The sequence below is a fragment of the Marmota flaviventris genome, chromosome 11 (genome assembly GCF_047511675.1).
Source record: "Marmota flaviventris isolate mMarFla1 chromosome 11, mMarFla1.hap1, whole genome shotgun sequence".
Lineage (NCBI taxonomy): Eukaryota > Metazoa > Chordata > Mammalia > Rodentia > Sciuridae > Marmota > Marmota flaviventris.
In genome coordinates, this window is record NC_092508.1 from 18,350,076 (window position 1) to 18,409,061 (window position 58,986).

At 41.1% G+C, this 58,986-nt stretch overlaps 1 protein-coding gene and 1 pseudogene across 3 annotated transcripts; one reads left to right on the forward strand and one right to left on the reverse strand.

Moving 5' to 3' along the window:
- Positions 1-2,728: 2,728 nt before the first annotated feature.
- LOC114097687 (multiple coagulation factor deficiency protein 2 homolog pseudogene) lies at positions 2,729-3,234 on the forward strand (annotated as a pseudogene).
- Positions 3,235-9,593: 6,359 nt separating this feature from the next.
- Positions 9,594-50,520, reverse strand: Ttll4 (tubulin tyrosine ligase like 4). 3 transcript variants are annotated; one of them, XM_027941834.2, is made up of 21 exons: positions 50,339-50,520; positions 31,141-31,230; positions 28,466-28,691; positions 26,005-27,597; positions 24,328-24,437; positions 23,902-23,965; positions 18,671-18,792; positions 18,124-18,234; positions 17,710-17,786; positions 16,839-17,030; positions 16,657-16,739; positions 16,303-16,431; positions 15,850-15,972; positions 15,457-15,555; positions 14,646-14,780; positions 13,637-13,780; positions 12,243-12,345; positions 11,405-11,615; positions 11,193-11,263; positions 10,551-10,636; positions 9,594-10,052 (listed from the first exon to the last, which is right to left on the reverse strand). In XM_027941834.2, the coding sequence occupies exons 4-21, from the start codon at positions 27,498-27,500 to the stop codon at positions 9,893-9,895; spliced, it is 3,516 nt and encodes a 1,171-aa protein (XP_027797635.2). In that variant the 5' UTR covers positions 27,501-27,597; positions 28,466-28,691; positions 31,141-31,230; positions 50,339-50,520; the 3' UTR covers positions 9,594-9,892. The 3 variants fall into 3 exon arrangements, with proteins under 3 accessions (XP_027797635.2, XP_027797633.2, XP_027797634.2); XM_027941832.2 differs by having other exon boundaries at positions 9,594-10,148; positions 50,339-50,516; XM_027941833.2 differs by lacking the exon at positions 31,141-31,230 and having other exon boundaries at positions 9,594-10,148; positions 50,339-50,516.
- Between the last annotated feature and the right edge of the window lie 8,466 nt (positions 50,521-58,986).

A 58,986-nucleotide genomic window follows, 5' to 3' on the forward strand; every position in this document is an offset into this window, starting at 1 on the left:
GTCCCCAACTCCTATCCCAGTTAATATATTTATGTGCTGGTCCCCCAGTACTGCATAACATGAACATTTTGGAAATAAAGTCCTTGCAATATAATTAGTTAAGATGAGGTAATACTGGAGTAGGATGAGCCCTTAATCCTCTATGACTATGTCCTTATAAGAGGAAAAATCTGGCTGGATATGGCAGAGCATGCCTGTAATTCCAGTAACTCAAGAGGCTGATGCAGGAGGATTGTAAGTTCAAGGTCAGCCTCAGTAACTTAGGGAGATATTCTCAAAATAAAATAAAGGCTATGGATGTAGTTCAGTGGTAGAGTGACCCTGGGTTCAAGCCCCAGTATGACAAAAATAAATAATTGTACAGACATACACACAGGGAGGAGGATGACTGTGTGAACATGAAGGTAGAGATCAGTGTGATATTTCATCTATAAGACAAGAAATGCCAAAGACAGATCCTTCCTCATGGCCCTCAGAAGGAACCAATCCAGCCAACACCTAGATTTTGGGTGTCTAGTTTCCAGAACTGTGAGGCAATACATTTCTCTACCATTGTAAACCACTCAACTTGCTATATTTTCATGGTAACTCTAGCAAACTAACAGAATACCCAGAAGAATTGAAGACAGGTACTCAAATACATGTACACACAGGTTCATAGCAGCACTATTCATAATAACCAAAAAAAGGTGGAACTAGCAGGGTGCGGTGGTATATGCCTACAGTCCCAGCTACATGGGAGGATGAGGCAGGGAGGATCCCTTGAGCTTAGAGTTCTAGTCTGGCTTGGGAAACATAGCAAAACCCTTAAAAAAAAGGTGGAAATTGCCTACGTGTTTATCAGTGAATGAGTGAATAAACAAATTGTGGTATATACTACAATGGAATATTATTCAGCCATCAAAAGGAATGAAGTGCTGATACATGCTACAAAGTAAATGAAACTTGAAAATATGCCAAGTAAAATAAGCCAGACACAAAGGTCCCATATTATATGACTCCATTTATATGGACAGGTAAATCTAGAAACAGAAGATTGGTGGCTGCTAGGGTAAGGGGAAGAAGAGAAGAGGAGTGACTATTTAATGGATACAGGATTTCCTCTCAGATTGAAGAAAATGTTCTAGCATTAGGTAGAAGTTGTAGTTACCAATCTATGAATAAAATGAATACCACAGTATTTGCTTTAAGATGTTTAAAGTATGTTAATTTTACCTCAATTAAAAAAAAATGCTATCCTGAAAATGTGCAAGTCTCACATATTCATTTCAATGTGTTTTACAAGTACATCGCCCATGTGACCAACACCCACCTCAAGAATGGAGCACTGCCACCACCCCAGGTTCCTCTTTTCTTATTAGACTATTAATTCCCAAGTGAATTGTCGTTCTGGCTTCAATACCCAAAGGTTAGTTTCTGGTTTTGAACTTGATGCAGGCATACAATATGTGCTCTTTTGTATCTGGCTTCTGTCATTCATTGCTTTTAAGATTCATCCATCCATGTTGTTGATAAGTCAGAAGTTTGTGGTATTTGAGTGGTATTAGGTCCCAGTTTATCTGATCTCCTGTTGAGAGGCATTGGTTCAGTTTGATTTTATCAAGTTACAGAAAACATTTTGGTGGGCATATGATTGCTATTTTTTCCCATTTAGGGGGACTAGAGCACCGAGCAGTGAAATTATAGTCATAGGTGGATACACGTTAGCCTTGTAATAAATGGCTAGTGATCAGGGCTCTGAACCATTTTATAATTCACACCAGTCATGTGTCAAGCTTCAACTGCTGTACATTTTATTTAGTCTCTGCAGCCTCTTTAATTATTCTAGTGCCATCTCATTGTGGTCTTTGTGTATGTTTCATGGAATGGTATCTCCTTGTGCTTTTTTAAAACTATTTTAAATTTATTTTTTAGTAGTGGGAATTGAACCTAGGGGTGCATAGTCACTGAGCTATATTTCCAGTCCTTTTTATTTTTACTTAGAGACAGTCTTGTGAAGTTGCTGAGGCTGGCCTTGAACTTGCAATCTTCCTGCCTCAGAGTCTCAAGTTGCTAGGATTACTGGTGTGCACTACTATGCCCAGCTCTTGTAGAGTTTTTCTTAAATCAGCATTGGGCTAGTGGCTCAGTAGCAGATGTTCATGGCACAAGCAAGGCCCTAGGCTTGGTCCCCAGCACTGCAAACAAAAAACAAAAAAAAAAAATATTTTTACTTACAAAAATATTAAGTGTATAATCTGATGAGATTCAACAACTGTATGCAGTTATACAACCACAAACAAAATGAAGATACATACTATTTCTAACGTGACCCTTTAGTCAATCTTCTTCCTCATCTATAGTCCCTGGCAACACCTGATCTGCCTTCTGTGACCATAGTTCACTTTTTCTAGAATATTATGGAATCGGAAAGTATATAGTCTTTCCTAAGAAAGTATAAGTCTTCTCTCCAGCTTCTTCTTTCAAAATGTTTTTTTGTTTTGTTTTGTTTGTTTGTTTGTTTTTGGTGCTACTGAAGATTGAATCCAGGGTGCTCTATTTCTAAGCTATGCCCCAAACCCCTTCCTCCCCTGCCCCCCAATTTTTAAGACAGTCTCACTAAGTTATTCAGACTAGCCTAGATCCTCTTTCCTCAGCCTCCTGAGTCACTGGGATTATAGGCCTGTATCACCACACCCAGCAGCAAAATTCTCAGGATTGTTCTCGCAAGAATTAATATTCTGGGGGGTCAGTGGGAGATGCTCAGGAATCAGCAGCGGGGTGGGATTGGGACCTGGGACCTAGGATCAAGTTACCAGTGACCATGAGATCCCTGCATCTGCTCAGAGGCCCCTTCCTGTATGGCCTGCTCTGGGCTTTTTGTGCTTCAGATGCCAGGGCTGAGCAGCCTGGGGCCAATGTCCCCCATCCCGGCAGCCTGGGCTTCGATAAGAACATGGTACATGACCAAGAGCATATCATGGAGCATCTGGAAGATGTCATCAACAAACCATAGGCGGAGATGTCCCCACAAGAACTGCAGCTCCATTATTTCAAAATACACGATTATGATGGAAATAATTTACTTGATGGCTTAGAACTCTCTAGAGCCATCATGTTCATATGGAGGAAGAGAGTGAACAGGTGCCACTAATGAGAAAAGAACTGATTTACATAATAGATGGTGTCTTGAGAGATGACAAGAACAATGATGGATACATTGACTATGCTGAATTTGCAAAATCACTGCAATAAACATTATTTGGCTATCTCCAAGTTATATTCAAATGTGACCTATCATAATGTGATTGAATACTTTTGGTAGTACAAAATAACTCATTTTTAACTACTGCTGCAGCATTTTGGTAAAAACTTGTACACTGGGGTGAAAAAGAGAAATAAAGAAGAGAAATGGGACATTTCGTGGTCCCTCAGTGCTGTTAAATCTCTCAATGGACAAGAGCTTGATGAAAGAATCCTCTTAAGGATATGGAATAACTGGAGCTGAGCACTCAGGAACTTAACTGTAGGATAATGCTCTTGATCTTAATTCATGCTACCTGAAAAGTAAGACAATAAGCTTTGCCAAGTGGACACACTTTCAGGGACAGTGAAGGGATTGAGTGAATGCCACATTTCCCCTGGTGGGATCCATCTCTTCAGATAAACGAGGTCAGTATTCTCTAAAGTTCCTCTGGCCTACATGATCACTTGCTCTGGGTAAGTGGCTATTTGTTAGGCTGTATCAAAGCCACAACAAGAAGAATGTCAGATATTCAGTTCAGATGGCTACAGAGGCAAGGATTCTGTATCCTCTCATGTTCTGGAAATTACAGACCACTGGCCTAAGCAATTAACCTTTTCAGATTTTCAATATTTTATACAACTACTGCCACACCTTTATACTTTCTTTTCTGTCATCTTCAACTTGAGAGGAACCTTAATTTAAAGGTGCTCTCTAATCAATAGCAAATATTTTAACCATCTTAATATTTGTATTTCACTCATTTCCAGGGTTTCCTTTTTGCAATTTTGGGACTATTTGGAATGTAAGGACTTGGTATAGCAGGTTTAAACTATTGGCTGGCCTCGCCTAGGTGGGAAGTTAAAAGATCATTCATCAAACCCAGTGATTAACCCGATCCAAGTTCTGTTTCAAAGGAATGTTGTTTAAATTCCCTCTTCTAGCCTGAATGGATGAATTCTTAAATTTCAGGAAATATTAGAAAAGGAAAATCTCAGTATTTGAAAGTGAGAAGCAGCTGCAGACTGTAATTTGGTTTGTTGGATGTGGTAGACATGCTGTGATGGAAAACCCAAAATGATGGTTGAATGGGGGAAAGAAAACACATAAAAATGTGCTATAAGATGTATACAGGCTTATTTTCTTTATTAAGGTATTCTTCTAAGAAAACTTATTTGTAAAAATGATTTCCTGTGTCAAGTATTTGTGCAATCAGAGCTGACTTGTAAACTATTCTTGTAATATCTCATTATTCTGAAAGATGTATATAATGAATTCTGAATATATGACCAATAAAACTGATGGGACAAAAAAAAAAATACTCCTTTTTTAATGTATTTAAGTAGTATTCCATTGAACAGATGTATCACAGTGTGTTTATCAAATTGCTACACACCTAGTTTGTTTCCAAGTTCTGTTACTATGAATAAAGCTGCTAGGCACATTTGCTTGCAGGAAGGGAATTACTAGGTCATATATTAAGGTTGTTTCATTTTGTAAGAAACTTATCAGGCTGTTTTTCATTTCACACCTGCACCAGCAATAAATACAAGTTCCAGTTATGCCAATCCCGACACCTGGTATTTTTGGGTTATTTATATATTGCCATTTTGGTGTTCAAGTGGTATCTCATCTCTTTTTTTTTTTTTGGTAGCGGAACTGGGGATTGAACACAGGGGCTCACACATGATAGGCAAGCATTCTACTACTGAGCTACAACTCCAGTGGCCCCACCTTTTGGTCTTAATTGCACCTCTCTGATTAATAAGCACTCTGAATTTTCTAAGCTAATTATTCTAAATCCTAACTTTTATCTCCATTGGATAGAATCAAAGTACAGTTGTCTCTTGGTATCAGTGAGGGATTAATTCCAGGACCTCCCATAGATACTAAATCCCACAGAAGCTCAAGTCCTTTACATAAAACAGCATTGTGCTTGCTATGTATAACCTATGCAAATCCTGCTGTATACTTTAAAATATGTCAACTTATACCTACAATGTAAATATTATGTAGATACACTGTATGGATGAGGGGACAGACTGTTCATGTTCAGTACCAACACAGCCTGAGTACATTTTTGATCCACAGCTGGTGGAAGCCATGGACACAGAACCCAAGGCAGAGAGGAGCTGCTGTGTGTTTCACCATAGTTTAGTAATAGTAACATCCTATTATAACAGTATTATATTGCTATTGCATGCTGTTAATATTACTTTAGGGAAGTTTTTCATTGTTTGTAGTATGGGGGGTTGGACCCAGGTATACTCTACCCTGCACTACATCCCCAGACCTTTTCTATTTTTTGAGAAAGGGTCACCTAGTTGCCTAGTCTGGCCTCTAACTTGCAATCCTCCTTCCTCAGTCTCCTGAATTGCTGGATTACTAGGCATGTGCCATGCCAGTCTGGAAGAAATATTTTTGGTTGTGTTTTAGTACCTATTTAAATCTGCACTATATATGTGTGAGGCACTTTTTAGATGCTTTACATCCAATTTAATCTTTTTTTCCCCCAAATTTAATCCTTATAACTACCTATGAGTTAGACTTTAGTATTCTAGTTTACTAATGGAAAGCTAAATAGCTTTTCAAGTTTTTCTTAGCTTTTGCTGGCATTCCAAATGTCTCAGTCCTTTATGAAATTTAAAGTAAACATGGGTTTAAAAAAACACCACCCTGGTTCCTGAGCCTTCTGGGGTTTTCACTCATGTAAGAAATCTGCTAGACTAAAGCAAGAGTCCTTGCAGCTTTCATTGATCCAAAGCTGGTGAAGGAGCAAGTCAATCGAGCCGGTACAGATCCCTGGGTCCTGTGAGTATACAAACTTTGCCACAGGGGGTTGTCAGAGGGTCTGGATTTGGGATTTCAAGTGGTAAGATGAGCTCTTTTAGCCACACATGAAAACTATCAATGTTGCCAAGTCCCAAAGTAGATGGTGAATTAGAACAGTAGTCAGAAGGGAACCTTTAAGGGCAAATCAAGAGGAAGCAAGGAGGGGCACTCCCTGCTGCACTTGGGGATGGCCTTTCTTGAATAATTAATTCAACTGAGGGAGGTAGGTAGGAAGGTCCCTGTGCCCAGACATCAGCCCCCACCACTATTGGAGTGCCCCAGAGGCCATCAGGCATGTCCTCTCATTACTGTAATGGGAAGGCCAAATATCCTGACATCATGAGAATGTACCTACATTGACAACTGTCCCTTGGTATAGCTGCTAGGTCTGTGCATCAGTCCTTTGGTTCCTGCTCCAGTCAAGCTCCCTATCTTCTGTTCCCTGTGGATGCCTGGTGTTCCTCCTTTCCAGACACCAGGCACCCTCTTTTCCCTTGCACTTTTCTTAGGATAATCAAGTCAATTTACATCTCTATTTTTTTTTTTTTTTTTTGTACCATGGATTGAACCCAGGAGTGTGCAACCACTGAGCCGCATCCCCAGCTATGGGGATAAATTTTTTTTGTTCTGAGACAGGGTCTTGCTAAGTTGCTTAACTTAGCAAGTTGCTAAATTGCTGCAGCTGGCTTGAACTTGTGATCCTCCTGCCTTAGCCTCCCAAGCATCTGGGATTATAAGTGTGTGCCTGTGCCCAGTGCACATCTGTATTTCCAATGCTTAATGTGCTCCCTTTCCCAGGAAATGTGTACCCTGTGAAATATTTAAGCAAAGATACAAATCTCTATTAAAGCAATAATGTATTAGTAGAAGCAATAACAAAGATTGTGTTTCTTGTTGCACTAAGGTAAATGGGGGGTGATAAGTTATTGAGACCCTGTTCTGGCCTCTGCACTTCTATTTTTGTAGTTCTGGGGATGGAACCCAGGGCCTCACACAAGCTAGGGAAGCATGCTTTTGGACTGCTAAAATATCTGTAGCCACTCTGCTTCCTTCAATGAAAAAGTTTTAAATTTCTTGCCAAGAACAGGGCTTGGTAAGCAAAAAGAAGGAGCGATCTCTCTACCTGCTTTAATGTTTGGCTTGTTTTCACACCATGCAATGTAGGTATCATAATCATATTATAAAGAAACAAAACTTTGAAATATTAGATGGTATGCCCAAGGTCAGAACTGGGACTCAGTTGCAGAACTGGGACTCAGGGCCTAGGGCAGCTTATGAGGTCCATGCTACTTACCTTATTAGTGTTCAATCTAAGGAATCTAGTTTCTAATCAACCCTGAGTGGACTTGAAGCAAAAAGGAATAGTGACCACCCTCTCCACCCCCATCCTAAATCCTTACTCCAGTGCTCCAGAAATACCCTGTATTTCATTCCCTGCCTCCAAAGCACACACTCACCTACTTCCACACAGAGACTGGGTAAGTTATCAACTTGGGAAACCAGTTGATATATTCTGACAAACATTTATTCTATTATACTCCCAAATTCAAATTTCCAAAAAGAGAACTACTTCTCAAAAACTTCCTTATTTAGTTGAATACTATATATTCAGGGTTAAACTAGGGGTACTGATTGCATAATAAGCAAGACTTAACTTTCTCTCAAAAGCAAGCCCCATTCCTTTCTCCCACCCAGCAAAACATACCTATAAGATAATTAAATGTAATGAAAATTAAAAACAGAATGTATAAAAGTGTTTTAAACCACTAAGAGCATTTTATATTCATCACTCATTTCCTAAGTTCTTTCCTCCTCCCCCAATATCCATCATACTGCAATGCTGGTCCCCTCTCCAGTTATGGGGATGGAAATGGGTTGGTTGTGCTATAAAGGGGCTCTCAGAGAATAGGCCAAAGAATTGAAGTTGGTTTCTAAGGAGTCAACCAGCTCAACCTAGGCCTCTATACCTAAGCTCTTGCACCAGAGAACTGGCAGGAACAAAGCTGTTAAACAGGGGCTAGTTTTCTCTTAGGAGGGCTGCTTAGGCCCTATGTCAATCTGCACTAGAATACTGCACCCAGGGAGGACCAGAGAGAGTTAGCTTTGATTGTAAAACAAATTCACCAGGACTGCCAAGGACCTCTCTCATTGAAGCCTGACTTTGAAATCCTTATTTGTTGAGTGGCAAGTGCTGCCCAGGACATTGCCACCACACTTTTTCACAACTCTCAACACAGCCTTGGGACTGACCAGCACATCCACCTACTCTGTGGCCTTGAGCCCAATCAGGCCTCTCAGTGATTTTTCTTGGGCCCCATCCCAACTCACCACAAACTCCGGGAGCCAAGAAACATGGGTATCTCTCAAAGCTCAGAGAGGAGGGCAACTAAAGAACAGGGTGAAGTTGAGAAACTGCTGAGCTTCTGCCTGATGTGTAAAAGGCAAACCTTACATGGATTAGAGACATGGGAAAACTGGCTCTATGTATGTACTATGGCTGCTAGGAAAACTAAATAAAGGGATTGCAGGAGCAGGGGAAGAGGTGAGCAACCACTGGGAAGTGCTGGGTAAGAGAGGACCCTAGTTCAAATGCTAACAACTTTTCTGATCCACTCCCCCGTGTGCTTCCCCCCGGCTCCACATTCTACAGAGGCTCAGGTGCCTGCATATTGAGGACTGTGTGTGTAGTTCACGGGCTCAATATGTTAATACTCACTGTTCACCAAGTCCTGGGGAGGGAGGTAGACTCAGTGGAGTATGAGCTTAGTCAGAGGTCTGACTAGAAGCCCACCCTATAGTAGTGACTGCCCTGAAACCTACCTGCCAAGGTATCAGAACCTACTTGCTATAAAGAGGAACACAAGCCTTTCTTCCCCTCCTTGGGGGTATTTCCTTTGACATGTGAACTTAGATAATAGCAACTGGGGTCACCCAAGCTCCTTCACTGGTGCCACAGGAAAGCCACAAAGTTCACAGAACCTCCCACAGGATGCCAAGGGCTGAATGTCCATGAGAGAAGTCTACAAGTTTGGACAAGGAGCATGTGAGGTCAGAACAGCAGCACCCTGGTCTCCTGGCAGGGTGGGTATGTGAAAGGAGCAATGGTGGAGAAGCTCTCAAGACCAGGATGTCAGGAAATAGATTCAGTATGTCACAGCCCTCCTGACTGTCTACTGAGGAAGTCTGAAGGTTTCTGAAAGTGGCTCCTCAGAAGAGTGGGTAGGGAGTCAGGGAGGGCAGACCTGAGAAAATAAGGACATTCAGAAGAACCCCTGGATCATAAAACAAAGGATTTCTGGCCCAATTATGTTTAGCACATTTTCTTTTTCTTTTTTTGGCAGTACTGGTGATTGAACCCAGGTGCTTTATCACAAAGCTACCTCCCAGCCCTTTCTATCCTTTGAGATAGGGTGACTAAGTTGCCCAGGCTGTCCTCAAACTTGAGATTATCCTGCCTCAGCCTCCTAAGTAGCTGGGACTACAGGTGCATTTTTTTTCTCCACTTGAAGACCAAGGCCACAAACAAACCACACATGGCTCTCTGAAGACAGAAACCAAACCCTGTTTTATAAGGCTGCTTGGCTGTCACCCACTTCTCTACAGAGATAGGAGGTGCCAGTCAGGCAGACAGGTGACAGAGGGTGAACCTTCCTCACCTTTTCCCCATCACCACCACCCCGTCAGCCCTCCAGATACCCATCTCTGCAATACAACCACTTCAAAAAATACTCTGATGAGGGGCAATGTGGAAGGGTAGCAGGGGTCAGGCGGGTCAGCAGGATGGTTCCCATGAGGTAGCTGACATGGGTGCTCCTGGGCAGTGGCTGTGAAGGACAGTCATGGGCTCACAGCAGGCAGGAGGGAGTCACTGATTGACTGGGAAGTGGAGGAAACAGAAAGTCTGGAAGTCCGCCCAGAGTACTTGATCACAGGTAACTTCTGGGAAGGGCCGGGCTCTGTGCTGGTGATCTCACTCTCCTTTAAGCAGATGGGTTTCCTGGGGAAAGGGGGAAGGCCAACTTGAGTCTTCTTGGGCTTGGGTATGGTCCCGTCTTCAGATGAAAATAGGTTTCCCTTGGAGGAGCTGTTCTTTCTGAAGGAAACAGGTGTGGAAAGATGGCTGAGACACTGTGCAGCAGAGACTTACTTTTGAATTGCCTTCCACATATGGGCCAGGCACTCACAACATTATGTACTATAGATCATTAATTACATGGATATATTAATAACCATAAAATATATTTTATTTACTTGAAGGCTTGAGAGCTCAAGTGCAAGTGTGAATGTGAGTGAGTGGAGCAGAGCCAAGTACTTTAATTTTGTGCTCCAGCTCACTTTTGCTGGGCATCCTAAGAGCCACCGGGAACAGGATATTGTGGCTACATATACAACATTCCTATCAATCCCCAGATAGAGAATGCTCAGTCTAGGAAAAGAGGAAGAAAGAAAGCTCCCCAAACTCTGTTAGCCCTTCCTTTGCTGAAGCCACACTCACCCCAGCTTGCCAGGCTCTGGTCTGTAGAAGGCACTGAGCACTCCATCAACCTTTGGGGCAGTCACAAGTGATGTCGGCAGAGACCACTAAGAACAAAGGAAGCAACAGGCAAAAAGGGTGTCAGGCAGAGGTCAGGCAGGAGTGTCGGGGGCCAAAGACTCTTTCTGCAGCTCTCCCATTCCCTGACCCTGAGCCCATGGGGTAAAAGTTTCGGCTCTCTATTTAGTGAGAAAAAAGTTTGAGGCCTGCAGAGCACTTTTTTGATCCTTGAAAGAAAGGAGTCCAGACAATCCTAAAGCCAATCATTTTTTTTTTCAAAGGTAAGGGTCATGAGATACAGAAGCAGGGCCTAGGGGTAGGGTGCATATAGCCCAACCTATGCTATACTTTCTTTTTTGATGGTATCAGGAAGTAAACAGGCGCTCACACACTGAGCAACATCCCAGCCCTTTTTATTTTTTATCTTAAGACATGGCCTCACTAAGTTGCTGAGGCTGGTCTCAAAGTTGAACTCCTTCTGCCAGCCTCTCAAGTTTCTGAGCTTTCAGGCATGTGCCACCACACCCAGCCCATGCAGTACTTTTAATGCAGAAGAGGGTGGGCCCTGAAAAAGAGCTGTTTTCCCGCCCTGGCATAACTCACCAGTGGAACAGAATCAGAGATGACTCCTGTGTGGAACCCTTTGTAGCACCAACTCCGAAGCAGATCTACTCCTAGGGCAAGATGAATGGGGTTTGGAACTTAGTAGGGAGGAACCAATTGGCCCATTTTTTCCAGAGAAGTCCATTTCTTGGGTTAATAAGATCTAATCTCTCACTAAATGTAGCCTCCTGTGGGCAGGAAGGGCACATCACCTTTGAGCTTGTTGCCATGGTACTTCTGCTCCCACTGGGTGGTGAGAATGTTGAAATATCGTGGCTGCTCAAAAAAGCGGAGATAGCGAGAAGAGATCCGAGAAGGAAAAATTCGTTCAAATTGACCACGACGAGAAAACTCATCCTCCATCTCAACTAGAATCCGAACATCATCTGGTGTCAGGACATCCAGCACGGATGCATAGAAGTCCTATGGTCCAAGGAACAGGGAAGAAGAGGGTGTGGCAGATAGTGTGAGCCAGAGGCAGAGAATCAAGAAGCTGGAGACAAGAAACACAGTCTGGGGTCCAGGTGTTCCAGAACCCTCAAAGGACCACTAGCTTTGCCTGGTGAGCCAGCTCCGTACCTCATTGGTTTCTAAGACCACTCAACTTAGCTAATGGAGGAAAATGCTCTTGACTGGGATTGGAGGAACTGCTGGGGCTCTGAGATTAATTGGTTTGTTAGATGGAGTTGCAGTCAGGGTCCAATAACCAGGACCTGGCACCAGCATTGTGCCTGCTACTCTGTCATCTGGCTCCCATATCTGCTTTAAGAAGACCAAGCCTCCCAGGCTCTTGCTGTACTCCCCAGGGAAAGAAACCATGTGAGTGAAGGTCTACAGCTCTGACAAGTGAGCCAAGAGCACTGGCTCTTAAAAATGTGGCAGAGACTATCAGTTCTCCCCCAGAATAAGCAATGTGCCAACATACCTCTACACGTCACAGGATCCCAGACCTCGGTTAAGAACCCTTGCTTTAGAGAGAAGGATAGCTGGTTTCCCAAATGTTTGGTCAAAGGAGCTTTCTGCTGAGACAGGGGAAAACCAATCTCCTACCTGGTCAGGAATTTTCTGGGTCAAATAATAGGCTTTCTTCATCTTCTGTGCTGTAAAATGCTCTGGTGCCATTCGACATTTGTCCCTGGGAGAGCTGGGCAGGCTAAGACAGGGGATAGACAGAAAGCAAAGGAAGAGTCAGCAGCATCCCTCCTGAGGAATTCAGAGAGGTCCAGCCCAGGAAGACACACTTCCTAGGAGAAGACAAAGACGTTGAAAGATGTTTGTCACTTGAGTGGATCACACTAAAATGCAATCCACTCAGGCAGCCTGTCTGAAAGTCATCCAGAACCATGTACCATGGAAGAACTGAAATAGCACAAGATATCCTCTCCTGAATTTAAGAAAATAAATAAAAAAGGAGTAAGCCTGATTGCTGTACACTTTGGCTTAGTTTAATTTAGTGAAAACTTACCACACCTACTGGCTGTATGATCCTGGGCAAATAACTAAACCCCCCTGCCCTGTTTCATCATCCATGTTACTATGATCACCGTTGAGAAAGATGATGATGACTGAAAAGCAGTCCTGCCTCCAAGGAGCTTACAGTATGGCAACTGGAACAAGTTAAATGACAAATAATCACAGGACAGAGCCAAGGATAAGTCAACAAGGTATAGAGTAGAGAAAGCAAATTTTCTAACCAGGCAAATCAGGATTTTATTTCTATTCGCTACAACTGTCTAGCTGAATGACCCTGGATGGGTTGCTTAATCCTAGGGATCTTCAATTTCTTCTTCTGTAAACTGTGATACTGATAGTAACCTTTAGGGTTGTGAGAACGTTAAAGATGTTTCCTTACACAGCAGAGGCATTTAATAAACATAAGAGTAGCCCTGTGCTTTGAGGTATACCCTCACTAAGCCCACACTAAGCTGGCTTCATGAAGATGTTGTCTGCAGCGAGGCTCTGGTGGGTGGGGGTCTGGCTAAGGAGATTTCAGAAGGAAGATACCCCATGAGCGGAGGAAAGACATCAAGGGGAACAGCAAGAAGCAATGAACTTTTCAGAGAACGAGATTGGTCTAACTGGTCCTCAGGGATCCTCCCAACCTTGAGCTTCTGTGAGTGATCTTGTCTGTCAGAGCACAGGAGCCAGGAAGAGGAGTAGAGAGAAATGCACCCAGGAAAAGGAGGCAGGGGCCTCGAATGTCCAGATAAGGAGTTAACTTGGTTCCCAGGCCGTGTGGAGATTCCTGAGCAGGAGAGCAAAATAACCAAACTTACTTTTAGGGATACTAATGGCAGGGATGTGCAGATGGATAGGAGGGGCAGACTGAGCCGCAAGGGATACAAAGCAAAAGCAAAAGAAAGGATCCAGAATCTATTCCTTCCGAGAATCACAATGAGCTATTCATGCAGCCAGCTAAGCCTCAGGGAAATAAGGAGGCTGACCTGGTGCTGGATCCACTGGAGCTGCTGGGGCTGCTGGAGTTGGAAATATCCTCTGCATTGGGCAGAACAAAACCCGCCAGATTCAGAAGGTCTCGGATCATCTGGCCTTTGATGTTGATGTCCAGCTGAGAGTTGGAGTGGAGGCTTTGGGAAAAGATGCACACTGTGGTCAAAGCAGCACTTCAAATAGTTTCTGATTCTATGTCCAAGTCAGGGCTAGCCCCATTTGGCTTTCCTGGGACAAAGCTCAAGCATCATCACAAAAGTCTCTTGTACCAAGACAGTGAATAATTTACCCAGCTGTTAAACCTGCCCATGACCTTAGTTTGCTAGAGGAAAACAAATAGTAGGGATTAACTTGAAAAGAGCAACTTTTTTTTTTTTAATTTCTTACATACATGACAATAGTGGAATGCATTACAATCATAATTATCCATTTACAACACCATTTTTCGTAATTCTGTATGTAAAGTATGTTCATGCAAAACTATGCCATTATACATGTGCTCTTATTATTTTTTTGCATTACAATTCTTTTTTTTTTCTTTTTCTTTTTTTTTTTTTTGAGAGAGAGGAGAGAGAGAGAAGAGAGAGAGAGAGAGAGAGAGAGAGAGATTTTTTTAATATTTATTTTTTAGTTTTCGGCAGACACAACATCTTTGTTTGTATGTGGTGCTGAGGATCGAACCTGGGCGGCACACATGCCAGGCGAGTGCGCTACCGCTTGAGCTACATCCCCAGCCCTACAATTCTTAATTCACCTTTATACCACAATTTATCATATCTCTGATGAAAAGAACAACTTTTAAAAACCCTCTACATTCTTGAAGAACCTTGAGATAATGGCAAAGAGTAAGTGAACGAGCAAACACAAACCATGAAGGTTAAACACAAATTCTAGGGAAGGAACTATGAACTATCTTCCCAAAACTGACAAGACTAGAGTGACAAAAGAATTCTTAGGATACGGGATCAATTCTATTGTGGGTATATTGAAAATACACTCTACCTTGGGGAAATATTAACTTCCAGGACCCAGGGCTTGAGGTTCTCATCTAACATGATGTCAAAACCGAAGAGTTCGTGGCAGCTGTAAGGATGTCGCACATATAGCTTGAGCAGGTTGGTCACATAGGGCTCTGATCTGGACACAGGAATAAAGAAGTATTCAGTCCAAAAGCCAAATGCCAAATGCCAAATGATTTCTCTGATTTAAGGATGCTGATCCATAATATGCTGCGGGGTGGGGATTAAATGAACTCTAGATAGGGCAAAGGGGAAAAGGGGAGGGAGGGGTAGGGAGGGAGCATAAAGGTAGGAAAAACAATGGAATGTGATGGTCATCATTATCCTAAGTACATGTATGAAGACATGAAGGATGTGACCCTACTTTGTGTATAAACAGAGATATGAAAAATTGTGTAATATAAATTGTAATGCATCCTGTTGTCATATATAACAAATTAAAATTTAAAAAAAGGAATAAAAAGCACCCTCCACCCAAAAGAAAGTCAAGTATTCAGTCCAGCTCCTCCCAAAGGTCCACACCCAGAGCTGTCCTGCCAATGGAGTGGCCCAGAGTTAGGCAGACAGAAACCACCCAGGAAAAGTGGCTCAAGAGATTTGTGTGATCGGGGTCAGCTCCTGGGGTACACAGTTCAGCAAATGAGCAAAATTTAACTCTATCTAATCCTTACCATTCCCTGTCCTCAGAACAGAACCATAGCATGGTCAAAGCCCAGAGGATAGCAGCATAAGGCCAAAAAGAAATCAGGGGAGCTCCCCAGCAGCAGGCTCCACAGAGTGGCAATATAACTCACGAGATGATGGTTTTGACAACGACGTCCTTTATCTTTTCCCAGATGGCATCGCTATTAACTCCCTTCTGGCTCAGATAGTTCCACAAAGCCTTCAGTGCCCTGCAGGGGGAGGAAAAGGGAGTATTTAGTGTTATATTCAAGAAATAAATGACAATGAAATGAGAAAAAACAGGGAATAAAAGACCTAATGGTATTTTTCTTCATCTCCTCCTTTGACATTCAGAATTAAGAGATGAACCTGACAACAAACAGATCAACTCTGAATTTACAAGTGCTTATGTAATCTTCAGTTGCTATAATACTCCCCTACCACCAGGCCCCTGGACCTACCAAGCCCCAGGACCCTCACACCCTCTAGGACTACATTTGACTGGGACACTCTGCCTTCAGTACCATTTGTGGCCCTGGCAGGCTGTTTCGTCTGCATTGGCTTGGTACTCAGTATTCTTTTTATTGACACTATAGTTGGTCAGGTGCATGAACTTGTTACCAAGGCTCTTCATGGAAGGGGAATACCTGGAGACAAGAAGAAAGGCAAAGAGGTAAGACAGCGAGCAGAGAGTGAACCAAATATTCCCAAATCCTGAGGAGGTGAAGGACAAGTACACAGATCTTTTCAGATCAACAAGGACCAGAGAACTTTAACTGTCAGCAATCATCTCCTTTGTCCCACCTCAGCTGCAAATTCAGCGAAGTAGAGAACCTCATTTCCCATTCCCTCCTGCTTCCCCCACTAAGAAATATCACTAAATCATGTTATTTTCTGTTTGGCATCCTCCGGTTTTCCTCCCTCTGAGGAAAATAAGTCCCCCAAATTGTGAGGCAACACTTCACACTCTAACATACTTGCAACTGGCAAAGCGGACAAGTCCATCTGAAAAGAGGTAAATCCGTAGAGGATCGTAGGAAGTGACATAAACATAGATCCGCAGATCAAACTTGCTGCCACTGATGAGGTAGGGTTTGTGTAGATACCTGTGTAGAGGAAAGGCAGCTCCACATTCAGCCAGTGGGGCTTGATGGGCAGCTGTGTTAGGGCAAAAGCCAGTTCAAGGTCCCAAGATAAAGACACTAAAACAGTTGACTAAGGAAAGTTTCTGGCAGGGAGGTCAAGAGGCCAAAGAACATTGTAAGAGAGAAACCTGGAGGTCAAGGAGATAGGAAGATGGGGAGAGGAATGTGAGCTACAGGTGGGCTCACCTCTGTACCAGGAGGGGCCTGCGCTTGGGTAGTTGACTCCACTTGTGAATGACCTGGATGCCAATGCCTCGAGCTGATGCTGGCTAGAGAGAAACAGAAGGGAGACAAAATTTGCTCCAGGCACAAAACTATGTTGTTCCCACTCTCAGACCACCATTTGTTGCCCACAGTGACCCACTCACTGGCTTCACAATCCACTTTTGGCGGCTGTTGCTCTCCCAGGCTTTGCGCAGGAGCTTGGAATCCTGGGGCAGGATAAAGGACTGGGGGAAGAAACTGAACTCCTTCTTGCCAAAGCGGCTCTGCATTCGAGACAGGTTCCGCCACAGTCGGTCCTTCCTTCCAATCTGGAAAGAACCTGGGAAGTGGTTTAGCTAAAGAAGGGACCAAAAGTGAGAGCAAGGAAAGGTGAAGGTGAGACCACAAAGAGGACAAGCCCCACTAGGCCATTCCAACTTCCTTAGCAACAGTGCATGCTCCTATTCCATATCACTGTCATTGCTTTATGGTTTTTACATATACAACACTGAGCACTCACCAAAAGATACGTGAAACACAATTTTGATTAAGATAGGCATGATATCACCTTGAATGCAAATAAAAAGTGGTTGAAACTTTTTCCACAACAGCCTATGGAACAAGGACAGGAAAACACCTGGCCTTTAGTAAATCTGGACATAAGGGACTCATTTGGTCCAACATGAGACCAGAAGTCCTCTTTAGACATACTTAGCTTGGAGCAATGGAGGCGATGTACAATGGTTACTGGGGAAACATTATCACCTGAAAACAAACACTACATCTCAAGATGCATTAGAGGAAAAAGTATTTTTGAGAGGTGGCAACTGGCCAAGACACTGCAACAGAACTGGAGTTGTGTATGGTCTGCTAGGGTCTCACCCTGTACCCCTCCTGAACTCCTCTCTATAAACCTTCCTCATATCTCTGCAGTTACCCTCCTCTCACCACATCCACTCTCACTATTCCCAATACCACCCTCCTCTTGGCCTAGTCCAAAGTCCAGGGAAACAGCTCCTCAGAAAGCACTCCTACCTTCTGATGCTCTCGAATGGATCGGAAACTAGCAGACTTCATGTGGTGACCCCAGCAGCCCAGCCAGTCATCATTTCCTGAAGAGGGCAATTGGGGAGTCAATCCTGCTGGCAGCTCTGTCCCTGAGACAGAGGCCCCAGAAAAACCACTGAGCCTGGGCACAGCTTCCTGACTAGGTTTCCAAGAGTTGCCATGGAACTGTCCTACATGAGGCTCTGGGGCTAGGGACAGAACAATGATGTTCTGTCTCCCAACCCTGAACAACAGAGGGCTTAGCTATGCCACCACTATGAGGTTGGCAGCTTCAAGACAGGGTCTCCAGCTGTGCCCAAGGGGAATCCAGAGCTCTCCTCCTACCCAAAGCCCAACTAGTGGGACAAAGAGGACAGGCCCACAGTAAGGCGAGTGACTCACTCTTGCTGACTTTAAAGTGTGACCGTCCAATAGTCTGCTTGACAATGTTGGGAGTCACTGTGCTCATCTTCCACCGGAGCAGCTTCCTTTGCTCCCAAGGGAGTTTCTCCACTGGGGGAAAGGCACAGGGTGGGAGGTGGGGCAGGAGCAAGAAGAGCAGGAGAATTGTTTGGTGAGAAGATAAAAAAGACACTGGTGTCCATCCTTTCTTGGGTAGGCAAGTCCCTATGAATTGTTCCAAATCAGGTTCAAAAGAGCACACTTTGGGGAAAAAGAAGGACTGGGTGGGAATGAGAAGCAAAAAAAAAAGGATGAGACTGAAAGAGGAAAGAAACAAGGTTAGAGGGTAGGTGCTAAGTCTAAGAATATGAGGCTGAAAAGGAACAGCTAAAGGACAGGCAAGAAAATATCCCCACCCTGGACCTATAACCAGGTGAGATCCGAGCACAGTGTGGTAACCACTGTGACAGCCATTCCGGAAGCCCCTTCCCACTTTTATCACCACCTCCTGGGGCTCTCCCGGACTTTGTCACTTGGCCATATTTACCTCTTTCATCTCGAGTGCCAAAATAGATGGTAGGAGGCACGTTAGGGAAGAGACTGTAGATAAGGGCTGGTCGGACAACTTTCTCATGAATGGAAGGTTTGGTAAGAAGCTCCGCACAGTTCCTAAGATAAAAAACAAACGTGGCAAGTAAGGAAAAGCAACAGCCCTGAGGTGTCATAGTATTAAGATAGAATGATTCTCCCCCTACCCCACCTGTACTGGGGATCTAGCCCAGGGGTACTTTACCACTCAGCCACTTCCCCAGCCCTTTTAATATTTTATTTTGAGAAAGGGTCTCGCTAAATTACTTAGGGCCTTGCTAAGTTGCTGAGGCTGGCCTTGAACTTGTAATCCTCCTGCCCCAGCCTCCAAAGCCACTAGGAGTATAGGAATGTACCACTGCACCTAGCTAGATATAATGATTCTGAAAAGACAAGTGTTCAATAATTATTTTGCAAATATGAATCCATAAGATGCTAGAGCTATCCTACATACAGCCACACCATTAAAAGTTACCTAGAGACAAGATTTTCCACTTCATTAGATAATACATCTCCAAAACTTCCTGTGACAAGCCACAGGCTGGGAATGTCCTTGTAGTTCTCAAAGAGGGAATGAGTCTGACGGGACACAAATAGAAAACTGCCACACTAAGATAAAGAGCTAGATGAGGAGAAAAAAAGAACAATATGGATAATCAAAAGAAGAAAACAATAAAAGATCAAAGAAGAGGTATAAAGCCAGGCATGGTGGCACACACCTGTAATTCCAGTGGCTTAGGAGGCCAAGGCAGGAGGATCATAAGTTCAAAGCCAGCCTCAGCAATTTAGGCAGACTCTAAGCCACTTAGTGAGACCTTGTCTCAAAATAAAATAAAACAAGTGCTGGGGATGTGGCTCAGTGGCAGAGTACACCTGGGTTCAATATCCAGTAAATCCCCTTCCCCCCAAAAGAAGAGATATAGAAATTTTTAAAAAGAAAAAGGGGAAAAAGCAACAGGAAGAAAAGAAACAATGATACTTGTAACTGTTTTGTATTAGGTTCATATGAAGGCACAGATAGCTTATGAAACTGGACTTTCACATGACAGAGCCATACAGTTCTAGATCTCATGGACGCATAAGCCAGGATGCGGGGCCAGCAGACCATGGCGATGTTTACTGTTGTTCTAGCAATGGCTCAGCCAGAGCTACCTCAAAGGTAGTCAAAATAGTGAACAGTTCAACCATCTATCAGTACAAGCCAACTGGCACAGACCACAAGAATGGAAAGAACAGTCATTCCCCTCTACACTGAGCTGATATGATCCACAAATATTAAAAAATTTGATTTTTATCTTATAAAAAGCCACTTTTGGGCTGGGAGTATAGCTCAGTGGTAGAGTGCTTGCCTATCACACAAGTTCCTGGTTCTGATTCCCAGCACTGAAAAAACTATTAAAAAAAAAGTCACTTTACCTATTATCATTTTCAGTATGGTAGGAATAAGTATTATACATAAAATACTTCAACGTTCCAGATTTTAATGGATTTTTATTTTATTGGGTCAAATTAAATACTAACTCCTAGGTAAATAATTCCAATGAATTCACTCTATTCCTCATTTCCCAAAGATTTTCCTTCAAAGACTGAGCATCAGAATTTAAGATTGTTGAAAATCAAGAGGAATGAGTAAAGATACAGAAAAAAAAAAACAGGAATATAAAAGATAGTCACCCTAGAATAGTTCTGACAGTTTCCTAAAAAACTAAACATGCAACTATCATATGACCAAAACTGAACTCCCAAGTATTTATTTATGTTCACATAAAAATATGTACATTACAGAAAAAGAAAAAGGAAAAAATCTACATGATTGTTCACAGCAGCTTTATTCACAATAATAGCCAAAAGCTGGAAACAACCCAAATTTTCTTCCAACAGGTGGATGTTTAAAAACAAAACAAAATCTGTGGTATATCTATCTAAATCATGGAATACTACTCAGCAACAACAGCAAAAAATGAACTACTAATACATGCAATGACCTGGATTCAACTCTAAAGAACTTGCTAAGTGAAGAAAAGCCAATCCCAAAAGGTTAGATACTGATATCACTCCATTTGTGTAACATTCTTGAAATAACAAAATTACAGGAATGGAAACTAGTGAGTTAAGGGCAAGGGGATGAGAGTATAGGTGTCACTTAAGGGAATCAGGAGGGATTCTTGCAGTGATAGAAATATTCTGTACCTTGCCCCTGTCGATGTTAACTTCCTTCAATAATAATATTATGCTACGTCTTGCTGTTGTTTTGCAACAAGTTACAACATGAGAGAAACTGGGTAAACAAAGGATCTTTCTGTTAATTTCTTACAACTGCATATGAGTCTACAATTACCTTAACTTTAAAAGTTTAATTAAAACCAAAGAGGAGAAAGCCTTTGTTAGCTGCCTCTCAAGAGTACTGGCTTACCCCCAAGACACCTGACTTTTTGTCTAGGAAGGCTACAACCTATGATCTTGAAAGACTAACTTCTCTGGTCCTAAATTTTTTCATTGGACTTGATGACTGCCATCTCTAAAATTACATGATTCTAGGGTTAGGGGGGGCAACAGCAGGAAATGTAATAAAGCTATTGGTGGGAAGTGGGAGGATGAGTTAAGACGAGGAATTTGGGGCCAGTCTGGAAACACAGCAAGACCCCTTCTCAAAAAAGTCAACCATGGACTGGGGTTGTGGCTCAGTGGTAGAGCACTTGCCTGGCATGTGTGAGCCTGGATTCGATCCTTAGCACCACAAATAAATAAACAAAGTGAAAAATCCACTGGCAACTAAAAAAAAAGAGTCAAACAACCAACTAATGTGGAGGGGTACGGGGAACCACTGTGTAGAAAAATAAAGGCAGTGATCTTTCCACTTTTTCAATAATAGTCAAATGTGCTATAATAAATGTAAAAATGTTTGATAAAAGAGGAAAAAGTTAAGATTTTTTGGCAATCCAAAAGCATTTCTCATTTTAATTATCTTTTCTTTTTTGGTACTGGGATTGAATGCAAGGGCACTTTACTATTAAGCTATATCACTAGTTCTTTTTTTTTTAATATAGTTATTTTTTATTTTGAGACAGGGTCTTGCTAAATTGCTGCAGGTCTTGAATTTCTGATCCTACTTCAGCCTACCAAATCACCGTGGTTACAGACATGCACCACAGTGGTTTGGAATCCATCAATCTTCATTTTCTTGAAAACCCTGTTTAAAGCCTCATATTGCTAGGAAGATGTGTAAAATTTGTAGAAATTAATGAATTAATGAACTAAATAATTAACACACATCTTATGTGAATTTATTTCTTTTTTTCCCATGGTGCTGGGGACTGAACCCAGGTCCTCCCTCACACTTGCATGTGCTCTCCCTTTGAACTATATTACCAGACCATGAATTTTATTTTACATATCAGACGTCTAGATAAAGGGTTGTGTAGCTGTCCTGAAGCAGGCCTACAAATAAACACAAATCATTCTTAAGTATGAAAAAGGACACCAAACCAATTCCAAGCTATATATTCTTCTCTTATGGAGAATGGAGTTACTTAATTGATTTATAACTAGGAGTTCTGCTTTTCTGAGAGGAGGATGTGTTAAGTCAGAAGAAACAATTCACAGATCAGACTCAAGTATCTGTGACAGAACTTCTGTCCACCTTCAGAGAAAGTCCCAATTCGCTCTCTCCCACTTTCCAGACAGCTCTGCCTCACTGGGCTGTCTTGGGGCTCTACAGGCGGTACAGCTGCTGCCATAGCATCATGGAGACACACCTAACCTTGCCCATATTCACCACAGTGTGGAAAGCTTTCTCTCAGGTCTCCCTAAGGTAAGCTGACACAAAGAAAAGCAACCAGAGCAGATATTCCACATGTTGGACAAGCCTTGACATATATGGCTAGATTTTAATTAGAAATTAGAATAAACATTTTGAACTAAAAATAATACAATAATATTCTATATTTGTATTTTCAGTAGAAATTTTTTAAAAGAAAAAGATTATGTTTAGTACATTTGGGGGTTCTTTTTTAATACTTAACAAAAAATATGCCAGGTATGGTGGCACACACCTGTAATCCCAAAGCCTTGAGAGGCTGAGGCAGGAGAATTGCAAGTTCAAGGCCAGCCTCAGCAACTAAGCAAGGCCCTAAGCAACTTACCAAGACCCTGTCTCAAAAATAAAAGAGGCAGGGTGGCCGGGTATGTACCTCAGTGGTAAAACACCCCAGGGTTTAATCCCTCGTACCAAAACACATACATATGTGTGTGTGTGGGGGTTTGTATCGATTATATATGATTGTATATGTATTATAAATATATATAAATATATAAATAATATATAAATATATCTAATATATAAATATAAATATATATAATTATATATAAATATATAATAAGTACATGTAATATTTTATATATGTGTGTATATATACACATACATACATATATATGTACACACACATACATATATATGTACACACACACATACATATATATACACACACACATACATATATATATACACACATACATATATATATATACACACACACATACACATATATATATACACACACACACACACATATATATATACACACACACATATATATATATATATAAATATAAAAACAATTAATGAAGACAAAGCCTCATTCTGAGGCCAGGCTGGAAATGGTTTGGGGAATATGAGATTATGGTGGAGAATGTTGAAGATAGTTTAAATGATCCTTTACCAAGTTCTAAAAATCTTCCACGGAATGAATGCCCTCCTTTATAAAGATTTCTTTATAGTCCTGCATTCCTTCCTTTCCCTCAACTCCCACCCAGGATTTTTGTTAAGAGATTGACTTTTTTTGGTTCCTTAGTTAGGAATGAACCTCAGACTCCATCCAAAGGTAGATGAAAGAGAATTTTAAATTTAATTTAATTGGTTATTCACTTCTTAAACACTTCTTGAAATATTTGTCTTTTAGTTGAACAATTCCTTGGAGCCTCAAAACCAGAAACATGGTACTGTTTTTAAACCCAACTGACAAGTGTACATCTGGTCTCCCACTAGCTCCCTGTTCAAAAACTAAAGTAACAAACATAACAATTGGGGGAAAATGAGTTAGGGTTCGCCAGGCAAGTAGGGTTACACACTTCATGATCTTGAAAAGACAAAAAAATGAGTATGTACCAATGATCTACACAACTGACACTCACCGAGAGATCACTGCCACCGACTCGCTGCGGGAGACACCACTTAATGAGGAGCACTCTGAGTCTCCTGTGGGAAGAAGAGCAGAGAAGTTTCAACTGTAAGAGACTGCCACATACACCCACCAAGCCTATACAGCTCTTCGTAGAATATTCCATGAATATACATATACATATACATTCAGCCCTGCTCTGGAAGCCATGACACTACCCTCTACCTTGCTTTGCCTTTCTTGTGCTCAAGAGCAGCAGAGAGAAGACTGATGGGACAGGACAACTAGGGACCAGAGTCCTCCAGAAGCTCCCGTAAGTCCCCCAAAGCAGATGATTAATGAGGGTGATAATATGAGTCAAGCACAGCACATAATTGTTAGCCCCCTTCCTAGGAGGCTGCAACCAATCCCACATGGAGGAAAAGGGCTCCCTACTCACCCTCCTCCTCTTCATTCCCGTCATGGCTGCAGCAGTCCTCCAAACTGTCTATTAGTTCTTCTTCTGTATCTTCAGCCTCAACCTGGTCTGGCTGGAGGTTAGCTGCTGAACTAAAAGAAAGAATCATGCCCCCAGCCCAACCAACTCCATAAGATGTCACAGTTAAGAGTCTCATTTCCTATTGCTTTTTATTTTTTAATTTCACAGGATCTCACTAAGGTGCTAAGGCTGGCCTTGAACTTTCTTTTTTTTTTTTAATTTTTTTTTTTTTTTTTTTTAGAGAGAGAGAGAAAGAGAGAGAGAGAGAATTTTTTAATATTTATTTTTTAGTTTTCGGTGGACACAACATCTTTGTTTGTATGTGGTGCTGAGGATCGAACCCGGGCCACACGCATGCCAGGCGAGCGCGCTACCGCTTGAGCCACATCCCCAGCCCTGGCCTTGAACTTTCAATCTTCCTAAGTCTCCCAAATCACCAGGATTATAGGCATGTGCCACTACATGCAGCTTCAATCCTCTTTTATCTCCCAGTATTTGTTTCCTCCTTGTCACCAATCTGCTATGTCCTGCCTGGATCTCAAACTCATTTCTCTTGCCCTCAAAGTTCACATCTAGCCATAGTTCTTTACATCCCCCACCTATACAGAAGCACTACCTCTTCCATTTTCTTTGAAGTCCCTTACTTCATAATATATAAGTGCAAAACTCTGCATATAAATGAATATCTTCAAATGTTCCTAGGTTGCTCACTGGGAACTCGGAAGGACTTGGCAAACCAAAATTCCAGAAAAGTAACAAGACACAAGAGAAGGAATCAGCTGTGTCTATGTCCAGACAGAATGGTTGGCTGTCATACCAGCAATGCTTGGGAACCTGATTTGATTTGGAACAAGTAGAAAAGCCACAGATCCCAACACCTGGTGTCTGGAATTCTTATTTCTCTCCTGGATATAACCTAAATAGGGGCTAGCAAACTCTTTCTCTAAAGGACAAAAGAGTAAATATTTTTAGTTTTGCAGGCCATTCAATCTGTCACAACTATTCAACCCAAATGTTGTAACAAGAAGGCAGCCACCGTAAGGCCTGTAATCCCAGCACCTCAGAAGGTCAAGACAGGAGGATCTTAAGTTTGGGATCAGCCTTAGCAACTTAGCAAGACCCTGAGAAATTTGGTGAGATCTTGTTTCAAAATAAAAAACAAAAATGAATAGGGATGTAGCTCAGTGTTAAAATGCCCCTGGATTCACCATTCAGTACCAAAAATCAAATCAAAACAAAGGGGTTGGGGTTGTGGCTCAGCGGTAAAGCATTCGCCTAGCATGTGCAAGGCCCTGGGTTCGATTCTCAGCACCACATAAGAATAAATAAATGAAGTAAAGATATTGTGTCCAACTACAACTAAAAAATAAATATTTTTTTAAAAAAATAATAAGCAGCCACAGACAATAGAAGTAAATGGCCCTGGCTGTGTTCCAATACAACTGTATTTCAAAAAGTAGGCAATGAGCAGGATTTGGTCTGCAAGCTAGTTTCCTGATCCCTGCCCTAAAATGAAAGTCAAAAATTCTGAGACACTTAAAAAATAAAACCAACCTTCAGAGATAACTGGGTCAGTATCACCATTATGGTATACCCATTGTACTGCTCTAAATGAACCAAAAACATTCTTCTACTTACCCAATATCCCTAGCAGGTGAGGCCAGCTCCCTGCCTTTCTGAAGTTCTTCCTTTCCAGGCTGGCCCAGATGGATGGAAGACAGATGGGTGGCCACTTCAGCTACCCCAAGGGGCTGAAGGAGAGGAGGGGGAACAGGAGTTTTATCTTCTCTAGGTGGTGAGGGATCAACTACAGACTCACAGGCAGGGCTGGGACTGAGCCCACTGGCATGTGAGGCAAGGAGGTGAATGCTGATCCTTTTGGTACAGAAGACTGTACTGTCCAACCCCAAGGTATCCGAGGCACCAGGAAGGTTCCTACTGTCTGATCCAGCATCCTCCTGAGGAAACTGCTGGCCAGCTACAGGTTTCCACTGCCTGCTCCTGTTCAGAAGGTTCCACTGGAGGCTGGGATTCACAAAACAAGACTGTTCAAACTGGTAGCCTTGCCGTGGTATCTTCTCAAAACCTTTTGCAGTCAATTTCCTCACAGCCTCTGTGAAACGAACCTCTTTAGCTGGAGCCTGGGAATCTGAATTGTCATCCAGGACATAGGGATGTGGCTCTGTCCTCAAGGCTAATTTATTCTGGCTATACTGAGAAGAGGCAACACTGGTGGTGGATGTGTTGAGGGAGCTAGGGGTAGACAGAGTAGCAGGGGTGATATGGGCAGTGGCATCCTCTAGGACAGTGCCAGTGCTTTGGGGCACCTTATGATCAACAGGCTGGGGTGCATAGTCTCCTGTACCCCCTGAATGATGCCAGGAGATAGGCTGGATCTTGGGTGAGGATACTGACTTCAGGCCCTCTACAGCCTGAGATAAAGGCACTTTAGTGCTACTTGGGCGCATGAAGGAATTATTGTTCAGCATGGGTTTATAGGAAGAGGAGAGTGGAGATGGGATCTTCCCTGAGATGGCAGAGGCCAGACTCCTCCTTGAAGGGCTTTCCCCAGCTGCTGCCAGTAAGAGGTATGGATCTGTGGATGAGGATGCCATGGGCTGAGCCATGGGGAAGACCGTGGAACAAGTGACTTTACTGGCAGTGAGACTGACAGGGAGACTCTTCTGAGGGAAAGAAAAAGTTTTTTTTTCTGATCGGCTTGAGCGCAAGCAGAAAGACTCCAATTGCTGGTATGGTTTGTGCCTACTGTTGGAACGGCGGTACAGCAGGGTATTGCTGAACAAGTCTGGGAGAGAGTGCAGGTAACAGGAGGTGCTGTGACCTGCAATGACGGTTGTGGTCCCAGAGCTGCATAAAGTGTTGGGACAAAAGAAATAGGCTGGCTGGGGTGGAACCCCTAAGAGGCCTGAGCCCAGCCCCGTTGACAATGTGCCCACGTGCTTCTTCTCCAGCCTCCAGATTGGCTTCACCTGCTGATGGGCCTGTGACCAGACTTTGCACTCTGATGGTTTCTCAGGTGGTGGAGCAGGCACTGTGCCTGAGGAACCTCGCTGCTTGAAGTTGCTTCCCGGGCGGAGGCCAATACTGTAGTGCTCTGCTCCTGCTGAGGCCATGAGGGGCCCACATCATGGCCGCATGGCCTCAGGGCCTGGCTCAGGTAAGGTGCCACACATCTCCAATAGCAACAGCTTCATCTTTGAAGTCTGTCAACTGCAGGGGAGAGAGGGTTAGGAATGCTGTATTCCTGGGAGGATGGAAAGTATACTAGAGTGGTCCTCAGGTAAGCAACAAGTCCCACTCAGCATTTCTTAGGCAACCAGTTTTGGTCACCATTTGGGGCCATGGGAGAAGAACCCTACGTTTCCAGGGAATTCCCAGTGGTCTTCCTGATGCCCTCATCCAACCAGACTTTAATTCCAAGGCTGCTCAGTGTGTCCACCTATCTCACTCAGAAAGTGTGCCTTCCTCTCCAAAAAAAGGTATATATCTTTGTCTCACCATACATAATTCTCCATGAGGGGCCACATCCCCTCACCTAAAACCAGCATGGCTAGGAATGAGGCAAGTCTGGAAGTGGCAGAGAAGAGCCAATTGCCACAGCCAGACTGCGGCAGCCAATATCTTCCTCTCACCCACCAGTTCTGAAAGCTCAAAAGATTATTTGAGAATGCATTTGACCTCTATTTCTCCCTAATCTAGCTCTCAGCTACCCCTAATTCAGCCTGCTTTTTACAGTTAAGCAGGACAAGTTCAGACAGAAGTGAGAATTCCCCTGATAACCTTGGAGTTTATTCTGGACCTAAAACAGAAATTTCATCTCTTCAAGAATCTTGCCAGCTGGGGTGGGGTTGTGGCTCAGTGGCAGAACACAGCCTTGCACATGGGAGGCACTAGGTTCAATCCTCAGCACCACATAAATATAAATAAACAAAATAAAGATATTCTGCCCATGTATAAGTAAAAAATATTTTAAAAAAAAAACGAATCTTGCCAGCCATACACTTAAATCCCTAACAACATGTTAATAGGAAAAAGAAGAAAGAAAATGGAACTAAACACCAACATTATTTTTACTTACAGTGACTTTATTCCCAGCAGCCACAATGGACAGGAGTGTTCAGGGTGTGGAATGAAGAGGCAAGAAGAGGAGAAAAGCTTTCTTTACTCCAGAGCCCAGACGTCAGTTTGAGTTGCTCTCCAGGATAGAAAGTCTGTCTTCTCATTCATCGTTTCGTCTCATGCAGAATCTTTGAACCAGCCTTGTAGTTCTGAGTCTTAATCTCTTCAGCATGGTCACTCTCTTTCTAAATCAAATTCACAAAATATTCTCCAGTTTTCACAAACGCAGAGAAAGGTGTGTTTGCTTTCACAGCAGTACGGGAGGGGGATAACCAAGCCTATCTATAAGAAGTCAGACATCTGGGATAATTCTAAATGGAACCCTGCTATCCTCATCAGGTGTTTTCAAAGAAGCTAGTGAGGAAAGGACGACACACACAAACAGCCTGCAAAAGCCACGTGATGTCACCTTCTTTTCCTGAAAAGGCTGACCTCCATTGAACTCTTTCTTGAGGAGAGTACAAAAAGTCACATCATCACTCACCAATATTCAAAATGATGGTGGGCTAAAAGCAGCATAAATGCTAAAACCAGATATTGAGGCCAGCTTAACCTCAAAATGAGGTGACATAAAATAGATCTCTATAGAAGTCCTAACTATGGAAACACTGTAAATGGGACAATTACCCTGTGCATATATGATAGAGAAACACACAACAGGAAGAGGCAAATCCTGCCTCTTCACAAGACTGCACATGTGCATATGTGTAAGTGTTATGTACATTCAAGATTCACATGTTTGCCCTACCAGTGTAACAAAATGGATGTACCAAAGTGATGGGAGAAAAGCATTAAGAAAATCAAAATTCATGCTGGTATCCCCTGAAAAACAATCCCACTCATGATTCCCCATGTGCATCATGCTACTTCAGACTTTCAGGCCTTTCTAAGCGCTGGTCCAGGCCTTTATGGGTGAAGTCTGCAGGAGCACACCACTGCTGTCTCATTGATGCCACAGACAATCCCATACTCCCCTGCAGCCATCAGCACTCACTGCATAATATCTCAGGGCTGGGTGAAGAATTCCTCTCTGTTGCCACACAGTACTCAGTTTTGCCTGATTTCCACCATGTGAATCCTAGTGCCAGGAACACTGGACACAAGGAGTCTTTCACCCAATTGGCTTGCCTTTTAATCCAAACGAGGAGGAAGAAGGCTAAGAACAAACTCCCACCCTCCTAGAAGATTTGGGTGGCCTGATCCCACACAGTGTGAAGCAGGCCAGCTTGGCCAATGACAGACAGAGTACGGTGACTTCTCTTTTCTCTCCAACTGATGGGATTTCAGAGCTCATGTCTATGCAACAGTCATCTCCATTCCTAGTCTCCTGTCACAGAGGAGACTATGATGTGTAGGATGCCAACTTGAAGAAGCAGCACCTGTATTCCTAAAGAAAGATATCTGCAGCAAGGACCAAGTGGGTAAGATGTTGCTAAATTCTTTCTGAGAAAGAGCTCCTCAGCTAGTCAGAGACATCCAGGATTGGCTAAGATGGCTGTCAGGTAATGCTGAGCAAAAGACAAATTTGTTGTGTCACACTCAGCAGTGAGTAGCTCCAAGAACATGAAGTAAATAGTAACATTCCACAACAGTTATCATATACAAGGGTTCCAAACTGGTTTCACTGTTTTTGGTTCAGAATTAGTATCTGCTTACACAAAGACATGATGATTGCTAAAAGTAACTTCCTTCTTTCTCCTTGTAAAATTCCTAGTGATATTAAAACCTCACATAATGAGAAGCAGAAACCTAGCTAGAACATTCACACAGACTTTGTCCTAGGCCCCCAACCTCTGCCACAGTCACCTTTGTCTGTGTGTTGTCCAGTGGCTATAGGAGTGTTGAGTAGCAAGACTTAAAAAAGCTGTAGAAGATCCAAAATCTAAGAAGTTGAAAAACAAAAAATAGTTCCAAAAGCTAGTGCACCAAAAATAGTGAGTTCTGCCATAAAATCAAAGCCCAGACAGGCAAAGAATGTCTGGCAACCAAATACCACAAAACTCAGAGGCAGTTTTTTGCAAGGTCATCAAGCCCATCCCTGTGGTATACTCTTGGCTTACGAGACAACATCTGGGAGACCCTTCTCCCAAACTCCCTTAAATTTCTAAGTGCACCATAATGACACACTCTATATGTATGACTTTAATTCCAAGATAAACTGCCCATCTCCCAGGCAATATTTTAGGGCAAGGCATCAAAGGGGAAAGAACAGGAAGGAAAGATATTTGTGTACATAGAAGCCACGGATACATCAAAAATACCCAACTTACACAAATATAAACTCATAAAGAACAAATGGTGATTATGCAAGTTACAAAAGGACTTACCACAAGCTCCACTATTTTCATTCAGTTTACATACACTTTTAGCCACATATGTACACCACTGAAAGATAGGCAAAAGCATTCATACTTACTGTCTCTGACTAAGTCCAAAGGATCCTCCATTTGCTGACAGTTCAACTAGAGGCTTGCAAAGAATTCACTTTAGGAGTCAATAAATTCACCTCATCTGGAAAATAACTTTGAATAATCTAACATTTTACAGAGCCAATGATCTAACATTTTCTTGTTCCTACATATGATCCCTGGAGAACAGGAGGACTTAAGAAGCAAAAAGGGCACAAACACTGACCTATAGCCTGCAGAGTTCAAGTTTAGAAGAAAACAAGTATATTTCTGTGGCTAAGTTCTTCAATCTTGGTCCAAATGGGAAAGCGCCCAGCTGAAAGGCAAATAAAGGTAAGTTAGGAGGAACTAATCTGGAGGAAAATTCTCTCTGGACAGTTCTCAGGACATTTGACTAGACTGTGCAAAACCAAAAGTCCAGAAGAATATATACTCCACTGTTAATGATGGTCAGGGCAGAAAGGGAGATGAGGACTGAGCAGGGGAATGTTAAGGGAATGTTACTTCAAGGCATCTGTCTTGCTTAATTTTTTTTTAAGTTTTTTTTTTTAAGATGGACATAATATCTTTACTTTATTTATATATTTCTATGTGGTGCTGAGGATCAAACCCAGTGCCTCACATGTGCAAGGCAAGCACTCTACTGCTGAGCTACAACCCCAGCACTCTCTTAATTTTTAAAGCAAAAACATGTATTACTTGTGCCAAGTTTCCCAGGAAGTCTCCAGAGCAATCCTCTTCCCCCCAGCCATGCTGCACTAACGGCTACCACCTCCTGGTGACTTCTGCCAAGCCCAGCCCTGGTCAGCAGTGGATTATATTCCAATGCTGAATCTACACAGCTGGAATATTCTGGGAAAGACAGGAGAGAGTACCAAATTAGTGTGACAGACCAAATTAGAAAACTGACATGAAGCCAACACATTAGGCCATGCCTGTAACACCAGCAACTTGGGAGGATCACAAGTTTAAGGCCAACCTCAGCAACTTAGCAAGGGCCTAAGCAATTTAGTGAGACCCTGTCTCAAAATAAAAAATAAAAAGGGCTGGTGATGTGGCTCAGGGGTAAGTGCCTCTGAGTTCAATACCCAGTACAAAAAAAAAAAAAAAAAAAAGAAAAAAGAAAGAAAGAAAATTCACATGAAGTATAAAAGCACAGTACCTGGCCCATAATCAACATTTGCAGCGTGGTAGTTACCACTCTCCTTCTTACTGGCACCCAATGATCTCATCTTTTCCCTCAGCCCTTTTATAAGCTTCCATGAAGGGGGAAAATACAAGGAGCAGGCAATAATTATCCCACCACAAGATTTTAGCTAGGACAAGCAATGTTCTTTTATAAAATACATAACTGTCTGTTAGTTGGGAGCTTTTGTGAAATTTATTATACTACCAGCAACTAGATTCTTCAGCTGCAGGTGTGACTAGGCACTAAAGGGCAACTGAAAAGTACTCTGGGACAAACCAGGAGAAGGTATGAGGGAAGCAAAACTTCTTTCCATACTTTGCTTCAGGGTTTTGTTAACTTGGTTTTTTTTTGGGTTTTTTTTTAATCCTTTTTCCCCCCCAGGGCTGAGGACCGAACCCAGAGCCTTGTGTGTGCTAGGCAAGCGCTCTGCCACTGAGCTAAATCCCCAACCCCTGCTTCAGGATTTTGGTATGGTTTTTATCATTAGATTCTGGTTGGCATTTCTGAAAACACTAGGTGAAAGAGTTAAAAAGTGACTGTTACTCAACTTGCCAGACCTTGTTTCTAAATACTATCTGTTAATAAGAGGAGCCAGAGCTCCAGGAGAAATGGCTCATCCCAAGGCTGTGGAAGAAAAGCAGGAGATAAGCCCAGAACATCTTGTGCAGTCAAAAAGTAAGGAAGTGCTAAAAATTTGATAGAAACATCAAAAGATTAAAGGAACAGCCAATATCCGCCCCACCCCCGTGCTGGGGATGGAACAAGGACTCATGCATGCTAGGCAAGTGCTCTATCATGAGCTACACCCCCAGCCCCCAATATCATACTTAATAATGAAACACTAGATGTTTCTCCTCTATGACTGGGAATAAAAAACTATTCCAGATTAGAGGAAAAAAAGACATAACAAATAAATACAATGTATGATCCTGGGCCACACAAAGGCTATTGTTGGGACAACTGACAGTATTTGAATAAGGTCTACAGATAACAGTATACTGAATGAATGTTAATTTCCTGAATTTGATGGTTACACTGTGGCAAGGTAAGAGAATATCCTGGTTTTAACAAACATTCAGGATGTTTTAAAGAAGTATTCAGATATAGTCCATACATATATCTATAAGAGAACATAAATAAATAATAACGCAGTTTGGTAAAAATATTGGCATTAAATAAATCTGGGTAAAGAGTAATATTCTTTGTACTTTTTTTTTTTTTTGGTAACTTTTTTGTCCTTCCCAAATAAAGTTTTAAGTCATTACTACTTAAAGAAAAGGTTGGTTCTCCTCAGACCAGAAGGCAGGTAGTACACAATAAACTTGGACTTTATCTTTTAAAGTGTACTGGCAGAAATGGATTTTGCCAGTGAACAGCCAAACCAATGGATTTGCTCCTTACTCCATTACCTACAGTGAGCTTGACTGGGGAATATACCTGTCATTCCTAAGGTACAAGAACAAAAGTCAGATGCCTGATATGAGGAACCTCACTACAACAGACATCTTTTAAATGTAGCCACCTAAAGAAGAACTGTTCATTCACCACATACCACATATTCATCCACCACATATCATCCTAACCTGCCAATGAACTCTGACTCAAGGGGAGCTCAAGGGAGAAGGCAAACACTGGAGCCTGACAGATCAAGTTTAACAGAAGCACTTTGGTGTCCATCAATGCATAATGGGGGCAGAGGAGGCCTCCAATACTTACAGGGTAGTGCTGTTTAAACCTGATTCTACATGAAAACCTCACTGCCCAGTAAAACCCAAGTCCTTATCTTGCCCTCAACAGAAAAAACAAACAGGTGCTCTCAGCAGCAAGCAGAGAAACAGAAACCCAAGAGGCTGGGATAAGAACTAAAGGGACTAAAGAGATGGAAACAAGGAAACTCTAGGAAGCTCAAGAGTTTCTGTAATCACTGTCATTCAAGGAAGGAACACATCATCTTTTAATCTCCTTAAATTAGACAGGAACATCAGATTTTAGCAAAGCCATGCCAGGGGGAATGGCAGGAGGACTAATGAATCAATCATATTCCTCCCTTGCTCAATTAATCTTTTAGAGGTAGGGGCAGGAAATAAGTTACAACTGCACAAAAAAAGACTTAATAATAATAATTTTAAAAATTCAGGTAGAATAGCGGGGCCGCAGGCCCTGGAACAGGCGTCCAAGTAACAGAAATTCCCAACATGCCTGGGGTAATAAGGACTTCTCCCTAACCTCAGCAGATCTTCGCTTCCACTCAGTCCATCAACAGGTCTTTCCAGCTTCAAATACTGGTCTCTAATTTCCACAGTCATTAGCTCAATCAAGCCACCATCACCTCTTACCTGCTGATTCCTTTGCTTCTACTCTTTCTCCTCCTTACAATCTGTTTTCTAGGCAATGGCCACAGTGCTCTTTAAACATAGCTTAAAGCCTTCTGATGCACTAAGGCGCAAGTGATCTGACTGGACTCTCTCTGACCTTGTCAAGAGCCACTCTCCTCACCAGGCATGTTCCCACCACATTTGTTGCTCCTGAAATAATGAGATCCCCAAATGACCAGTTCAGTTCCCTCATTCAGTATTGAGCTAAACAGGCCTCCCTGTCAATGCTCTCTAATACTGCCCCACCCACAATCATTCCCTATTGTACTACCCTGTTTATTCCATTTCATTCATCTACTATCTAAACCTGTGATATTTTAATACTTCCTTATACTTGCCTAAAAATACAATAAAAGGGTAAAAAAGAAATGATTCTTTACAAAAGATTACCAATAGGGTTGGAAACACCAAGACGAGAGACTTCCCTGTTTATACTTTTTCTAATATTTTAATATCTGAACATAAATGAATCACTTATCTATTTATTATATTGTAAAATGAAAATTTCAATTAATTATGCATTTCTTTGTTATTTGCCTATCTTCCAGAATGAAAGCTCTTTAAGAACAGGGACCGTATTTATACAGTGTATGCTCAGCCCTAGAAACATAAACGGGGCACATTAAATATTTGTTATTTAACAAATGCATCTACAACACTTCTGACCAGCTAAGTAACAATTTTTCTACTTTAATGTGCTAATTTACAACACAACACAGAAGACTTCACCTCTGGTCAACAAAAGCGCTATGTGGGGGACACATACCAAGGTGTTCTCTAGTGGCCACCAGCTGGGTGTCCTTCAATTCAATTCTGATACTATCTGCCTTAAAATAGCTCAGACCCATAGGTTAAGGGCTTAATCACACAGACTGCTTACATTCCAGATTGTAGTTATTAAGTCTCAAGCTATGACCCGTGCTTCTGACAAATCAACTAAAAATCCAAGCCTCTCCTTGGCTATGAATAATTTGCTAGAGTAGCTCACAGAACTGAAGGAAACTTTTCCCTCCACACTACCCTTCCATACCTGCAAGTGTTCAGCAATCTGGAAGCTCTCTAAACCCTGCCCTTTGGGGTTTTTAGGAAGGTTGCTTTATATAGGCACGACTGATTAAATCACTAACCACTGGTGATCAACTGGACTTCAGCTCCACACCCCTCCCCAGAGATTGGGTGTGGGACTGAAAGTTCCAGCCATCTAATCACATGATTGGTTCCCCTGGCAACCAGCCTCCTATGCAGAGGCTACCCAGGAGCCAGGGTCATCTAACTAGCACGCAAAAAGACACTCATCATTTAGGAGATTAAAGGATATTAGGAGCTATGTGCCAAAAAACAAGGACAGAGGCCAAATATCAATTTTTTATTATAACATATCACAGCAGCACACCAGCAAAGTCACAGGTGAACCACTTCATTTTTAACGTGTGCCCCCTTACCTCCATATCCTGGTTGCTACTTCTTTACTTGGCACATTAACTCTGTCACAGCTATGCCCAACTCCTTCTATAGCTGATGTCCATTCTTCTTCTTTGGCACCCTCCAAAATCTTCTACAATTCCTCTCTTATCCTTTCTCCCACATCAAACCTATCTGTTCTCATAATTTCAAATATTATCTGCAGGAGGATAGTCACATAGGCCAGATCACTCTCAAGCTTCATGTCCACATCACCAACTACCTGCTCCATCTGGTCCAAATTCATATCCAACCACTTCAATCCAGCATTATCAAACTGGCTCTCTACTCCTGACCTTCCATCTTCCTTTGGTGAAACCTTCTGTCTCCTAGTCACCTAAAAGGAAAACTTAATTTCTGACTTCCTCCTTTCCCTTATTTCCCCACCTGGTCATGGCGACACACACCTGTAATTTCAGCTAATCAGGAGGCTGAAGCAGGAGGATCACAAGTTCAAAGCTAGCCTAGGCAACTTAGCACGACCTTGTCTCAAAATAAAATAAAAAGGGGCTGGGGGGTGTAGCTCAGTGATAAAGCACCTCTGGGTGGTATCCCCAGTTCTGGGGTGGGAGTGGTGGTGGATAGCCCTTTCCTTTATTTTGCCAAAGCCAAACTACTCATGAAACATGAGAGTCTGTCTTCATAACATTCTTCTTTTTATTATTTCCACCATCATCCCAAATATGGACTTACTATAACAGCATCCAAACAGAAGTTTAGGCCTCCAGGGTCTGCCCTTCCTAATTTCATCTTGCAGACAATCTCTGCAATAATTTCCTCATATACTGCTTGATCAGGTCATTCCCTTTTCAAAAACTGCCCATGAGCTGGGATTGTGGCTCAGTGGTAGAGCACTTCCCTAGCATGTGTGAGGCACTGGATTCGATTCTTAGCACCACATATAAATAAATGAATAAAATGAGGTCCATCAACATCTTAAAAAACAAACAAACAAAAAAAAAACTGCCCATGACCACATCATGGTGATCCACCAACCACCTGCATCAGAATAATCTGGGATGCTGACCTTCACTGATGATTTAGTGGTTCTGGAGTGCAGCTAGTAAATCTGTGTGTTTTACAAACATTCCACATAATCTGTTGTGTGTGCCAATTAAAAAAAAAAAATAACAAACAGATTTCTTAGTTTGAGTTGTAAGACTCCATAGTTTATCCATAACATATATTTTTAGGCTTATTCTCAATTCTTCCCATCTTGAATTCTGTCATATAAATTGTGCTTACACTAAACTCCTAAATAAACCTTTAGATGCCCATGTGCAAATCTTTATTCATGAATTCTCTTCCTTCTGAATCCTTATGGTATTTTATCTACCTTTTCTTGACCTGGCCCAAGCCCCACCTTCTCCATGAGTACCTACTGTATATCCCATTTGATACTCTGCCAAAACTATCTTATACCACTATCCACTTTCCATGTGGTAATGCCATATAAATGATGGGTTTTAAAAGAAATTCTTGTGTATCTACAGGAAACAAATGCAGAACTATTCTGACAAAAATGGTGAAGAGTAACTGCCCAAGTCTCCTCCCCCAACAATTTCACGAGGTACTACGGTTTCCCAGAACAAAGTTTAAAAACAACTGACTTTGGGGTGATGAATATGTCCAATGAGAATTATATATCCACAAAGCTATTAAAAATAAAACAAATGGGCTGGAGATATAGCTCAGTTGGTGGAGTGCTTGCCTTGCATGCACAGGGCCCTGGGTTCAATCCCCAGCACCACAAAAAATAAAATTAAATTAAAAATAAAACAAACAACAACAAAACACTGGCCAAAGGGATAAGAGTGGAGGTAAAGAACTGTAGAGTTTTCTACAGGTAAAACAAAATGGCCTCAAACATCCCTTTTTAGCCCAGTGCCAAGACATCATCCTCAAGTGCAGGGCTGCTGTGGTGGTACCCCCACCTAAGTCCCTGGCTCCAGATTCTCTCCTTCTGAAAGCATCCAGTTTGAAGAACCTGAACATCCATTGCATTTATAAACTGCCTGTTCAGTCCAATCTCTGTGGGGTAATTTTGTCTCAAGTTTCCTCAAGCAGGCAGGATTAGTGACCTCAAGCATGAAGGATTAGTGGCCTATGCCAGAGAATCTATTGCTGTTGTCTCAAACCATCAAGTCTCTAGGGGACAGGCCCAGATCTTCTCGGACAGGTTTCTATTTCTACAAAAAGCAATTACTCATTACCCACTGATTAAATCACTCTCCTAGATTGCACCAGGGTATGTGGTACTTGGGATCTGCAGTTTTCTTTTCCTCCTCAATCAGGTGCTTCTCCCCTTCACCAGGAGAACTCAGGACATCAGAAATGGCTCAGAGTCTGCAATCCACAAGATCTCTGATGATATTACTCCTACTCTTCAATAGCTGTTAGAAGATATAAATGACTCATAGTTTGAGATAAATCCCAAACTATGTTTCCCTAAAGAAAATTGAACAAGCAACTTAAAGCCATACTGAGGAAGGTCAGCATCCAAGATATAATAAGAAGCGTCAGTATCACAAGTGAAGATACATGAAGTCACAGGAAGCTTTGGCAGAACATGGTTCAGTAGTGCAAAACAAGTGAGCAAAGCTGAGGAAAAGATACAGATTACAGCAGCTATAGTAGAGGGAGGAAAATCTACAAACCATAAAAAAGGCTTTGTGTATAGTCAGGCAGCCAGCTTTCCTAAAGCCTTGACCTTTATCAGCTGTGAAAGGAAACTCCTTCCTCTTCAGGTAAGCACTGGAGTGGCAACACTCAAAGCCTAGTTCACAGACTTTCAGGGGACACTGAGATTCTTCTGTGTCAAAACTATTTTCATAACAGAATTAAGATGGAATGTACATTTTTTTCTATGCTGATCTTACAGCAGTGCTTTCATTAAAGCAAATGATGAGTAAAACAACAGCATCTGGGCTGGGGATGTGGCTCAAGCGGTAGCTCGCTCGCCTGGCATGCGTGCGGCCCGGGTTCGATCCTCAGCACCACATACAAACAAAGATGTTGTGTCCGCTGAGAACTAAAAAATAAATATTAAAATTCTCTCTCTCTCTCTCTCTCTCTCTCTTAAAAAAAAAAAAAAACCAGCATCTTACCATCAATCAGGACAATGCCAACTTTGACCCTTTACTATTATAGACTTCTTTGCCACACAGTGAAAGAATGCCAGTTCTGCTTGATGACACAGCAAAAATCATACTGAATCTCAAAACCCTTAAGTATGATGCTTCTTAATATTCTGTATGGATAAAATGAGAAGTAGGGGGATTGGAGAGCTCAGTGGTAGACCACTTGTCTAGTATGTGTGAGGACCTGGGTACTGCAAAAGGGACAGATAGATAGAAAGTACATACAATATTCTGTTTGTACTATAGATAGTTATTGAACTCATGATTTTGGTTTAATGTGAGAAAGCAGTAGACACCTTACTGGGAGCTATTAAGTTTAATGCTGTATATTGTGTACACTGGGTGCTGTTGATATTGGTCTCACCAGTAAAGGTGAAGCGCTAGAAACCTTCAGGGACACTATAGGTCTACAGGGTAGAATTTATCCTGCCTCAGATCCATACTTTTATTTATTTATTTGTATTTATTTATTTATTTATTTAATTTTTTGATGATACTGGGGATTGAACCCAGGGCTTTGTGCATGCAAAGCAAGCACGCTACCAATTGAGCTATATCCCCAGCCCCCAGATCCATACTTTTAGATGGGAAAACTCAATAACTACATGGAAAACAAAGGAATAAAGCGCCCCAAACAAACCAAGATGCTTCAACAACAGAAGCCATTGATAACACAGTAGAAGAAATGTCCAAGAAGGAATTCAGATTGTATATAGTTAAATTGATATGTGAAGTAAAGGACAGTATAAGAAGCGAAATCAAAGAAAAAATATAGGATGTGAAAGACCATTTCAATAAAAAGTTAGAGGTCATGGGAAAAAAAAAAACAAGCAGAAATCCTCAAATTGAAGGAATCAGTATACAAATTATAAATTCAGTAGAAAGTATCACCAACAGACTAGACCACTTGGAAAACAGAACCTCAGACAATGAAGACAAAATGTTTAATTTTGAAAGTAGAGTTGAACATACAGAGAAGATGGTAAGAAACCATGAACAGAACATCCAAGAATTATGGGATAAAATGAAAAGACCAAATTTAAGAGTTATTGGAATAGTTGAAGGAGCAGAGATACAAACTAAAGGAATGCACATTCTTTTCAATGATATAATAGCAGAAAATTTCCCAAACCTAAAGAATGGAATGGAAAATCAAATACAAGAGGCTTACAGGACCCCAAATGTACAAAAATTACAGCAGACCCACACCAAGACACATTATAATGGAATGACTAACATACAGAATAAAGATAAAATTTTAAAGGCTGTGAGAGGAAAAAAATCAAATTATGTATAGGGGGAAATCAATTCGGATCTCAACTGATTTCTCAACCTAGACCCTCAAAGCTAGGAGGTCCTGGAATAATATATTTCAGGCTCTGAAAGAAAACAGATGCCAACCAAAAATTTTATATCCAGCAAAATTAAGTTTCAGATTTGAAGATGAAATTAAAACATTCCATGATAAACAAATTAAAAGAATTCACAACTAGAAAACCTACACTACAGAGCATGCCTAACAAAATATTCCATAAGGATGAAGAGAAAAAAAAAAAAGTGAAAACCAGCAAAGGTAGGATCTACACTAAAGGGACATTCAACCAAATGAGAAACTAAAACAAAGCAAAACCCAGAAATAAATCAAAATGACAGGGAACACAAATCATATCTCAATAATAACCTTGAATGTTAATAGCTTAAATTCATCAATCAAAAGACACAGAGTGGCAGATTGGATTAAAAAGCAAGACTAGATGATACGCTGTCTTCAAGAGACTCACTTCATGGGCAAAGAAATCCACGGGCTGAAGGTGAAAGGATGGGAAAAAACTTATCACTCACATGGATTACATAAACAAGCAAGAGTTTCCATTCTCATTTCAGATAAAGTAGACTTCAAACCAAAGTTAATCAAAAGAGACAAAGAAGGACATTTCATACTTCTCAAAGGAAGAATATATATAAGCAGGACATAACATATTTATGCCCCAAACAATGGAGCATCTATGTACATCAAGCAAACCCTTCTCAATTTCAAGAGTCAAATAGACCACAATATACTGGGTGACTTTAACACACCTCTCTCACTACTGGACAGATCTTAAAAAAAAAAAAAAAAAAAAAAAAATTAAGGAAATTACAGAACTAAATAATACAATCAATAATTTAGACTTCAGATATATAGAATATTTCATCCAACAATGAGTAAATACACTTTCTTCTCAGCAGCACATGGCTCCTTCTCTAAAATAGACCATATCTTATGCCACAAAGCAACTCTTAGTAAATACAAAAAAACGGAGATAATACTGTGCATTCTATCAGACCACAATAGAATGAAATTAGAAATCAATGATAAAATAAAAAATACAAGCTACTGTAACAAATGGAGACTAAATAATACACAATTGAGTGATGAATGGATAGTAGAAGAAATCAAGGATGAAATAAAAAAATTCTTAGAAGTAAACAAGAACACTGATACAACATATCAAAATCTCTGGGATACTATGAAGGCAGTACTAAGAGGAAAGTTTATTGCACTGAGTGCATTCATTAAAAGAATAAAAAGTCAACAAATAAATGGCCTAACACTACATCTCAAAGCCCTAGAAAAAGAAACAAATCAACACCCAAAGCAGAAGACAGGAAATAATTAAAATCAGAGCGGACATTGATGAAATCAAAACAAAAGAAACAACTGAAAAAATTGACAAAACAAAAAGTTGGTTCTTTAAAAAAGTAAATAAAATAGATAAACCCCTGGCCATGCTAACAAAGAGAAAAAGAGAAAAAACTCAAATTACTAAAATACAAGATGGAGAAGGAAATATCACAATGGACACATCTGAAGTAAAGAAGATAATTAGAAACTATTTTGAAAATTTATACTCCAATAAAATGGAAAATATTGAAGACAGACATATGACTTACCCAAACTGAATGAGGAGGTCATAATGATTTAAACAGACCAATTTCAAGTAATGAAATAGAAAAATGCCATCAAAAGCCTACCAGCCAAGAAAAGCCTAGGACCAGATGGATTCTCAGCCGAGTTCCAAGACTTTCAAAGAAGAATTAACACAAATACTCCTAAAAGTATTCCATGAAATAGAAAAGGAGGGAACCCTTCCAAACTCATTCTATGAGGCTAATATCATCCTGATACCAAAACCTGACAAAGACACATCAAGGAAAAAAAAGCTTCAGACCAGTATCCCTGATGAACATAGATGCAAAAATCTCAATAAAATTCTGACAAATCATATACAAAAACATATTTAAAAAATAGTGCACCATGATCAAGTGGGATTGCAGGGTTGGTTCAACATATGGAAATCAATAAACATAATTCATCATATCAATAAACCTAAAAACAAGAATCATATGATCATCTCAATAGATTCAGAAAAAGCATTTGACAAAATACAGCACACCTTCATGTTCAAAACACTAGAAAAACTAGGGATAGGAGGAGCATACCTCAACATTGTAAAAGCTACATATGCCAAACCCAAGGTCAGCATCATTCTAAATGAAGAAAAATTAAAAGCATTCCCACTAAAAAGTGGAACAAAACAAGGATGTCCTCTTTCACCACTTCTATTCCACATCATCCTTGAAACTCTAGCCAGAGCTATTAGACAAAAGAAAGAAATTAAAGGGATACAAATAGGTAAAGAACAACTCAAACTATCACTATTTGCTGATGACATGATTCCATACCTAGGAGATCCAAAAAAATTTCACCAGAAAATTTCTAGAACTAATAAATGAATTCAACAAAGTAGCAGGATATAAAATCAACACCCATAAATCAAATGCATTTCTATACATCAGCAATGAATCCACTGAAAGAAAAATTAGGAAAACTACTCTATTCACAATAGCCTCAAAAAAGCAAAAACAAAAACAAAAAACCTGAGAGTCAATCTAACAAAAGGGTGAAAGACCTCTACAACACTAAAGAAAGAAATTGAAGAAAACCTCAGAAGATGGAAAAAACTTCCCATGCTCCTGGATAGGCAGAATTAACATTGTCAAAATAGCCATACTACCAAAAGCATTATATAGATTTAATGCAATTCTTATTAAAATTCCAATGACATTCTTCATAGAAATACAAAAAGCAATCATGAAATTTGTTTGGAAAAGAGACCCAGGATAGTTAAAGCAATCTTTAGCAAGAAAAGTGAAGCAGGAGGCATCACAATACCAGACCTTAAACTATACTACAGAGCCACAGTAACAAAAATGGCATGGTATTGGCACCAAAATAGACTTGTAGACCAAGGGTACAGAATAGAGGACACAGAGAAAACCCTCATAAATACGATTATCTCATACTAGACAAGGGTGCCAAAAATATTCACTAGAGAAAAGATAGCATATTCAACAAATGGTGCTGGCAAAACTGGAAATCCATATGTAGAAAATGAAATTAAACCTGCACAAAAATCAACTCAAAGTGGATCAAATACTTAGGCACTAGAACAGAGACCCTGCAGCTAACAGAACAAAAAATAGGCCCAAATCTTCACCACTGACTTCCTTAACAAGACTCCTACAGTGCAAGAAGTAAAATCAAGAATCAATAAATGGGATGGATTCAAATTAAAAAGCTTCTTCTCAGCAAAGGAAACAATTAATAACATAGAGAGAGAGCCTACAGACTGGGAGAAAATCTTAACCACATGCACCTCCAATAAAGCATTAATCTCTAGGATATACAAAGAACTCAAATTTAACAACAAAAAACATAACCCAATCAATAAATGCACTAAGGAAGTGAACAGACATTTCACAGAAGAAATACAAATGATCAACAAATATATGAAAAAGTGTTCAACATCTCTAGCAATTAGAGAGATGCAAATCAAAACTACTCTAAGATTTCATCTCACTCCTGTCAGAATGGCAATCATCAAGATATAGACAACAGGGGCTGGGATTGTGGCTCAATGGTAGAGCACTCGCCTAACATGTGTGGGGCCCTGGGTTCAATCCTCAGAATCACATAAAAATAAATGAATGGAATAAAGGTATTGTGTCCAACTACAACTAAAAAAATAAATACTTTTTTTTTTTTTTTTTTTTTTAAAGAATACAGACAACAATAAATGTTGGCGAGGAGCTAGTGAAAAAGGTACACTCATACATTGCTGGTGGGACTGCAAATTGGTGCAACCACTATGGAAAGCAGTATGGAAATTCCTTAGAAAATTGGAATGGAACCACCATTTGACCCAGACATCCCACTCCTTGGTTTATATCCAAAGGACTTAAAATCAGCATAGTACAGTAATGCAGCCACATCAATGTTAATAGCAGCTCAATTCGCAATAGCTAGACTATGGAACCAGCCTAGGTGTCCCTCAATAGATGAATGGATAAAGAAAATCTGGTATATATACTCAATGGAATGTTACTCAGCTTTAAAGAAGAGTGAAATTATGGCATTTGCCAGTAAATGGTTCAAGTTGGAGAACATGCTAAGCAAAATAAGCCAACACACAAAACCAAAGGCAGAATGTTTTCTCTAATATGCAGATGCTAACTCACAATAAGGTGGGGGACACCAGGGATAATAGTGTTACCTTAGATTAGGTAGAGGGAAGTGATGGGAGGGGAAAGGAGGGGATGTGGGGATAGGAAAGATAGAAGAATGAAACAAACATTATTTACTGTATGTATATATGATATGTAACTACATGACCAATGATTCTGCAACATGTACACTCAAAAAATGAGAAATTATATCCCATTTATGTATGATATATCAAAGTACATAAATGCATTCTACTGTCATTAAAACAAATTTAAGAATTAAAAAAAAAAAAAAAAAAGAAAGTACATACAACAGACATGATGCATACAGAGGATGAAGGGTCTTTCTAAGTAAAGCACTGTGTGATTATTTGAATTGCAAGATTTTTCTGTGAGATACCATGTTTACTTGAAAGAATGAATGCCCTAAGTGATAGTTCTTCAGACTTTGGCATCTGGCAGACATGGTCTGGAAAATGAAACAAAGTAAGCCTGTCACCTCAAGGAAAACAGCTGACAGTATTTGTTGCCAATTTTGGCAAAACTGTATCTGCAACTAGGAGCTTGACAGTTTTCCAGTACTTAACTAATTTTCTGAAACAACTATGGTGATTATGCAAATACGATTTTTTGATACTATGTAGTAAAATGTGTTAACATTTGGAAGATCTGCATAACTCAACCAGTATCATCCAACTATCAACCACATGATGTTACAAAGTCATGTGTGGGTATAAAGATCCAAAGTGAAAAAGAAACAGATGGATTTTAATGTGACAAAGTATGAAAAATTCATTGGTAACATTTTAGATTACATGCTACAACTGATCTTTAAAAAAAATCAGCCCTTGTTTTGTGTTGTATCAAGGAATATCCCAATTCCTTGATAAGGCTCTTGAAATACTCCTCCCTTTTCCAGCTTACTATCTCTGTGAGGTTGGATTTTCCACAAAATTCAACCAAATCACATGTCACAATAAAGTGAATGCAGAAACAGATATGAAAATCCTGCTGTCTTCTATTATGCTTGACATTAAAGAGCACTGTAAAAATACTACTCTGCTCACTAATTTTTTTTAAGTTGTAGATTGACACATCTTTATTTTTATTTATTTATTTATTTATGGTGCTGAGGATCGAAACCAGTGTCCCACGTGTGCCAGGCAAATGCTCTACCACTGAGCCACAACCCCAGCCCCTGCTCATTAATATTTTTGAAACAATAGCACTTTTCATTTTAAAAATGTGAGTTATAAGCCAGATGTGGTAGCACATGCCTATAATCCCAGAGATTCAAGAGGCAGGAGGATCACAAGTATAAGGCCAGGCTAGCTTTAACAACTTAGTAAGACTCTTTCTCAAAATAAAAAAGACTGGGACATAACTCAGTGGTATAATGCCCCTGGGTTTAACCCCCAGTACACCCCATCACACACACTTGTGCTAACCAGAACTTGTGTTAAAAATACTACTTATGTTAATAATGGGCTTACTATTAATGGGCTTATTATATCCAAATGAATTAATACTTAAGTTTCTAATATGATAAATATTGAAATATAAACCAGCCTCAGCAGCACAACCCTATAATCCCAGCAACTTGGGAGGCTGAAGCAGGAGGATTGCAAGTTTGAATTTGGGCAACTTAGCAATACCCTGTCTTAAAATAAGAACTGACAAATAAAAGGGGCTGGGGATGTAGCTCAGCGGTTAAAATGTTCCTGGGTTCAATTCCCAGTACCAGTACAACCCCCCATACACAAAGTTGAAATATATATATATATCACACTAAAATAAACACACATACACATAATCTCAAAAAGCTTTCTGAATAGTCTTGAGTTGAAAAGGCCTGGGAACTCCTGTCTAGAGCAACACTGCCTGTCCAGGACATCCATGAGGGTTCTGAAGTACAAGCTTCTAGGTATTTGGGGGCCTAAGAGAATTAGCATTGTCAGTATTTGTTCCCAGTTCTTCCAGAAGAGAGGTTGAGAAGTTCAGGACATTAAAGAAAGACCTTTTATCTGCACTTCACTGGCAGACCAAGGTACACAGTCCCATATTAAAATCCAGGCAGTCTATGATCAGATAATTCCAAGGTCATATAATGAAATGCTAAACCTAAATCCAGATCATGAGTATCAAAGAGATTCTGAAGTTAAGGTTTCATCTAGTTTTTCAGCAAATGACTAGTTCTCCAGCCTTCCATTCATATTCATTTCTGTGTTCAATTATGTCTTCTGTCTCCTGTTCCTTCACCCACTCTTTCAATGTTGGTTTTTCCCCTGAACTCAGTTTTCTCACTTTGCCTGGTACACAGGAAACACTCAACAGCGGCAATTATTCTCCCACAGCAATATCTTCCATCCCAGGACTCTAGCTCTACATTCTCAACTCACTGTCATCACCCAAACCTCTGTCACGAGCTCCAGACTTACAGAATGACTTCCTGGGCCTTTCTACCTAGATGTGTTACAGGACTTAAATTCAGCAGATCCAAAATATAACTCCTTTATCGTTCCCCACAGAGCTGCTCCTCCAGCCAGGCACAGTGTCGCACGCCTGTAATACTAGTGGCTAACAGGTTAAAACAGGAGGATTTTGAGTTCAAAGCCAGTCTCAGTAGCAAGGCGCTAAGCAACTCAGTGAGACCCTGTCTCTAAATAAAATACAAAATAAGGCTGGGGGGCTGGGATTATGGCTCAGCGGTAGAGCGCTCACCTAGCACATGTGAGGCCCTAGGTTCGATCCTCAGCACCACATAAAAGTAAATAAACTAAATAAAAGGAATTGTCTCCAATTACAACTAAAAAATATTAAAAAAAAAAAAAAAAAAAAAAAAGGAGGAGGGCTGGGGATGTGGCTCAGAGAGTGAATGCCTCTGAGTTCAATCCCTGGTACCACTCCCCAAAAAAGCTGCTCCTCCTTCAATAGTTCCTTTAGCATCACCACCCACATGGTCCCTAAAGTCAGAAACTTAGAGCATTCCATGCCACTCCTTGTCCCACTCTCCTTGCATGTACTCTTACCAGGTTTGTCAATTCTAACAGATTTAACATCTCTCTTAAACCTCTCCATTCCCACTATAGCAACATTCATTTTCTCCAGCCTCAATCACTATAATAATTTTCTCATTGGCTCCATTCTAAAATCCTTCCTAGTCAACATACACACTAGCTCTACAGAACCTCAGGCACAAATCTGTTGTTATTTCCCTGCTATTATCTTTTCATGTTTTTCCTGGAACAGTCTTCAAATGATTTTACTCACATATCCCCAAAATAATTTGTTAAACCATGTATTCTTCAAGTTGACAACTAAAGAAAGAAAAGCTGCACATAGTGGAGCTCACCTGTACTCCCAGTGGCTCCGGAGACTGAGACAGGTACAAGTTCAAAATCAGCCTCAGAAATTTAGTGAGGTCCTAAGAAAATTACTGACACCCTGTCTCAAAATAAAAAACAAAAGGACTGGGTATGTGGCTCAGTAGTTAAGCGCCCCTGGGTTCAATCCCGCATACCAAAAAAATTTAAAAAGAAAGAAAAAAAAATTTTTTTTGGTGCCAAGCATCAGACCCAGAGCCTGTGCATGCTACCACTGAGCTACATCCCCAGCACTAACATCTTAAAATTTTTCATCACAAATTTAAAATTTACTTTTTTGTTAGGAGGAGATAGCAAACATTAAACATTTCATAAAAATAAATGTTTGGGGCTGTGGTTGTAGCTCAGTGGTGGAGTACTTGCCTGGCATGTGTGAGAAACTGAGTTTGATCCTCAGCATCACATAAATGAATAAATGGCATAAAGTTTTTGTCCATCTACAACCAAAAAAACTTTTTTAAAAAATGTTAAGAATTGTGATTATTTTTTCAGAGTTGGGGATCAAGCCCAGTGCCTCATGCACGCTAGGCAAGTGCTCTACAACTAAGCAGCATCCCCAGTTCAAGAACTATAATCAAAATATATTTCACTGTTGCGCTCCATTTATATATGATAAATTGAAATGCATTCTGCTGTCATGCACAACTAAGTAGAATAAATAAAAGTAATAATAAAAGAATGGAGATTTCATCACTTGATTTGATAAAATTGGTTTTTACTATCTTGCTCAATAGCACACTAAGAGAAATCTAAAATTATCCAATATAGCTTTAAAAACCCATGATCCCATAACACAGTCCAGCTGTTTACTGTTGTACTCTTTTGAATGTAGAACATGCCAACAAGCAACAAGTTTCATTTGAAAAGCAATGTGTACTAGACAGGCAAAGGCAAGAAGCCATCTGCATTTAGAAGGCAACTTAATCACTAAAGAAGGCTTTCCTGAAATCAGCATTTCCAAAGTATTCCTACTTGGCTTCTGAGGAGGATAAAATACTGGAAGTGTGAAGTACAAGCCCCCTTGTCCCTCTTTAAGTGCAGTTTAAGAAAAGACTTCATTTGAAAGCTGCAAGTCTGGGAATTTACTCATCTAAAGCTGTACATGCAGGAATATCCCTGGGAAGTCTGGGTCCCTGATAACCCAACTTGAAAACCTCCGCTCTGGAGGATATAGTTCTAATCCAGCAAAATATCCAAGGCCTTTTATGGTTTAACTCCAGTTAACTTTCCTCTTCCTATCTGTCACAGGATGTCTGTCAAACTGATTCAGGTTTGTGCGTTTTTCAAGCCTTGCTGAATCTTCCTAAACCAATTTATTATCTGAAATGTCTTCCCATCCTTTTATTCCCAGAAAACACTTGATAACTTTTCAAGGATAGGTTTTGTCCAATCCGTAAGAGCTGGTAACTTTCTGGGCACAATTGGGGTGATTTTTATGAAAACAGGGTCTCGGTATTGATTGCAAGAAGTGAAAGGATGGGATGGATCATTCTCCCAAAGGCTCCACCAGATGCCTGATGATTGGCTAAATCAACAGGTGCTTAAATTAAGAAGACATGATTTGGAGTATCTAAAATGACCCCCATAAAGGACAGATTAAGCATTTCCTAGATCCAGAATGGGAATAGGAAGACCAGGGGGAACAGGGATAATGTACCTTCCCAAGCAAGTCTAGTTTGAATGCTTCTCTTCTGTTCTACCACAGCACACACCATAGTATGGAAAATGCTTGTTTACATGATTAAAAATCTCCCCTCCACTACTAAGTTCCATAGAAACATGCTGTCTTATACGCCTCTATATTCTCCCAGTTCCTTCCACAGTAGCCTGGCTCACTAAACATTTGTCGATGTTTTAAAAGTTGGTTATCAATGACTAAAAGAAGAACTAGATGGAAAAATGAGAAGTTCCACAAGCTCTCAGATCCCGTAGAGTTTAAAAGTAGGTACCTACGTTAAATTCGGCCCTGAAGCCCGGGAAGCGCTTGGGCTCCCACCTAGACAAGGGGAATTTAAACCGCAGCGCGGCGGGAAAAAGGCGGCACGGGGGCCAGGACCCGGGGGGTGCTGTGGGGTTCGGCTACCCACAGCCGAAGCCATACAAGTTCACCGGCGTGGCCGCGCGGAGAAAGGCTCCAACGAGGCCGAGGAGGAGGCCGCGGCCCCCTCGCCCATGAAAGGATGGAAAGGAGGTGAGCCGGAAGCGGGACCGGGCGGGAGCAGCCGGAGGGCTAGGGAACCACGTTGGAGGACCCGGGAAGAGGGAGGGGCGGAAGCGTCGGGCCGGCGGAGGGTCTGGGGTCGGTCCCGGGCTCCGCAGCAACACTCACCCTAAGAACCCCTTGCCTGGCTTCGCGTCGTCTCCGTGCTGCTTCCTTCCCTCCGCCTGCTGGGCGAGCAGACGACCTCAGGCGCCCCTAGCAACCACGCACCGCCACGCGACCCGCGCGCTCAGTAGCGGATGCCGCTGTCGCCTGCCACGCACTGAGCGCGCCCCCAGCGGACAGATCGAGGGCCTGGAAGGGGCGGGCGGGGTCGGACGAGGAGCAGGCGCGCGGAATCTCGGGCCTTACGAGGTCTGTGGGGAAGGGCTGGCACCGGCCTTGCGCACGCGCAGTCCCTTCCGGCGAGCGGAATTCTGGGAGAGGTAGTCCAGAAGCTGAAGGCTCCGTTGTGGGAATCCAGGACTTTCCCTTTCTACTCTGATTCCACTTAAACCATGTGGACTCTTTGGCCGTGCCTCATTTTGCTCTTCTGAAATCAAAGGGCCCAAACCCTGTCAAAGAATTTCCACTAAAAGCCTTTCAATTTGAGCTCCATAAAGAGCTCACTCTGCTTCCCTCCAATTCACTTTCCCTAAACCCAACCTACACAACAGACAAAACTGTAACCACCTGTTAGATGAGCTTCAAGTGTGAACTTTAGGAATCTTGACTCCCTTCATTATCTCATTGTCTCCCCAGGAAAGACAGATCATGCCTCCTGTCTCTGATGTCCCAGGATCTGATGAATTTGAAGGGATACAGAGATCTGGAGGGTAAAAGAATTCCTCCAGGATCCTTGGCCCCCCACCTCTGTGCTAGGGATTGAACTCAGGGCCTTACACATACTGTGCAAGCACTCTATCAGTGAAAGGATCTTTTCTAAACAATCAGCTATAAAAACAAGGAGGACAATCAATGATGAAATTACCCTGAGGAAAATAATCTGGACCGGGACAAGGATGCTCAATAAATAATTAACTTAGGAAATACTCATGGGTGGCTACTAAACTACTAGATGATTGGTGGAGGAATTTTATACCAGAAGGATGTTTGCCATCATCTGTATATACTAATCATTCTTAGATCATGAAACAGAAACATTGTGTCACCTAATGTGTTGCAATTAGATTTGCACAGCAGGATATGTACATATTGAACCCAGCGGTCCTTAGCCACTGAGCCACATCCTCAGTCCTTTTTATTTTTTATTTTGAGAGAGCGTCTCGCTAAGCTGCTTAGGACCTTGCTTAACTGCTGAGGCTGACTTCAAACTTCAGATTCTCTGGCCTCAGCCTTCTGAGCTCCTGGGATTACAGGCATGCACCACCATGCCCAGGATATTTATGAAGCACAGTGTATATTTTGAAGTAAAACAGCCAAAACTTAATCTAATCAAGCTTTGGCTCTAGCTTCCAGTTTTCAAGAAACAGAGACAGTTGACTAACACTACAAGAAAGTGATCGGACAAATACACAGAATTTGGGCCAATGTATAGGATGAACAACTTCTTTCTTCAAAAAAGAGGAGAGAGATGGATCCAGTTCAGTTGAACATCCTGAAATTCCAGCTACTTGAAAGACTGAGGCAGGAGGATCTCAAGTTTGAAAAAAGCCTGGCAATATAGCTAGACCCTGTCTAAAAATAAAATAAACTCTGGGCTGGGCTGTAGCTCAGTGGCAGAGCACTTGCCTAGCATGTGTTGAGGCACTGGGTTTGATCCTCAGCACCACACAAAAATAAACAAATAAAGGCATTCTGTCCACCTACAACTATAAAAAGAAACTTTTTTAAATGGAGGCTGAGACAGGAGGATCTTGAGTCCGAAGCCAGCCTCAGCAATGGCAAAGCACTAAACAATTCAGTGAGACCCTGTCTCTAAATAAAATGCAAAATAGGCTGGAGATGTCTCAGTGGTTGAGTGCCCCGGAGTTCAATCCCTGGTACCAAAAAATAAAAAAGGCTGAGGATGTGGCTCTGTGGTTAAGGACCCCTGGCTTCAATCCCAGGTACCCAAAAATATACAAATAAAAAATTTTAAAAGGGTACTGGTGGTGGTGGGGATTAAGAGATACAACCAGATGAATGTGATGGCACACACCTGTAATCCAAGAGACTCTGAGTCAGGTGGATTGCAAGTAAGAGGCCAGCCTGGGCAATTTAGGGGGACCTTGTCTCCTTAAAAAGTGAGAGGGTGGCTTAGTAGTAAAGGCCCCTGAATTAGCTCTCTAGTACCAAAAAAAAAGGATAGATAATCAAATACAATGCATATACAATGCATGCACATTGTTTGTATCCTGATTCAAACTAAAAAACGATTTTTGAGACAATAGAGAAATCTGAATTTGGTCTGGGGACATTAAGAACATAAGTGATATTAAGAAACTACTATTTGGGGGCTGGGGATGTGGCTCAAGCGGTAGTGCGCTCGCCTGGCATGCATGCGGCCCGGGTTCGATCCTCAGCACCACATACAAACAAAGATGTTTGTTGTGTCCACCAATAACTAAAAAATATTTAAAAATTCTCTCTCTCTCTCTCTCTCTCTCTCTCTCTCTCTCTCTCTCTCTCTCTCTCTCTCTCTGCTGAGAGCCACGGCAGAGTCTGTATGGCCCCTGGCATTTTGCCAACAGTATTGATTGACAGGCGAGGCATTACTATCCGCCTCTGCCGCAACTTTTGAGTTCTCACACTATTTTGGAGTTCTCGTGGGGATTTCCGGGGATTCCCCGAGAGTTCCCATTGGTTGGGGAAGTGCAGGAGGAGGGATTTCCGGGAGAGATATTTCCGGCTGGGGTTCCTGGACAAGCCTAGTGGTGTTCGGGAGGATTCCCCAGGAGCTGTGTGAAGTGTTTTCCTGCAGTTTAAAAATAAAGTTTGTTCCTGCTTCAGTGGCTTGTGATTTCTGCCCAGCCAGACTGCGGCATTTGGCGGCCCGTACGGGGAACGTCTGAAGCTTCGGGGTAAGTGAAATTGCTTGCCCCTAAGGGAAGGCGAGAGAATGGGTGACCATTTTAAAAAACAATGTGTTCTTGTTTTGATTTGTTTTGTGTTTGTTTCAAGCTGCCTATCCCTAGAATTTTCTCAGGCAGATTGGGAAAAATGGTTGGCTCAAGGTTTGAAGTTGTTCGCCCCTGAGGAAGAGATAGAAATAGACCACAAATGCACATATCAAGAAAATAGGAAAATTGATACAACGATTTTTTGTTCCGTTTTTGTTTCATTCTGTTTCGGTTTTGTTTTGTGTTATCTTATTGGGTTGTGTTATCTTTATAACAGATTAGAAATTAGTAAAAAACAAACTGAAAGAGTGTTAAGTAAATTGTTAGAGGTTCAGACCATGGAGAAAGACATTTTAGATCAAGCAAAAGAGAAGGTCTCTCAAGCTAGTCAGACAGAGGAAGAAAATTTAAAGGAAGAAAGCTTAGAGGAGAAACAGCTATTAGGGAAAAAGCTACAACAGGAGGCTGCTACTAACACCGTTCTATCACCAGAGGGCGTAATTCAACCAACAGCTCCCCCTATGGAGATAGCTGAGTGGCCCTCAAACCCCGTAGTTGATAGATGGGATCCTGAGACAGGACCTCAAAGATTAGCATGCCCTGTACTTGAGCAGGCAGGAGGGCAGCGAATTCACCGTGCTTTAGATTTCAAAACAGTGAAGCAGTTAAAGGAGGCTGTAACAACCTATGGTCCTCAAGCACCGTTCACTGTAAGCATGGTCGAATCCATTACCAACTTGGACATGACGCCAGCAGATTGGGCTAGTATGTGTAAATCTGTGCTAAATGGAGGACAATATTTGTTATGGAAGGTTGCCAATGAGGAATTTTGCAGGGAGACAGCTAGACGAAATGCAGCAGCCGGTTACCCTCAAAGAAATCTAGATATGTTGTTAGGAAAAGGACCTTATGAGGGTCAACGGCAACAAATTGAATATGATCCTGGCGTATACGCACAAATTGCTGTAGATGCGGTTAGGGCATGGAAAACTTTACAGGGGCATGGAGGTTTACAAGGTCAATTATCTAAGGTAATACAAGGAACTAATGAACCTTACGCTGAATTTGTAGATAGGCTTATTCAAGCAGCTTCCAGAATTTTGGGGGATACAGAACAGGCAATGCCATTTATAAAACAACTGGCTTATGACCAAGCAAATCGTTGTTGCAGAGAGGTCATTAGACCATGGAGACATGAAGATTTAAACACATATATTAAATTATGTAGAGACATTAATGAACAAGGGCAAGTCTTAGCAGCAGTACAACAGGCTTTAGATGCCAGGCCAAAAACATGCTATAATTGTGATCAAACAGGACATTTTAAAAGGAGTTGACCCATAGGAGGAGGGTTTAACAAAGCTAGATATCAAACGAATAGAATACCGGGTATTTGCCCACGATGCCGTAGAGGGAAACATTGGGCTAATGAATGCCGTTCTCAAACCACCATAGAGGGTATTCCGTTATCAAAAAACAGACAAGGACCAAGTGTTTACCCACGATATCGTGGAGAAAGGCATCGGGCTCCATTGCCAAAAAACGGACAGGGGGGCCCAATGCTCCAGGGCCCACGACCACAAATGTACGGGGCACTGGAGGAACCCAGAAACACCATGGAGGAACCCAGCAACACCATCAGGGTAGTGCCCAGGACACATTATCCATCAGATCTCTCATCAGACGAACCAGAGGGAGCGCAGGGTTGGACATCTGCACCTCCGCCAGAGCAGTACTAACTCCAGAGATGGGAGTTCAAATCATTCCCACAGGAATAAAAGGACCTCTTCCCCAAGGAACAGTAGGCTTATTGTTAGGACGTAGTTTTTCTACGCTAAAAGGACTTATGATAAGTCCCAGGGTAATTGATCCCGATTATGAAGGTGAAATAAAAATTATAGCTAGTTCTCCAAAGGGTATATCAGTAATTTCACCAGGAGATAGAATAGCACAGTTATTAATAATACCCAGCCTACATGATAAATTTTCCAGTAGTACTATAGAAAGAGGTTCCAGGGGATTAGGCTCCACAGGTGTAGATTGGGCTATGCTGTCTTTAAATTTAGATTCTTGCCCCATGCTAAAACTAAATATTCAAGGACATGAATTTAATGGGCTACTGGATACAGGTGCAGACCTTAGCATCATATCTTGTCAAGAATGGCCAAAACATTGGCTGTTACAACAAGCCACTCAAACGCTTCGAGGCCTAGGGGTGGCAACTAATCCCCATAGAAGTGCAATGGTATTAGATTGGAAGGATCCTGAAGGATGTGAAGGAACTATACAGCCATATGTATTGGATCATCTTCCTATAAATTTATGGGGACGAGATGTCCTAGATCAATTAGGTTTGACATTAACAAATAACATCAATCCAAATGCGCCCACTATTAGGGCTAGACAAGGTTTCAGGAAAGAAAAAAGATTAGGAGAACAAGGCATAGCAGCACCAATTCAAATAGATCAGGGAATAAATAGACATGGACTGGGTTTTCAGAAGGGGTCACTGAGGCAATAAAAATTACTTGGAAATCAGATAGACCAGTATGGGTTCCTCAGTGGCCCCTGACTAAAGAAAAGATACAAGCAGCCCATGACCTGGTCAAACAACAATTAGCGGAGGGACATATACAACCTTCCGTATCTCCTTACAATACTCCCATTTTTGTCATTAAAAAGAAATCTGGTAAATGGAGATTATTGCAAGATTTAAGAGCCATCAATAATGAGATGGTTATTATGGGACCTGCTCAATCGGGGATTCCTCAATTGTCTGCTTTGCCAAAAACCTGGTACGTTTTAGCTATAGATATTAAAGATTGTTTTTTTTCAATTCCAATTCATCCTGAGGATAGTCCACATTTTGCATTTACTATCCCTGCACTGAATCATGAAGGTCCTGATCAGAGATATGAATGGAAAGTACTCCCTCAAGGGATGGCTAACAGCCCAACTATGTGTCAAATTTATGTTAACAAAGCAATCCAGCCACTTAGAAATCAAAATCCTAAACTACAAATATTTCACTATATGGATGATGTATTGTTAGCACACAAAGATAAAAACACATTGCTAGAATGTTATGCCACACTTACAAATTTATTAAAAAATTATAATCTAGAGATAGCAATAGATAAAGTACAATTAAATTTTCCAATTAATTATTTAGGAGTTCTATTATCCTCAACCATGGTCCGTCCACCAAAAATTCAAATATGAGTAGATCAACTCAAATCACTTAACGACTTTCAAAAGTTATTAGGAGACATAAATTGGATAAGGCCTTATCTAGGCATACCAACAGGAGAGTTGGGACCTTTATTTGATATCCTAAAAGGTCCATCAGATCCAAATTCACCCCGCATGTTAACGCCTGAAGCAAGAAAGGCATTAAAAATTATTGAAACATATATGGAAAATATGCATTTGGATAGAATTGATATAACTTTGCCTTTATTATTTATTGTAATACCAACAAAAAATATTCCTACAGGAGTATTTTGGCAAGAAGGTCCATTATTGTGGATACATTTATCTTATTCTCCTAACACTATTCTTACTAGGTATCCTGAGGCTGTAGGACAATTAATACTCAAAGGAATAAAAGCAGCAAAGGGAGTGTTTGGAATTTCTCCCAATAAAATTATTACTCCATATACTGTGGATCAAATTGATGAGTTAGCTAATGAGTTAAATACTTGGGCAATAATTATGTGTAAATCTAATGTTTCATTTGATAATCACTTACCATCTAATCCTTTGTTGTCTTTTTGGTCTTCGCATCCTGTAGTTTTTCCAAAAATGACAAGAAAAACCCCTATCATGAATGCTCCAAATGTATTCACTGATGGGTCAAATAATGGTACAGCAGCAGTAGTTACCCCTGATCAAACTTTTACATTTTTAATACCCAAACAATCAGCTCAAAAGGTAGAGCTTAATGCAGTTTTACAAGCTTTTGTGATGTTTAAAGATTCTGTATTTAATTTATTCTCTGATAGTCAGTATGTAGTTAATGCTATAGTATCCCTTGAAGATGCTGGCAGGATTTCCCCTTCCTCTACTGTTTTCTCTTTGTTTTCTGCTATACAAAGTCTAATCTGGGACAGAAAAGATCCATTCTTTATAGGACATATCAGAGCACATACAGGATTGCCTGGAGCCCTTAGTTTGGGCAATGATTTAGCAGATAAAACTACACATGACATACATATTTTCTCTACACTAGAAGAAGCTACACATTTTCATAAAAGGTTCCATGTCAATGCTAATACTTTACAAAAGCGTTTTAAACTAACTAAGGAACAAGCTAGACAAATAATAAAACAATGTCAAAATTGTGTGACCTTTTTACCACAAGTTAATCTTGGAGTCAATCCTAGAGGACTGATACCTAACCATATTTGGCAGATGGACGTCACACACTTGCCACAATTTGGAAAATTAAAATATTTGCATGTTACAGTTGATACTTCTTCCGGATTTTTGATGGGCTCCCTTCATTCCGGAGAAAAAACTAAAGATGTTATAGCTCATTGCTTACAAAATTTTGCCACTGTGGGCGTTCCAAAACAGTTAAAAACAGATAATGGTCCTGGTTATACTTCTACCTCTTTTAAACAATTTTGCTCATCATTTGGCATTACTCATATAACAGGAATTCCATACAATCCACAGGGACAAGGCATAGTTGAAAGAGCTCATCAAACTATTAAAATGTACTTACTAAAGCAAAAAGAGGGAATTGGAAAGGGGTATATGTCACCCAAAGATAAACTTAAAATAACCCTTTTTACTCTAAACTTTTTAAATTTGGATTCCTCAGGGCTTAGTGCTGCAGAAAGGCATATGTGTCCAAAAAAATGTACATAAGCCTAAGGTACTTTGGAAGGATATTCTAACAGGACAATGGAAAGGTCCTGACCCAGTGATTGTCTGGAGTCGGGGTTCTGTTTGTGTTTTTCCACAGGGAGAACAGCAGCCGATTTGGATTCCAGAGAGATTAACTAAAACAATTTCTACAGACCAAAAGGAAGATGATTTGACTCAAATCCATAACAGCTGATATCCAGAACTCCAGTTTGGCTATTCTTACATCTGCGACAGTGATTAACCAGGATGCTTTTTTCAATATTTATTTTATTATTTGCCTTTTCCCACATCATAAAGTTCTATTTTATTTTTGAGCTCATACAGACCTAGGTTAATGTTTTTCTGATCAGTTTTATTTTTTGACTGTGGAGTTTTTAAGCATTGCAATGGAGATTTCACCTAGGTAAAGCTACAAGGCCTTTACTATTGTCTTATGTGTTGTATGTTATGTGTGCACACTTCTGTTTTGTGTTGTATATCTGTATGTGCGTATGTCCATATATCATATATGAGGAGCGCTCATGAATAAATGGATCCGAATTTTTTTATTCACGTGATTTTAATGGTTTAATTTAGATTGGGTAAACAGCTGTTGAAAATTGTTTTAATATGTGAACAAATAAGGAGGTTAACAGATCTGTTTGTTTACTTTCACCTTTCCTTCTCATTATATTTAATAATTCTGTTCAGGATAATGTAAATTGTTCAAAAAATTGTTTTCTTAGTGCCTGTTGGAATGTTACATAATTTTTTTCTTAGCATCATTGCCAGAATTCCTATCTTCATCCCAGTGCCGGTGAAGACAAAGATAAAACCAAACTACAGCTTCTTCGATAGTTA

Coding starts and splice junctions, on each gene's coding strand:
- Ttll4 (XM_027941833.2), bottom strand. CDS start 27,500: ATGGCCTCAGCAGGAGCAGAGCACTACAGTATTGGCCTCCGCCCGGGA. Junction 13,781..14,645: donor GAAGTTAATATTTCCCCAAG/GTAGAGTGTATT, acceptor CTTTTCCCAAAG/CCTCCACTCCAACTCTCAGC. Junction 12,346..13,636: donor TCCAGTGGATCCAGCACCAG/GTCAGCCTCCTT, acceptor CCCCTGTCTTAG/CCTGCCCAGCTCTCCCAGGG.